The sequence below is a fragment of the Palaemon carinicauda genome, chromosome 11 (assembly GCF_036898095.1).
Source record: "Palaemon carinicauda isolate YSFRI2023 chromosome 11, ASM3689809v2, whole genome shotgun sequence".
Taxonomy (NCBI): Eukaryota; Metazoa; Arthropoda; class Malacostraca; order Decapoda; family Palaemonidae; genus Palaemon; species Palaemon carinicauda.
The window spans coordinates 18549766-18621854 of NC_090735.1; the positions used below are offsets into that span (position 1 = coordinate 18549766).

General features: G+C 38.2%; 1 protein-coding gene and 1 long non-coding RNA gene across 3 annotated transcripts in view; both read right to left on the reverse strand.

Moving 5' to 3' along the window:
- Positions 1–15746: 15746 nt before the first annotated feature.
- LOC137649984 (uncharacterized) lies at positions 15747–42795 on the reverse strand. Its single transcript, XR_011045888.1, has 9 exons — positions 42497–42795; positions 42037–42225; positions 32546–32657; positions 29841–31778; positions 28789–28897; positions 24527–26225; positions 23811–23892; positions 22025–22143; positions 15747–21170 (listed from the first exon to the last, which is right to left on the reverse strand). It is a non-coding gene; the product is annotated as an uncharacterized lncRNA (long non-coding RNA).
- A 21034-nt stretch (positions 42796–63829) lies between these two features.
- Positions 63830–72089, reverse strand: part of LOC137649640 (large ribosomal subunit protein mL37-like) — a 61145-nt gene continuing 52885 nt past the window's right edge. For both annotated transcript variants that reach the window (XM_068382617.1, XM_068382616.1), the window contains exon 8: positions 63830–64139. In XM_068382617.1, coding sequence (XP_068238718.1) covers positions 63897–64139 — 243 coding nt within the window. In that variant the 3' untranslated portion in view covers positions 63830–63896. The remainder of the gene's footprint in view (positions 64140–72089) is intronic.

Consider the following 72089-nt stretch of genomic DNA (forward strand, 5'->3'; position numbering starts at 1 on the left):
CTGGAAGGAAAATTTATATATATATATATATATATATATATATATATATATATATATATATATATATATATATATATATATATATATATATATATATATATATATATATATATATATATTATTTATTGCTAGAAACTTATTCTTTATTCTGTAAGAGATCCTAAATGTCAAGTTTCTCCAGGCATGAAACTCCGAAGTCATGAAGGTGGTATTAGAACCATTTTATTTCTGCTCTAATGTTGATATTTGTTTGCATTGGTAAGTTAGTTGAGATGTTGTTAGCTCCAGGGATTTTTAAATATTGTGCTTTCGAGTTCCTGTTTTTTTAAGTTATTTCTTTAGTTTTTCTGCTCAGAATTGTAACTACATGCACTCCTGTTTTCACTTGAGTTATTTGTTTATAGATTATTGCTGCTTTTGAGATGTATGCCACAGCAGATGAACAAGTCTGATATTTCTTTTTATTTTTCTTGGTTATTGATCTCAAATGTTTATGCCTCCTCTTGAGGTTGTTTTTCACTCTTGAGGATAGCATTGTGAAACCTGTCAGTTCTTTTGACAGTTGACTAATGGTCCCTTTTTGTGCAGCGAAGATGAACATTGAATTAAAAATGTCTCTGCCCCTCTTGCTATCTAGCCTCAAATCTTTAAAAGTTTCTCTACTGGGATTCTTTCATTCTTCTAGTGCTGTACTGCTGCTTGGCATTAGAACACATATCTCAAACTACTGTATAAATCAAGTTCTATCGGCTTGAAGCTTTGATTTTCTTGCTCTTAGAAACTACTACTATTCTTGTTAGTAATGCATTGTTGAGCATCGTCTTCCATTCCATTATTGTCCATGACCTTAACTGGACTTTCCTGAATTCCTTCCTTGAGTAATTTTACTAAATGTCGGCTGTGGTTCAGGTGCATCTATGCCATGTAAAGGCCTCATTTATGACTGTGTCCAGTCGCAGCAACTTTGCACCCATGCTATTACAGCTCTATTGGTATTGTCTGTTGTGCCTATAGCTGTGGTACCAGAACCTTACCTTCATATAATCTACTATTCCTGTGATTGGCGCTCTGATCACGGGCGAAACTGGCAATTGTTCTGAGATTCAGTGAGTTCTATTTGTGTTAGCTCTTGTTTCCTTGAGTTTCGTTTTTCTCATTTTTAGCCCTTAGTATGGCGTACCTCCGTTCATTCTTCCATTTTATTATCCTTTTTATATTTTACTTAAGTTCAACTGATAGCCCCCCCCCCCCCATTTTCATGAGTTAACAATCCCCATTGCTGCGTTTGCAGCCCTTTTCACAATTCCCATGGCTGGATGGCTCAGATCTCTTATTATAATAAGTTTCCTTCCATGATCCAGCCTACCTTTGAGCTACATGGCTCTCTTTCCTGTTAATTGCTAGTCCAGTTCCTTTCATGTATGCAACAGTTATCAATACTATGAACAAATGTGTTGATTCCAATTAAGATTCATGTGGCTTTAGTTGTGTATTCAATGATCACAAACTGTTTTTCTTATTTAGAATCGTTGGCGGCTGTTTTGTCTGTAGTAGTTATATATGGTAACGATTCTTGATCCTTTGACCATTCTTTTTCTATTGCATCTTCGTACTGTGTTTTTTTGGATCAACATAGAATTTCACACAAAGCAGGTAATACTTTCACATTTTATTCTTAACCACTTATCTTTTGACTCCTTTTAAGGGGGGAAATCTGCTCCAGTTTACTCCTTGCCAGATCTTGAATTGTTGGTGTCTTCTCCTGTAATATCAACACTGCCTTAGGTTGAGCAAGTTTCAGTCACAGTGAGAGAGCACTCATTTTTTACTCCAGTAGTCCTGGAGATGAGGTCAAGAATTTCCAGTACCTCCACTGGAAGGTATCGTCGCCAAAGAGAGCCTGCTTCATTCTAACTTGATCCTGATGGTGCACCTCACTTGCTGCACTCTAGTTATTACTCCCTTTTCAATTCTCTCTTTTTTTCCAACCTTGTAGCTTTTACTTTGTAATGCAACTGCAGGGCTTATCCCCATTTGCAACCTGTCATTGGATGGACTCCCATTCCTCAGCATCCGCCCAAATGATCCAAATTATAAAGCCAAATACTATCAAACTTTCCCTGTGATCCACTTGTTGAAATCCTCAAATGAAGACAAAGACTAGCCTGTTTCTTACATTAAAGGACATCTGTAACTTGTAAGTTATGAAGTGGGTTGGCAAGTTCTACATCCTTTGCTGCTCAGTTGTTTATACTTTTCTTGCAATGCAAATTCATTCTCATTAGATCAAAGGTGTACTAGTATGTACATTTAGTTGGTGAATATTTTACTTCAAATCTTAAAGATTTAGGACTTTGTTTCGTGAAATTACATACGAAGTTAATCCTTACTGAAAAATTCGTATTTGTTCTAAAGGAGAAATCTGCCTTTCCTGATCCACTGAAATTTGGCCCCAATGAAATTTGAATATCTCTGTTGCTGCTATCAGGACTGATCTAAAGATATGTTCAAAATGCGTTAACAGTAATTAATGCTGTGGATTATCTTCGGGTCTCCACTTCTGATACTAATGACTCTGGAAAGAGTCTTCTCTCTCTCTGTTTTATTCAAGTACTGTTTAGTTTCATGGGTCTCTGTTTCCTGCGGTATGTTATGCAGACAATATGCGTCTGCAATAGCTGTTAGGATCTAGAAAATCCTATCTTGATTGTATCGCCATTCATGTTCTTGTTCATTGATACGCACGATTTTTTTTATTTCAAGTTGTCTCATGAGCTTCCAGCTAGTATCAGTGAAGGCAATCTTTTTCTGGGTTGTGTATTGTCAAGTCATCTAGATTTTAAAGTAATCTAACCAGAAGATGAGGCTGGAGGATCATCATTTTTGTTTGTTGGATTTTTTTCTACATTCGAAAATAGGTCCACAATCTCCATTGCTGCTTTGTCATCGGACAAGTGGTGTGTAGCTGTCTTTATTCAGAACTTGGAATATTTTCATTGTGAGGTAATTTGGAAATCAGGATTTTATATTATTTGCTGCTATATAAAAATATGCTATTTGTAAGTTGAAGGTTGCTAAATAAAGTTTAGAAGTTATTTCATATTTTTTCTTGTAATTTTATTTTCTTTCCTATGGAGCAATTTCTTTCATTGAACCTAGCCTCATTTTCAGAATAATTCTCCCTTATTTTCTTTTGTCTAATCTACTTGGCACATTCTCTAAGCTCAACCCTTATAAAAATTGAGAGGTAAAATTAAAAATTTTTAATAATGAGGGATTCTGTAGGTAAAAGTTACCTATATAATTGTCAAAGGAATGCAGTGATTGCGATTTGCACAATGATATAGTTCAAGAAGAAAAAAAAAAAAGATGCAACCTAAAATATGGTTGGGCAGTATTTTTTTGGGAAAGGTGGAAGAGGTGCAGACAAAAGTAATATCTTTTGAGGAGGTGGGTTGGGATGAATGCGCACTTATTATTAGCTATAACCCTTATTGGGAAAGCAGGATGCGATGAGCCTAAGGGCTCTAAAGGGGAAAATGGCCTGGTGATGAAAGGAATGATTTTAAGGTAAGCCACAGTAAAAAAAAAAAAAAATAGCATAAACCACAGAAATGGAAAAACAAAAGTATTAAAAATAAAACTACGTATAAGTGTACAAGAGATTTAGTTATGGTTAATGTCACTAACTCAAATTGGTTATAAGTTTTGAACCGGTTAACTGTGACGTCTTACCTACGTCATCGGTGATGTGATAATTTTCTTTTGTATGGATGAATAAAAATAAAATTCCCTTGAAATGCACTTTCTTTTATTTAAACCCATAACAATTCTAATTTTTTTTTGGGGGGGGGGATTACTCAAACTTTTCATGGAAAACAAAAAATTATTTTTTTTTTAACCCCAACGGAGTCAGCATGCAGTGACCCGTGGAGGAGTGTTCTCAGTAGGGTGTGACCAGTCAGTAATCGGCTTCGAAATTGCTGCAAAGGTTTCAAAACTGCCAGCTGGTTGCTGAGATGGAAATAGAATGACCTCGCGTCCCTTGTACTCTTCCAGGTGCATATCCGTTTTCTATGCTGAAGAATGTCAGTACCTTCCATATGTAAAAGAAAACGGGTATGCACAGATGTCCGGGAGAAGGGGGGGGGGGTGTTACTACCGAGACATGGCTGAGCTAACGTTCCCTCTCATAGCTATGTTTTATTTTGGTACTTGAAACTCACGTTATAGTAAAGTCTTATGAAATGTGTCGTTAAACTCCGTAGAGTTTAACAGGTAGAATCTCCTATGATTTCAAAGTGTGATTACCCAAAAAAAAGTCCATTACCTCTATGGACAACCTTATAGAAACCCTACGGGGTGTAAACATACACCAACATATGCTTAACGTTTTCATTTGGTGTTTCTTACAGGAATTTCTGCCTTGATCTAGAAAATGGTCTTTTCCTTCAAGCTCATAGAATAACAGAAAACTTTACTTTACCGATATCTAAAATGAATACATTACCAAGTGGGAGATTAACTTACGTGATAGGGCGCATTATTGGTCAAAGCAGTAATTGATAATCTAATAGTAAATGATAAACGTTAAGGATATTTTCGCGGTTTTCAAAGCCATTTGCGATGTAAATTTACTTTAATTTCTAGACATGAACGATCGACTGAAATTAATTTGCAAGTTTAGGGTACTTTACAAAGGCAATTTTCTGGCATTTCCCAGCATTCTGGCATCATTTTTTTTTTATATCAAGTTGACAATAACGGTAAATAAATTTTACTCTGAGTATAGGAATTATAACCACAAAATACTTCTATTTTGTCACCAACAATGACTACTAGGTGTGAATTTATATATATATGAAGTATGTAAAACTTGAAAATCTTCGATTTTTTAAACCCGAAAATGCTAGCGTCTCAGTAATACGTAAATACTCTACACAAAGAACTTCAATATTTGATCACGCAAATACTCTAGAAAAGGAACAGATAATACAGTTACAATAATATAGAAACACTCTACACAAGGGAGTTAAAAATCTTTGAAATAGAAATGTTTAAACTGAAAATAATAGTTTTCAGTTTAATTTCTATTTCGAAGATTTTTAACTCCCTTCTGTAGGGTGTTTCTATATTATTGTAACTGTATTATCTGTTCCTTTTCTAGAGTATTTCAGATCTTAAAATGTTAAAATGAAATTGGCAATTTCTTACTTTACAATTTATGTCGTGGATTTCGTTCTTCCAAATAACTTATCCTGGCCTTTTCATGCAAATTCGATGCTTCATTTTTCTTTTCTTTTACTGTAGGCTTGAAATAATTCATATTCCTGGAGCTGGTTATATAAGACATATCTAGGAATAGACTTTGATTACCTTAAAAGCTGACTTTTTTTTATTTCTTTTTTACTGAAATTTACCTTCTAATTTTGACATTTAAATTTTACTGATAATGGACTTCATTATAATTTTTCGATTTTTTTTTCTGTTTTTTTTTTTTTTTGCAGATTAATTTTGAATGTCCTGATATTTCAATAATGCCGAGCTTGCACTTTAAAAGATATATGATTACTTTAGATTCTCGAATGCTGAATTCCTTTACCATTGAAGAAGTTTTATATTTCTAATAGCATTTTTTCCGAGCTTCAACATGTCATCTTCTAGTTTCATTTTTATTTTAGATTGTCGACTTATACTGGCATTTATTTTTGTTGCTTTTTTTTTTTTACTTAGAACTTTGCGATGTTAAATCTTAGCAAAGAAATGCTAATGCTTTTCAAACCAAAAGTACTTAAATGCTCATGTGAATCAGCCGCTCACATGCCAATTATTATGCTTGATACGTAGCACCTATTCAAAATTTCTTACACAAGCTTTGCATATTACTGAAAATTTAGTTGTTTTTATATTCACGCTAAAATTTTTATGTATATTTTGAGATTCAAATCTTATTGCTTACCAAATATTCTCACTACCATAATTGCCCCGATCTAAATTAATATTTTGAAACACTGAACAGCATCAACAAATACTAGTTACATTTAATTTCGCTTTCTCATCAAAAACCATTTTAATGGACTTGTCCTCGACATTAATTCTTACTTTGGACAAATTTCATTTAATTTGATGTTACCCTCGTTAACAATATTTTTTAAATTATTTCTACAGTCCCTTATCGGCATTTCTAGTAATTGAGCTTTGCAAATGACAAATTTTCTATTTTATTACCCAATAAAATTACTTTGTATACGAACTTAGAAGTGATCTTGGGAACAAATTACAAGTTACTCGAAGCAAATTCACGATTCAAATCATGTGGCCCTAACTGAATTTTTGGTGCTAAATTGCATCAACAAACTATTCGATGTAAGAAATGTTTCGTTATTTAATCAAATAGCATAATGAAGGCCTAGTCATTAAGATTAAGGCAAAACTGTAATCTATATTTTCAATTAGGTGCTACGTTTGCCAACAGCCATTTACATGATTTTTTGTCAACCTTTATTTCCTTTTCAGATGTCTTCCCTAATAGAATCAAGGCAATTAAAACAATTGTCACCATAATAATGGGAATTTCACAAGTAAACCAAACACTCAAACTTTTAGTTTTATTAAAAATGACAAGCCATCCTTTAATCTGCTACAACAATACAATTAGTTACACCAAGACACACACTTCCCCTCAAAAGTAGACAAGTGACCTAAATCCTTTATCGACTCAGGATCTGACATCATTCCATGTAAGTGATTGAATCGGATAAATATATGCGTAAAGCCAATATCTTTACGCATAAACTACAGTGCCACTTTAGTGTCTGAGATTGAACCTACAAATTTCAACCCATTGCCAATATACAGTAAATAAAACTGTCTAGTGGTTAAATCGAACATTTCTATTAATATTCCAAGAATTTCCAAACATTTCATCTTGCGAGTTTCACAAATTATGAAAATTGCCATCCAAAATTTCTTAGTAAAAATGGCTAACAGATAAATGTTAGTGCTCGTATTACTTAACAGAACAAGGCTTAAAAAAAAAAAAAAAAAAAAAAAAAAAAAAAAAAAAAAAAAAAAAAAAAAAAAAAAAAAAAAAAAAAAAAAAAACTCTTGTAGATCAATACACGAGGCCCAGAAAAGATATTCCATGTTTCATATTGCTGTCTATAATATGATTAAAAGACAATAAATGCAAGTTCTGTACTCAATACTAGAAAAGGAGTACATATTCATGAATGTTGTCAGTTTCATTTAGTTCATTAAGATCAATTATCGTTACCTTGTTCAAACTAATGAACTAACATTAGTATGGAAAAACCTTCCAGACATGTCTAGAGCTTTCAATTTAGACATGATATTCAACATTCACCTGGAATTCCAATATCAGTTGATAATTTTCAAGCTATAATATGCATCTTGTTTCAAGGAACATCTAAAGGCAATTTTACTCATTGTAACAAATTGCAAATAGTGTTACTATTATTATCATTACTAGCCAAGCTACAACCCTAGTTGGAAAAGCAAGATACTATAAGCCCAAGGGGTCCAATAGGGATAAAGAGCCCAGTGAGGAAAGGAAATAAGGAAATAGATAAATGATGAGAATAAATTAACAAAAAATCATTCTAAAAAAGGTGACGTCAAAACAGATATGTCCTACATAAACTATTAACATCAAAAACAGATATGTCATATATAAATTATAAAAAGACATGTCAGCCTGGTCAACATAAAAACATTTGAGCTTTTGAAGTTCTACTGATTCAACTACCCTATTAGGAAGATCATTCTACAACTTGGTAACAGCTAGAATAAAACTTCTAGAATACTGTGTAGTATTGAGCCTCGTGATGGAGAAGGTCTGGCTATTAAAATTAACTGCCTGCAAAGTATTATGAACAGGATAGAATTGTCCAGGGAGATCTGAATGTAAGGGATGGTCAGAGTTATGAAAAATCTTATGCAACATGCTGAATGAACTAATTGAACAACGGTGCCAAAGATTAACATCTAAATCAAGAATTAGAAATTTAATAGACCGTAAGTTTGTCCAACAAATTAAGATGAGAATCAGCAACTGAACATCACACAGGAGAACAATACTCAAAACAAGGTAGAATGAAAGAATTAAAACGCTTCTTCAGAATAGATTGATCAGCGAAAATCTTGTAAGACTTTATCAATAAGCCAATTTTTTGTGCAATTGAAGAAGACACAGAGCTAATATGTTTCTCAAAAGTAAATTTGCTATCAAGAATCACACCTAAAATTTTAAAAGTCATACAAATTTAAAGAAACATTATCAATACTGAGATCCGGATGTTGAGGAGCCACCGTCTTTTACCTACTAATGAAATCAAGGCATGATCAGATGTTCTGACTGGAGAACCAACCTTACTAGTTATAACACCAGGGGAATCAGTGTATACGAGGTCCAAGCAGTTTCTAGACCTGCAAGTAGCTTCATTTATGATATGCTCAGCTTGATTCAGAAGCGAAGTCTAAAGCTCTTAAGCCATGGCAATCGGTAAGAGATAGAACTTAACCACTCCCTATGGTGAGCATTAAAATCACCAACAAAGACAAAAGAAGCCTTTCTATCATAATCTTAGCCATAATGGTAAGAAGACAATCGAAGATAGAATCATCCATGTCTGAATTCCAGTAGATGGAACACAAATAAAAGTTGTTATGCCTGCCACAAACTCTTATTACCTGAATCTCATGACATCCACATTCATAGCAGGACTTATGAGAAGCAGGGTACTCGGTCCTAGTATACACCCCCATTCCCCTAGCCCTGGAGATGGCATCACGTTTCAACATTATTGGCTTCTTAAAACCAGTTATAAGAGGCTCAGATGAGTGCCTCATATTAGAAACCAAAGATTCAGAGCTCAAAAGAATATCAAGCAGTTTCTAGACCTGCAAGTAGCTTCATTTATGATATGCTAAGCTTGATTCAGAAGCGAAGTCTAAAGCTCTTAAGCCATGGCAATCGGTAAGAGAGATAGAACTTAACCACTCCCTATGGTGAGCATTAAAATCACCAACAAAGACAAAAGAAGCCTTTCTATCATAATCTTAGCCATAATGGTAAGAAGACAATCGAAGATAGAATCATCCATGTCTGAATTCCAGTAGATGGAACACAAATAAAAGTTGTTATGCCTGCCACAAACTCTTATTACCTGAATCTCATGACATCCACATTCATAGCAGGACTTATGAGAAGCAGGGTACTCGGTCCTAGTATACACCCCCATTCCCCTAGCCCTGGAGATGGCATCACGTTTCAACATTATTGGCTTCTTAAAACCAGTTATAAGAGGCTCAGATGAGTGCCTCATATTAGAAACCAAAGATTCAGAGCTCAAAAGAATATCATACTGTCTGGACGCAACTGTAAGGTCTTGGATATTTGCATGAAGACCACGAATATTGCAATACAGAAGACATTGACAAAATCTAGGACGTACTGGTCCCGGATTTCGCTCAATGTCTCCAGACAGCATAAGAATTAATAGAAATAAGGCTAAATACCCTCCAGGATAGCCACATCAACTGAAGGGAGGACAGTAAGGATGGTTTTGAGAAGAAAAAGAATCAGAAAAGGAAAAACCTATTGATAAACCACCAGGCATCCATGGCCCTTCTATTAAGACTGCCCAACACACCATTTCAAAAAAACAAGAGGAAAAAAAATAATTATAAGATAGAATAGTGTGCCCGAGTGTACCATCCAGCAAGAGAACTCTAACCCAAGACAGTAGTGCCATTCACAAGTAACTAATTTGCCAATATTTTTTCTGTTTCTCAACAGATAGATCCTGCTATCCATTCTACTTACTAACTGGGAATTCTTTTCACTGCAACATAGAACTAATTCTAGATAAAGTCACCTTTGCATTAAGAATATTTAGCAAATACTTAACTCCTACTAGAGCAAATACTGCCAGCACTCCTAAGCTGTGAAAACTTTTCAGGTTAATTAACTAACAGAAACATTCTTGAGAAAATGCATTTTCAAATAGACATACTTCTAGATTCAACGAAAAATTGTCAGACATACACTTCGTAGTTTCGAACTGACAGCATGTAGGCCAAAAATCTAACACATTTTGTTAATAAAACTGCCATAATATTAAGTTACTGAAGCAATGATACCGGCTACTGAGGTTTCTAGAGCTTTCAAATATTTGACTCAAAGATTGTATGACAATCCCCTACTTATCATTAGTATGACTAATGATAATTGTTTCAAGAAAATGTACACACTATTTTTCAAGTCATGGTAGCATGGATTTGACAATACTGACTATGCCTCGATTCTCTAATGGTTTTAAGAATGTACATGACAAGCAAATCAGTAGGCTACACTGAAGCCTTTCATGTGGAGAGAAAAAGAAATCAGTCTTTAGTCATTAATTATGCAACAAAAAATCATAAAAAATAACAAACTAGGTCTACCCTTGCTGAACAATATCCTCTCTACTTTCTTGCCAAAACCTAACTATGGCCTCTCTACGTACTATGCAGAATGTTGTGCAAAAAAACTAGTAAACTTAATTTCAACAGACTTTCATGTCAGTAAAACCTAGACTCCATCCATATAAAACTCAGGAGAAGGTAATGCATAGAAAAACCAACAATTTTGAAGCAAACAGAAACCATAAAATCCTTTAAGCAAAAGATTTTCGTGAATGGAATCATCTTTTGAGTGAAAACCACTCACAAAATACTTTCCAAATGTCAAGACAAACTCTTACAAACTCTTTTTGGAATAATAATCAAAGAGCATTTTGGGCAAATACCTTGCAATCAATGCCATTTTAAGTAAAACCTGATATTTCAGGCAAAAACACAGGAAACAAAAAAATCAAAAGAAAAGTTATTAAAAACTCACTGACAAACCTATCTACTTGCTCGGTAATAGTATCACAAACCAATAAACACGTGAATGAGCAAAATAAACTTTCTACTATCTATAATGCTTTAATAAAAAAGCTTTATAACAAACTTTCAAGACAATTTTAGCACAAACATTCTCACGTACTTACAAAAATACGTATATACATGATTACTATATACAGTACCGTAAAAGTACTCAAGAGACTTCCAATGCCAATAAATTATTAGCTAGCATACTTTTTATAAAAAAAAAATTTAAACTACTGTAATGCACAGATTTTACAATACACTTAAAACCAAGAAAAAAAATAAACTATGAACTCTTATAGCCAAACTTCATCTTTAATTTCAGGAGATGAAAGTATTTTACCTAAGACTTCCTATGGCCAGAATCTGTACGTGCCAAATACTTTCTCAAACAGACTAAAGACTGATTCTATTATAATTGACCTGCAGACTTGGTCAAAAACAAGGTTAATCAGAAATGTTTTTTGAACTCACAACTTCTTACAAAAACATGTACTACATCCTAAGCTGCAAACTTTATACCATGGCATTTATTTAAGGATTCAAATCTATCACAGGGAAACTATAAGCACCATAAAAAGACTAAGACTGAATACATTCCGAATCAAGACAAATACAGAATCAACAGTTTTTGAACAAAGACGATCAAAACCAAACATCTCGAACAAGATATGGTTTCTGAAATTTCCAACTTCTTACAAATATAAGTTAACATATGCAAAGATAGTTATGTGAAGTTGAATACAGTAACACCGAAAACCCTTTATAAACATAAAAGTACTACAATCAAACTAATTTCATAAGGCAAAGTATTAATTAATTATTACTGGCACAACCCTAATATTATCATCATTATTACTCGCCAAGCTTCAACTCAAGTTAAAAAGCAAGGTGCTCTAAGACCAAGGGCTCCAACAGGAAAAAATAGCCCAGTGAGGAAAGGAAACCAGGAAATAAACGATATAAGTAGTAATGAAAAATTAAAATAAAATATTTAAAAAAGCATTACAACAAATAATTCATATATAACTATAAAAAGACTCATGTCAGCCTGTTCAACATAACATTTGCTGCAACTTTGAACTTTTGAAGTTCTACTGATTCAACTACCCGATTAGGAAGATCATTCCACAACTTGGTCACAGTTTGAATACTTCTAGAATACTGTGTGGTATTGAGCCTCATGATGGAGAAGGCTTGACTATTAGAATTAACTGCATGCCTAGTAAAGTATTACAAACAGGATGGAACAGTCCAAAAAGATCAGAATGTAAAGGATGGTCAGAATTATGAAAAATCTTATGCAACATGCATAATGAACTAATTGAACGACAGTGCCAAAGATTAATATCTAGATCAGGAATAAGAAATTTAATAGACCGTAAGTTTTTGTCCAACAAATTAAGATGAGAATCAGCAGCTGAACACCAAACAGGAGAACAATACTCAAAACAAGGTAAAATAAAAGAATTAAAACACTTCTTCAGAATAGATTGATCACCGAAAATCTCAAGACTTTCTCAATAAGCCAATCTTTTGTGCAATTGAAGAAAACACAGATTTAATGCGTTTCTCAAAAGTAAATTTGCTGTCGAGAATCACATCTAAAATTTTAAATGTCTTACAAAGTAAAAGAAACTATCAATGCTGAGATCCGAATGTTGAAGAGCCACCCTAGCAGTACCAGCTGAACTCGGTTGAGTCCCTGATTAGGCTGAAGGAACATAAAGAGTAGAAGTCCCCTTTTTGTTTTGTTTCATTGTTGGTGTCAGCTACCCCACAAAATTGGGGGAAGTGCCTTGGTATATGGATGGATACTTTGAGTTTTGTTAGGATTCAACTTCATAGCCCATAATTTAAACCATGCACTGATTTTAGCTAGATCTCTATTAAGGGATTCACCAACCCCAGATCTACATTCAGGAGATGGAATTGATGCAGAGTAGCATCATCTACATATGCAACAAGCTTGTTTTCTAGACCAAACCACATGTCATGTGTATATAGGATGAAAAGAGTGGGCCAAGAACACTACCCTGTAGAACACAATATAACACATTCCTAGACTATGGTGACCATCAACAATTCTTTCATATCTATTATCTAATAATTCAATATGCTCAGAAACGACCCACTGACTCCCAACTGTTTGAGTTTGAAAACAAGGGCCTCACGATTAACACAGTCAAAGGCAGCACTAAAATCAAGGTCAGTCAGTCAGGGATTTCTGTACAGCATTGGAGACTGTAAGAAAGGCATCACAGGCTTCAAGGCCTTTACGAAAACCAAATTGCAAACTAGGGAACAGATAATTACCTCCAGCAAATCTATTAAGACGTTCAAACACTAGATAATATGGGAGCTGTGGAGTTTGGGCAGTAGTTCGTTAGACTCAAGCTACCACAAACACATTTACATAGTGGAGTAACATTACCAATTCTCCAAGTGCTAAAAGCTCCTCTTCTTGCTAACTTGCGCTAAGTAACAAATTTGGAGCCAAGAAATCTAACGTCTTTATAAAAAACCAAGGAAAAATACCATTTGGGTCAACACCTCCATAAGCATAAAGGTCCATCAACAGAGCTTTAATTTCATGAGATCAAAAAGCTAAACTAGTTAGTTTAGCCTCAGGAAAACAGGAATGAGGAAGTTTCTCATTACTCTGTTTACTGTTAAACACATCACCCAAAAGGGTTGCCTTTTCCTTTGGACAGTGAGTGAGACAGCCATCTGGTTTAAGTAAAGGAGTAACTATTGCATCTACACCAAAGAGTGCAGATTCAAGGGTAGTCCACCACTCATGTTTCTGGGTTGTACCAGAAATTGTTTCTTTTATGGTTAGATTGTATTCCTTTTCAGTTGAACCATAAACTCTCAGAGCAAAAGCTCTAAGCTGAGTATAGTTATTCGAGGTCAAACCTGATCTGTTACCCTTCCAAAAATGATAGGCCTCCTGCTTCTCCAAATAAGCATGTTGACTATCATCATTGAACCATAGTTTGTCCTTCACTTGGTACTTTAGCACAAGAGAAGGGATATGCCTATCAATTATGTTGACCAGATTCTCATTCAAAGGGACAACAGGATCAACAATACTACAAAACGTGACCAATTCAAGCACAAAAGATCATGCAAAATCCCATTCCAGTCTACTTGAGATGTCATATAAATCATACAAGCGTATGATACATCAGGGACAGTCTGCTCAGTCTTCACTACTAATGAAAACAAGGCATGATCAGGTGTCACGACTAGAAAACCAACAATTGTTATAATGCCAGGGGTGTCGGTGTATACGAGGTCCAAAGTTTCCAGACCTGTGAGTAGCTTCACTTATGATTTGCTCAGCCTGATTCAGAGGCAAAGTCTAAAGCTCTTAAGCCATGACGATCGGTAGGAGAAACCGAACTTAACCACTCCCAATGGTGAGCATTGAAATCACTAACAAAGACAAAAGAGGCCTTTAAATCTTCCTGTATCTCAGCGATAATGGTAAGACGACAATTGAAGATATAATCATCCACGTCTGGATTCCGGTAGACTGAACACAAATAGAAGTTATGCCTACCACAAACTTTTATTACCTGAATCTCATGACATCCACATTCATAGTCCTAATATACACCCCCATTCCCTTGGCCCAATGGATGGCATCACATTTCAACATTATTGGCTTCTTAAAACCAGTTATAAGGAGCTCAAATGAGTGCCTCATACTAGAAACCAAAGTTTCTGAGCACAAAAGATTATCATACTATGGACGCAACTGTAAGTTATTGAATATTTGCATGAAGATCACAAATATTGCAATACAGTAGACGACATTGACAAAATCTAGGACGTACTGGTCCTGGATTTCGATCAATGTCTCCAGAGAGTATAAGAATTGATGATAATTAAAAGATACATCATGCTTAACTAAATTAACAAGAATAACAAAAATAATCTTTCATAAAATGATTGATCAAACCCATAGACTATAGAAATAAAGTCAGAAAAACTGGTCAACAGGGAAGAGCCAATAGACCATGCATGGCTATAATACCATCCAGGATAGCCACTTCAACTGAAGGGAGGACAGTAAGGATGGTTTTAAGAAGAAATAGAACCGGATAAGGAAAAGACAACCACTTGATAAACCTCCAGGCATCCATGGGCCTTCTATTAAGCCTGCCCAACACACCATTTAAAAAAACGAGAGGAGGAAATAAGTTAGAATAGTGTGCTCAAGTGCACACTCAAGCAAGAGAACTCTACCCTAAGACAGTGGCAGACCATAGTAAAGAGGCTATGGCACTACCCAAGACACGAGAACAATGGATTGATTTTGGAGTGTCCATATCCTAGAAGAGCTGCTTAACCATAGCTAGAGTGTCTCTTCTATCATTACCAAAACGAAAGAAAATGAAAAGCAAACATTTTAACAGGAAATGCTTTCTGAACTTATTATGAATAGGATAACATCCTATGCTGCGATATTTTATGATATAAGATGAGAAATCCTGAATCATGAATAGGATAACATATCCTATGCTGCGATATTTTATATGATGTATGATGAGAAATCCTGAATCACAGTTTCTGAAGGAAGGTAAGACACTTCACATCTGTAAGTACCACAATCTAGTTCATGAAGCCAAAGAAAACCTGATAAGACTTTTCAAGACTCAAATCTGTTAGAACTAACATTTCCTGAAGCAGACTAAAAGACAGGCTCAATTGCTCGAGAACAAAAGCATGATGCAAAGCAAATTTTTCATCATAAAAATGTTTTTGAGTTAAGTTCTTATAATTTTATTTATTTATTTATTTTTTTTTTTTGAGCTTCCAACTTAAAAATTATTTTTGAGCTTCGAACTTAGGAAAAAATATCACTTGACATTGACCTGCAACTGATTTAGCAAGCAGTTGGATAATGAGAATGATACATCCTGAATCTATCTTCAATGCACAAATACGATAACTTAGAACAAAACACAAATTGAACCTTCAACCTGATATCAAATTGATACGCACTAAATGCCAATTTCTGCAGTTAAGAATTACCGGTATAATATCAAAACCAAACTCCACTGTCACATATTGATGGTTGAATATTATGTATTAATATTACCATCTAACATCTTGATAACAAATGGTATCGTACAATAACTGGAAGTAGACTATCATGAACAGACTCCAATCTCCACAATCTAGTTCTTTCAGAATTCTCCACACCTGTCATGACGTAAATGATATTTGTCCAAAACTAAACAACCAAGAACGACCACCTAGTCAAATACTTCCTAAACAAAGTAAAATCACGATTTACATTTTAATGTTGCAAGTTAGAGAATCAGGAGTTCCAGCACAAAAAAATTCACTATTATGAATTAAGAGCAGAATAATCCCAATAATGTACCGTATCTCCTTAACCATACTTAAAATGCCAAGCCATAACTATATCTACTGGCATGTATAACGAGACATTTTCAACGGACCAAGAATGAAGACATTGAGATGGGAAAAAATAATATCACATAAAAGATATGAATCATAAAATAGATATCATAAAAGGGCTCCTCAAATGCAATTACCACATATGTAAACTCAAGTCTAACTAAAACTGCAGAGGATCATAACGTTGAAAATCTCTCTACAGATTCATAGACACTGGAAGACGTGTATTGTTAGCAAAAGGAAAATTTTATGATGTAAAACCAATATAATTGTATCCTGGCCTTAAATCAAGTTATTAAAGATATATAACACTGGCCAGAAACATCGACCCCACATAAAAGTGGGAAAAGATGCAGACAAAGAAGAAGAAGAATTAATTAATTAATTCTAAGATTATGATGTCACAGACTGACCATCAAGACCTTAACTTTGCTGTAATGAAAATGCTATGAACTGAAATAAAACACTTTATCATACTTCCGGATACTAAATTCCACCAAATAGTACCGCCAATGCTTTACCTCATCACATTACGGACATATATAAAGTTCAGCTATAAATTGGCAAGACTGGTATTAAAGAAAGAAATGTAAAACTTGAAAAAAATAGCAAATAACTTCTCCATCGATTCCATTCCATTAAATTTCTTTGGATAATTCATGAAGATACCTCCAGGGCAATTAAGCCTTCAGTTGAATTTCTCTCGGCCATTTAAGGATAAGATATCTTTCGTTCTTAATCAGGTTTTGTTTTCAGTGAAGTCTAGACCTTTCTCAGAGCCATAATGTAGTTTGTACTTGTTTAGCCTAGACTGATAACTTTAATTAAATTCCACTAAACCATATTGTAAGGTTGCCCCACAGACTTCTAAAAGTGGCCACTGCAGTATTTTTCTCTATTTCAGGTACAGGATATGAATGTCAAGCCTAAGACAAAAAGCTATTTACGCTCCAACATGATAACACTTTTTGAAAGGACAGCGTGTGTCCTACATGTAATAAATGTATTGTCATATACTTAACCAAAGGAATAACTATTGATTTAATTGATCTGAAAATAGTTAGTCTTTTACCTTTAAAGACATCTGGCAGGATCTAAATTTGAAAAACAAAGTTTCATGTAAACAAGCATAAAAAATAGCATGTGATAATCAAATTCAAATAAAAAATGACAAGTTTAGCTCATTGTAAAGAATGCTCTACAAGTTCGATTTTTTTCCATAATGCATAAAAATTTACATAAAATTGGCCAGGAAAGTTCAAAATACGCCAATTAAAATGTAACAATCGTAAAAAATCTCGCTAAAAAATAAACTTTCATAAAATAAAATAAAAATCTAAATTTTCTATGAGCTTGAATAAAAAAAATGCACATTCTCTATACCAACACATCCAGTATGAAACCTCCACAAAAGCTGAAAGAAGTCAAAATATGTTTACACCCCTTAGGGTTTCTTTGCCATCCATAGCAAGAATCTTATGATTTTTTGGTAATTACATTTTGATATTATAAAGAAATTCTACAGCACATTTCATAAAACAATAACACATAACAGACATTGTTCAAGTACCAATACATAGCCATGAGTGAAAACATGAGCTCAACCATTTCTCAGGAGTAACCCTACCATCCCACTTGGACTTGTACACACAATAGTTTTCTTTTACATGTGAAAGGGACTAAACATTCTTAAACAGTGACAGAGGAAACAGATATGCACCTGGAAGAGTACAAGGGAAGCGAGGGGCTTCTCTTTCCATCTCAGCAACCAGCTGTCAGCTTAGAAACTTTTGAATCAATTCCGAAGCCGATGACTGACTGGCCACACCCAGCTGAGAACACAACCTCCATGGGCCACTGCAATGCTGACTCCCAGGAGTCCTTTATTTAGTTCTTTCCAATTTTCAATCTACAATCTTTCCAAGTTTTCTATCTACACAGTATGTGAGAGAACTTCTGTATTTCAACATAGTTTGAGAAATCGAAAGTAATAGGTCTTAGTTTTCTTTAAATCGTCAGGGTTATGAAGTACGTTTAAAGACTGCTCTAGTTCTCAACTTGTCCCTAATGCTTAAAAGCAAGAGATCTTCTCTCCCAAAACCTAGCACAAGATAACTTGAATTGTGCCACTAAACATTAAAACATCAAATTCTGAAGGCTTACGGCAAGAACTTAAAAAATTAAACACTAGTTGGCCACAAATATATTCACATCGAAAATATTGTCGAGGGATACCATACTTCAGTGAAGCTTGTAAAGGACTTATGAGAACGAAGAACTAATTTGGTTAAACAAAATATTGGAAAGCAAGTTAACTGTAAATTTAGAGATAATTTACGGACGATTTCCAATTACTATTTAGAACAATATCTCCTCGAATTTCTAGTGATAAAATCACCAAAGGAATATTGCAATTTACTTTAGAAAAATTGTCCCATGAGAAAAGTGAAAAAAATTCTTAGTACAATATCAAAATTAATTGTAGCCAAGTCTCTTATCCCCTTTCCATAGCTAATAACTGAAAATTATTATTGTCATACTGAACTACTGCAAACATAGGCCAATGTGAAAGACTTCTTTTAAGCTTTTAGTCCCGAAATACCATTGCTTCTAAAATCGCACTAAATTTAATTACAATTTTTTTTTAACTATTTGACCCCAATACAGTGAGACATAAGACCCGAGCAGAGCAAAGTTGAAATACAGAAGTCCTTGTACAATAAAATCAATTTACAATTTGGTATAACAAATTTTTCCCATTAAATCAAAATTACTGATTCAATTCTTAACATGAAAACTTTTTGAAATTTATAACAATGAAATTTAATGGGAATTATTGTGTGAAGCACATAGAGTATATATAACCTAAAAAAAACTGCCTATGTCAAGACACTGGGCTGTTTGGAGTTATTCAAGTTTTTAAAGACCTATCAACAATTTTGAGCGGTAATTTCTCTATCCACAACGATCATAAATGTTGTCTTTTCTGAAATCTATCAACCTTCATTGACTGAACAGACTATTCCTAAGAGTAGACTAAACTCTTCTAGCAACTACTTGATGTATCACTGATGTCTTGAAGTTGAATACTTCTAAACAATAGTTAAACATTAACTATCATGTCTGCTATGAAGATACAATACTGTATATGCATTTCCTATTTACAACAATATCTTGCAAAAAAAAAATTTAAAGCCATAAAGGATTTTCCAATCCTTCAAGTATGCATATTAATCAAGCAGAATAAACTATTCCACAATCTATTTCACTTGCTGCTTCCTTTACCAAATATATTCACACTTACTATCAAAAACTCCCATTAACTTGTACTTGAAAGTTGGCTTATTAATTTAAGTATTTAAATCAACATACTTTTTAATACCCATTAAAAAGCAATAATTGAAATTATCAACAATTCTAGACTTCCTTTAAACCCTAATATTTAACCTAAATTTGCTTAGAAATTCATACTAAAACCTATCACTACTAACAGTAACTAAAGCTTTAGATCAACACTTCCAATTTGAGTTTGGTTGTTAATTCACAATTTCTACATGACTCGGTAAACCAACCTTTTTATAAGCTGGTTCAAATTGAGTTTACTTATTGATTTGTGCCCTACTTGAAATACCAGTATAAATAATAGCACCCACTCCTTTAAGTAACAATTTCAATTGAGGACATCTAAATGCCAACAGTGTCTTGAAATATGCAGAGAAGCCCTGATAACAATGCTCTTAAGATACTTAGCAGTGTTTAAAGCATCTGTTTTAAGTAATCTTTTAAAAATTTATCAATATGCATTATTTTCATGGCTAACTCAATTAAAAAATGAGCCTATCATTTGCTAGAAAATTTTGTTAAAATCTCCATAACAATACTCTTTAATATTTCCTATCATAGAATGTAACTGTGTGGGTATTATAGTCTAATACATCACCTGCATTAGCGTAACATATTATAACCTAACTAAATATTGTTTATGTAACATTGCAGTGATCACAAATGCTACTAAGAAATTCGTTCTAGAATTATCATAATATAGTCACCGATATAAGTTCTTTAACTGGTGTATATCCTAACCCTAACCAAGAAGAAGCTCATTCAGCCATAATCTATAAGACAGTATAACACAAGTAGTTATCATCTGTAATTTTGTCCAAAACAAAAATACCTGACCAACAGAGTTAACGCCTATGTTCTACATATCTATCTATCTTTAAGTATATAAAAAATAGTTTGGTAAATCATCAACAAATAATATTCATTGTTAACCACAAGTTACCTACAGCTGCAAAAAACATCAATTACACCTAATTATTCTGGCATGTACTCTAGGTTGAACAATCACACGGAAGTGATGAATTGTACGTGTAAAAATGGTATAGAAAGTACCATATAATCAAGATTGAGAATTCGAGGTGGATATCCTAAATTGATAAATATGTCTAATATCTGACCCACTAAATCTGGATAAATGTAACTTTGCACCTTACTGAACTAGCTCTTACTGTATATATGAATCAAATAATTTTCACTAGAACAAGCAATTCTCAAATCCCACTAATGTATCTTACGCTCCATACTATAATCCGTATTCTATTCAAATCTTAAGGATTTATCATCATTTCTTCAAGTAGCTTACAGTAAGAGAGACATTGCTCTACAAAGCAAACTTTTTCTTGAGCACAATTACTTTTCTCTAGAGATCTACATTGTCACAAATGATGCTCAAAATATTTTCTTCTTATGCAGCAGATTTTTCTTCTTTGCATATACTTCTTGATTTCACAGATCTGTAGGATGGAAAAACAACTGAAAAATAATGTCTTACAAGGTACAAGGAAAAAATCATTAGTTACAACAATGCCCCAAGCATCCTATATCTAAGTTCTTTATACTTGAAGGAAACAGGTTTTCAAGTTAAATCAAAATTTTGAATCCAATTTAACTGCAAATTAAGTTACGTTATATGTTTATATAATCAAAATCAAATGTGTTTAGTCATAAAGGATCGAAAAAATGGTGAATGTTTTTATAGCGTATTTCTATATGCCAAAATAGATGCTATTGTTGCAATTATTTTTTCATTATCATCATTTGGGCATGCTCATAACTGTACTTTAAGACCATTTAAAAAGATTGACACAGAACAGATAAATATCACAAGTACAGAAAACATTCTGTGCTTTATGTTAATTTCTCAAATTACTCCCAAATACTGTATAATTGCTAATTTACAGAAATAATCTACTTGTTGCACTTACCAACCTTGTTTCTCATCATACATATCAAATACCTACTAATATTTTATGATGTGTTAGATCTGACCCACAACTATAGATGAAGTGACCAGTAAATAGAACACAAAAGTCTTACAGATGACAAAAATTTCACTTCCAAATCTCCTCTCAAAAAAACTTTAAAAAATTTATTCTTGTAACTACTATTTGATTTATTTAAAAAAAAAAAAAAAATAAGAATATCCAAAGAACTAGAGGTAGGGATATACGATACAGTAAACTTCAATTTCAATTAACTAAAATATTGTTGTTTATACAAAATCCACTCAAGTTTCTATTTAAACTTGGATTATTATTCAAACCGAGTTAAAAAAGAGGGGCCCCTTTTTTGTTCCTTAAACACCTACCTCATTTTCTTCCAAATTCTAAGATCCTCTCCACGACCTTTCAATCTGAATTCAATTATCAGGGCTGCTTTCAGAGTTTGCGAGCTCCAAAAGTTCACTTGAGGACGGTAGCAAGTTTTCTGAAATCATTAGAAATTAGTCAATCTCCTCATACTGTGAATGTTAAAAATATATGGCATTTCTAAACCAGAGCAATGAAGTACAACCAGGACTCATTCATCCTATATCTATGTGCTTAAAAGTGATCACAAAAATGCCATTGTTATCAATAGTGTTTATTTGAAGGCAATACAATTAATTTCCATTTAGTCTCTGTTCCAGTATCTCTTCATGCAATAAAAGAAAACTGAGAATGCATTATACTTAAATAAAATTGTAAACAGGCAGTTGTTTCAAGTTTCAATTATCAATAAATTTCTGTACTAGGATTATCATCTTTATTATTATTTAGGTTATATTTTTGCCCGTTTGTCGGTCTGTGAACAGCTTCCTAGCCACAATTTTACTATAAATAATGAAACTTACAGGGATTAACCATTATGTTGAGATGTGGAAGTGATTCAATTTTGAAAATCTATGTCAAAGGTTTAGGTCAAGGTCGAGCAAAAGGTCGACTGAATTAACCCTAACTTTAACTCTAAGTTCACACATGGTTGTCACAGACTTCAAATATGCCTACAGTCTATATTGATTCTGGGAGAGGCAAGCTGGTTCCAAGAAATAAGCTGCCGTGGCTGAGGTCTGCACTCTAGTGATTTTCTAATTATTGGGATTATCATCATTTTATAAACCACAGACATAACATTCTAAAGGCTTTGTAATGGATCATAATTTAACGTAAGGCTGAGCTTCCACGATAAAAGTTTTAGAGATGGAGAAATTTACCCTTGCTAACATTATCCTCCTTACAATTCTGCACTGAAATTTTTAGCTTGCTCAAGTTCACTTAGAATTTTCTGTTCTTAACATTTGCACAATTCTGAACAAATGTTCTTCAAGTAAGCTTTTAATTCTGAAAACGAGGTCTAGCATAACCAGATTTGATCATTCGAGATATGTCAAGTTATAAAGTGGCACAGTGAATATTCCTGCATACCTTTTTACCACATGTAAATTAAATTGGAATCAAAATCTCAAGATAAGTAAATAAATATACTGTTCCTTTATGACATACCACATAACCTTATTTACTTACGGATATCATAAACTGAAAAAATACTTCTTGTACGTTATTTTGCTTCAAGTTCATAACAAAATGGAAATTATAAAGGCTATATTAGTACTAAGTTGGGATCCCTTCTCTACATTCAGATTTTCACTTCAATTTCAATAATACACCATAAAACAGAGATTCTCTTGAACTAGATCAAGAATTAGTCATATTTAGAAAAATGCCATCCTCTGTTATATCTCATCTCAGCACAAATTACCACCTTTGAAAATTGCAGTACAATTATCCACAATATTTTTCAAATGCTCCTAAAGAAGCATGACCAAAAGTTTGTGGATTTTTCAGTTACAAAACTCCCGTGCAAAATTTATTTCTTTTACGTTTTTCCATTAAGTTGAATGTAAACCAGTAGCTTAATTTTAGATGTATTTCATCTTGATATATCACAGGCTAACATCTCATAATGCACAATATCAGGTCCCAAATATTGTACATCTAAAGCCTCAATACTGCTCTGCTGTGCAAGTCATTCTAAAGTTCCAAATACTCTCTGGACTAAAAAAGGTTGTGCATTTGTTCCTAATCACAGATAAATTTGTTTGATCAATGCCTTACCTTAACATTATCAGAGTCCAGATGATCAGATGTGCTTTGTGATGGTCTGCATTTCTTAGATCCAGTTTTTTACTTGATCAGCCTGAAAGGAAAAGAAAAATATTAGCATAAGGATATTTAATTATCTTGCTCACTATGGTATGGAACCCTCTTATTTTATAATAAACATCTAAAACTTTTGAAGCAAGTTCTACTTTTTATGCTTTTCAAAAACACACACCTACATGACACTTAAGCCCCTATTACACTTATCCGGTTTCCTACGGCGCCATCAGTGGCGATGCTTGCATATTGTCAAACCGGAGCGTGTGATTGCAAATCGGGTGTATGAAAGCTCACCCATGTCGGTCATGGGTGAGCTTTCATACAACCAATTTGCAGTCACACGCTCCGGTTTGACCATATACAAGCATTGCGACCGATTTGCAATCACACGCTCCGGTTTAACAATATGCAAGCATCGCGACTGATGGCGCCGTAGGAAACCGGATAAGTGTAATAGGGGCTTTAGATTAATAGGGCTTGACTTATGAAATTCATTATAGACCTACAGTAGACTTGCATTGCATACTGAATATGGATTGTAATTTCTCACTCTCTTAGTTCTAACACTCAGGATTTGCATATTTAAATACACACTTTAAAAGCCCTGTCTTAGAACAATCTCTCAAGTAGCAGCAATTGGATTCAAAATTTGTTAATTCATAGACACTCACCATTTATAAGCTTTGATGCCATCAGCATTGATCTTTGGACATCCTGTTCCCATACTCCCAGCAGGTAGGCCCTTTGTCAAGCTCTCCATTTGTAAAATCCTTTCAATCTCGGATTCCACATCTTTTCATTATTGTATCAACTATTTGAAGTTAGGTGATTTTTGTTCACAAATCCTTCAACCAGAAGGATGTTTCCAAAACTTTTAAAGTTTTTTTTTTTTTTCTTCTTTACTCTAGTACAGGTTAAAAGTCACAGTTAATTTTCTATTAACTCGATGCTTTCATGCCATGTCTAGAAGTTATTTATGTCAAGAGGCAGATTGCAAAGTTCTTCAAGCCAAAATGATTTACTCCACCCACTAGTTTATAAGAGTTATGACAGTGGTTTTAGCTTTATGAAACTTCCTCTACCATTCTTTGGTTCTCCTTATCTTGAGATGTGTCAACCTTCCAAATAGAACATAGTCTATCCAAAACATGTTGTAAAAAGGATATCTAATTTTTTCTTCATTACACCCGAATCAATCAAACTGCTTTTTCAGTGGACATTCCTTTCCTACTAAGTTTTCTATAATCTAGTATCTCCTTGACCTGCTTTCCAACAACAGTTATCCACATTTTCCTTAACCTACTATCCTTATCTTTACAGGTTATCGTATCTTTCCTTTATTTTTTTTATAAGACTGCAAAATTCTTCGTTCCTAAGTTATCTATTTTCTGCAAGTTAGCAAGAAGAGGTGCTTTCAGCAGTTGTTGGAGAGTTAGTTATGTTACTCCATTATGTAAATGAGTTTGTGGTAGTGTTCGGAAGTTTTTTAAATCTTTCATTCTACCTTATTTCAAGTATTGTTTTCCAGTCTGGTCTTCAGCTACTGATTCTCATCTTCATTAGTTGGACAGGAAATTACGGTCTATCAAATTTCAATTCTTGATCTAGATATTAATCCCGGTAGCCATTAAATTAGTTCGTTATGCATGTTGAATAAGATTTTCCATAACTCTACCATCTTTTACATTTAGATCTTCCCGGACAGTACCATCCTGTCCGTCGTAATAATAAGTATGCAGTTAATTCTAATATGACCTAATCATGCCTTCTCCATCATGAGGCTGAATACTACATTGCATTCTAGAAGTTTTATTCCAGCTGTGACTAAGTTGTGGAATATTCCTAATCAGGTAGTTGAATATGTATAACTTCAAAAGTTCAAACTTGCAGCAAATGTTATGCTGAACAGGCTGACATGTCATTTTATGGTTCCTTCCTGCAAGGGATTATTTTTCACTGTTGGAGCCCTTGGGCTTATAGCATCCTGCTTTTCCGACTAGAATTGTAGCTTGGCTAGTAATAATAATCAAAATGGCCCTAAAATGTTTCTCATTTTTCTTTTCTAATTTTCATTCAATAATTTCTTGCGCAATTGGCACAGAACATCAGTTTTGAGCTTATTCGTTCTCAAGACGTCCTTACATCTGACACCAGGAGCAGGTCAGCTTATGACACCAGTCACATATGACACGTATCCCGAAATGGAATTTTCTCTCTTTCATCATCAATATCCTTCTGAATTTCAGATTCATGTTTTGGAATGACATGGTTAGTCACACCTGGTAAAGGTTTTGTTAAAGCAGACTTTTTGTATGTTTGGGAATTATTCTTCTTTTATGAACTTTTGAAGTTTTTTCTGTAGTACCGAACCTGTAAATAAAGAAACAAGATATATAGAAAGCGTAACTCAAATAAAGAATGATCAAACCAAAACTTTTCAGTGTAAAATCGATATCAACAATAATAATAATAAGAAAAAAAAAAAAAAAAAAGGCTAAAATGTTACGAGTAACATCCATCTAGTATAAATAATGTAAATATGCCAGATAATTAATAAGTTATTGATAAAATACTAGCAAAGCAGAGCATGAAAAGTTATTTGTTAGGGCTTGGTTCACAATTGCAAAATCTGCGAACACTTAAGCTGACTTGCAATACTGCAATCTATGCAAAAGGTTTCTTAATTATAGGGCTAAACTTATATCAATCAAAGTTTTGATCTATTAGTATTGATGTAATTGTTATACTATATTGCATCATAGATGACCTTAATGTAATTGTTATACTATATTGCATCATAGATGAGCTTATCATGAATTATTTTTGGCATTAGAAGATACAATAATTTTACTCAAAAATACTGATTATTGCATTAAATGTCTAATAACGTTGCAATGAGAATGACATACCAAGGGAAAAATGCCACATTGGATTGTTTTATCTTTGCTAAATGTTATTTGATTCCATACTTTTAATTGAGGAATCTTGAAAGAAAACTAACTACTGTATAAGCTATCCTAGTTCTGTTCTAGATTTGTAAAATTTAAAGTGAACTTCAGTCTGCATTTGGTGAAAGATCCATGTTCCTTCTGGAAGTGCAGAAGATGGGAAGAGAAACTTTTAAAAATGGGGAGAGAAACTCTTGAATTATAGGAACAGAAGCTGGTGAAGAATGAGAAAATAAGCTCATGAAGAATAGGAAGAGATACATACATACATATACCAAGGGACTTACCACAAATTTGGGGGGTAGCCAACATCAAACAAATGAAACAAAAAAGGGGACCTCTCCTCTCTACGTTCCTCCCAGCCTGACAAGGGACTCGACCGAGTTCGGCTGGTACTGCTAGGGTGCCACAACACACCCTACCCCATTATCCACCACAGATGAAACTTCATAACGCTGAATCCCCTACTGCTGCTACCTCTGCGATCATCCAAGACAACAGAGGAAGCAGCAGGGCCTACCGGAACTGCATTACAATCGCTTGCCATTCATTCCTATTTCTAGCATGCTCTCTTGCCTCTCACATCTGCTCTCCTATCACCCAGAGCTTCCTTCACTCCATCCATTCACCCAAACCTTGGCCTTCCTCTTGTACTTCTCCCATCAACTCTTGCATTCCTCACCTTTAACATACAGCCATATTCCATTCTCTCAACATGGCCAAACCACCTCAACACATTCATATCCACTTTAGCTTTTAACTCATTTCTTACACCTATTCTCACCCTCACTACTTCGTTCCTAACCCTATCTACTCGTGATACACCAGCCATACTCATGAAAAATAGGAAGAGATACTCATGAATAATGGAAAGAGAAACTCATGAATAATGGGGTGAGAAACTCATGAAGAATGGGAAGATAAGCTTCTGAGAAAAGGGAAGAGAAACTTGTGATAAACTATCAAAACCATTAACTGAACACAGCTCCAATATCGAATGTGAGAAGTGCAATGGGCTATTAGATTTATCTTATTAGCATGGTGCTGGGGCTTGTGAGGCCCTTCAGCTTCCAAATGCAACTGGAGGGGGGGACCCAGCAGTTATACTATAAAGTAAAGGTTAATTGGCGGTACAGCAAAATAGAAGAAAAGTGGGAAAGGAAGCAAAATAGAAAGGTATAAACCCAAAGCAGCTAGGGACAGAAGAAACATTGCAAAGACCCGGAAATAATGCAGATCCTCCACAGTTGAATAATTCAAACTTGAAATATTATTCATTTGAAAATCTCAAAAGTGGTTTTTCCAATATAGTTTAGTTTACCAACCTCAATATAGTCCACTCTATAATTCCATCTGAAATTCACTTTGAGCGTCTTAATCACATGGTTTTCTCAATTCAGAGAGTGAAACTTGAAAGTTCCAAATTATCCCTTCCCCACATAAATAAGGGATTTTGACGAAGGAAAAATCTATTTCTGGACTCGACCCGTGTTGCCCAGTGAAATACTCCTATAGCACCATTTCTAAGGCATAGTTATTGCTGAATATACCAGAGAAAAAGAGATGGAATGCCAGGAATAAACCTAGCTCGCTCACTCTTGGGAGTGTCGGCATAGAAAATTGGGGCGTGATTGAACCACGACCATAGATCCCTCACCAATTAGACCTCTCCTTTAACAACATACCCCCCTCTCTACCCCTACATCTCCCCACCCTCCATCCTCATTCCTCTTCAGCACTTGCGTTGGTCAGACGTGTTTTGTTTTGCTCATGTGCATTGTGTTTTTTGGAAAATGTCCCAATAAAGGCTAATAAAAAAAAAATAGTTGGAAAAGATAACGCTTATAACGTAAACGGATAAATGTTCCAAATTCATTATTGTGACAAATTTGCTTAATGATAAGATCATTTCTAAGATAAGCTGTCTTAAGTTCTTGCATTCAGACACAATCAGTAAAACAATTCTATCAAGTTCAACGTCTTACCTTTACAAGCTCCGAGTCCAGGTGACAAACTGGCTTAGACTCACAACGATGTATGACATGAATGTCTACTAATTCTTCCTTTCAAATTTTGTTTTCAAAGTTGATCAACCTGAAGGAAAAAGATATATCAGAATAAGGATATTGCAATCTCTTGCCCTCCTAATTTTCAATGAACTTCTAATGATCTTAAGCAAAATTGTCTTAGTGCATTAAATAGAAAAATGTCCCTTTGAAGCTCCACTTTCATATATCAACTGAAATTATCTATACTGGAAGGGTACATTGTTTAACTGAACTTGCTTCTCAATCATACAGAACAGCTGGAAGGGCATTCTAGCAATGACTTACGTACCACATACTTAAAGCCTTCCTTTTTTAAGAGGACATTCAACTTTTTCATAAAAATTTGCTATTTATAAAAATGCTAACTAAATCTACTTGCAAAGGCTATGTATATATATTAAAATATACACACTTCTGGTGTATTTTTACATCTGGGTTTCCTTAGGTCGAAAGTCATTACAATTGCCCGCAACTTAAAAGTTAACTACTGTATCTTCAAATAAAATATCAATCTTTTTAATACCGTAAGAGGGACAAAATGTCAACTTTTCAGTGATCTCCTTACAACCAAATGCATTTTAGAAGGTAAGTTCCTTACCTAAAATATTTTTAGTTCTACAAATTTTTATGTTCAAAAACTCCTAAGTCCCTTACAAATGAAAACTTTTCACAAACTAACAATCTAGTTATAATTAGGAATATTAACAAATATCCATACAGTAAAGATTACGCTTGTTCATTCACTGGCAACAAAAACTCAGAAATACAATAAAAAGCTACATTTCTTCAGTACAAAAAAAATTGCCTTGCAATCCCTCTCTTTCAATGATATATTCAAATTTTTCCATTAAAATCTTCCATGTATTTTTTCATGCATACCGGTATAATATGAATAAAACAATTCAAATAGGTAACCCTTATCTAAATACAGTCTCCTGAATAGCTATAAGAAGATTTAACATTTCTTGATACAGTACTTCGATACACACCTTTGATAGCCGATTTCGATGGCACCAGCGTTGATTTTTTGGAGATGCTTTTTTTTTTTTTCAAACCATCAAGCTAGACACTGGAGTATTATTTGTTGCTGCCTTTTCCACACACTTCATTCGTTAGGTTAACTTTTTGTATGGTCTATTGCTGCACTGTGCTGTAAAATCCCTTTTCTTAATCTGGAAGTATTTTCATATTTCATATTCATCACTACACAGTATCAAACCACTTATTTATAATTGCGGTAGCGTTCTCAACCTTGACTATTTTCTTTGATACATGGTCCTTGGTAAAAATAGTCACCATCTTCCTCAAACTTTAACCATGAAAGTCTATCTTTACTCTTTAACAGGCCTCAATCTGCGGCCGTAGTAACAAACTGCAGTTGGTAGATACACCAGGTTTTGTCTTTACATTACTGTTCAAATTGCTATCAATGACAGGCCTGATCAATAGTATTCCTATCACCATGCTTTCCAATAAATAACTAAATGTTATGAACTTTCATGATTAGGAGATGATGCACTTCTCCACACTAACATTAGTTACAATATTATTCATATCTTTCTTAAATGAAATAGAACATACCAAGATTAAGTTGTTGCACAATCGATATTTTTGTCCAGCTGATGCAATTCTAACAGACCGCCAAAGTCAACTGCATCATCATCTGAATCAGTTCCCTCCGATTACCATCATACCTTATCATACCAGCATTGTATCCACTGAACAATGGCCTGATTGTATTTGTAGACGTCCAAATCTGTACAGATTGGCCCCTATTCACACGCAGGAAGTATGTGGTCTATTGTCTGGATGGGATGTCCACATGGGCACTCACCAGAGGGGCAAGAAGTATGTGGTTCATTGTCTGGATGAGATGCCCACATGGCACTCAGCAGATAGGACGAGACCCCACTTATGAAGGTTGTCTCCAGTCCTTCCAACTCTAGCTCGATTAAGAGTAACCCAATCCTTTCTATGGAGGTTTGGTCTATGGGGAAGAGAATCACATGAGCTCTGGATGTCCTCACCAAGTGGGCAATGGTCTGTTTTCTTCAGCATTCAAGGCAGTAAGTTGCTGACTCTATGGGGTCGAGGCTAGTGGTAGTTAGAAGCTTTTGCGGGATTTTGTTTTTTAACCCCCCAGTGATCATAGAGCAGGTGCCTTTCATCATTCTTTTAATATAACCTTTTTATCGTTACCCTCAACATCAAATGAACCTCTCTCACTGTATTTCTGTAACTTGATACTTTCTATTGATAACTCAATATCAATAAGGCAGTAATCCTAGATAACATTTATATTCAGGACCTGTGATTGAAATCACATCTCTATATCTATGGCCAAATCTTTGACAGTTCTTCACTCAACTATGTTCAGTATCGTAACTTTCTAACCAATAAAAAATAACATTCTTTAGCTTTATGATTGCCTCAACAGTTACCTAAATCTTGTTCTTTACTTTAAATCATATTTATTCTTAAGAAACCCATGCCTCTTACATAAGAAGCAAGTCGGTATATGGTTTCTTAGGTAACTAATAATGGTATGTCCTCGGTAACTAATAGTAAAATAACTATATCACCATTATCATGAATAGTCTTTTGAATACCAGAGGCAAATTTTAGAATATGGGCAGTCCCACTAGCAGTCAGTTTTGTGACTAATCTCAATTTTTTTTCTTTTTCCATCAGGAGTAGATTGTTCTTCTGTCATTTTATGCTTCATAATCTAAAGCATCTCTTCAGCCTTTTATTTTTATAAAAGGGTACTGTATAAGATTTTTGAAGGCATAATTCTGGTACTTGACTATCATAATGGCTCCATTCTAATTTCTGGTTAGGAAAATTCTTCGTGTCAGTCTATTGCCTGCTTCATTAGGCAATCCGGAATTTTCAAAATTTAGAACCGTATTCCTTTGGTAATGAACCTGCAAAGAAAATTACTTTATATAGAAACAAAAAGTTATTTAAACATGTAATGACAAAACCTAGAACTTTCCTGATTGAAACCAACTTCGTTTATTGTGCTGATAATGTTAGTTCAACAACAGATCTCTTGACAATGCAGTATTACTGTAGTTAAAAAAAAAAAAAATAGGAAAACCAATACAAAATGGTATTTAGAAATGAGAAAATCAACATATTTCAAGATAGCAATAAATGTTACCTCAATTTGCAACATGGTATGCTATACCAAATACTTCAGGAATCTTTGCTATAAATTTCTTTTTCACTTCAAGGGTTTAATCATTTTTTGTTGATAAATTTTTTTCACTTTGAATAGCATTATCATATACCTTAATTCTTATCAAATAACTAGGCAATTTTACTCTTGATTGTTCTTTCATAAAGTACAATTCAACTTCACACTTCTAATTGAGGAAAACAAGACCTTTTCAGAGAAACCCTAAGTTTGGTCTAAAACACTGGAAAGTAAAATGGCAAGTTATAAAAACTTCCTCTAAAAGTTTGGAAGGTTCTTTCAACAAAGCTATTTCGTATGATCTTGTGCAATAATTAACATTCATGACTGGTAATGTCTTTGAAAATATAGATAGTTTTGAATTTCAAAAATAAGACCAGTAGAAGAAAAACTATATTTGTAACAGCCATATTCCAGATATGCTGTATTTTAATTCACAAACATCTTTATCTTTGATAATCCTAAAAGAATGAATGAAAGACATCTCCTTACCATTCCTTCAGTAGAACAGATTCTATTACGGAAGAATCAAGTACTATCAGGCTACAGTAATGTGTAGTGGATAAAGTGTATTTGAGTCATCTACTGTATATCAGCCAGAGACCTGCAGAAGAACAAGGTTATTAGTAATGGGATAGTTAAACCTAATCTCTCCATAAGAATAATTGAATCTCAAAATAGTATTTGGAGGTAAATAATCATAAATAGTATTCACAAATAGTTATGGTGTGAATGGATAGACGAAGTGCCAACATTTTCACGAACAGAAGGAAGAAGGAAGACCAGTATGCTTAAATATGACAAATTCGGAGATAATTTGTATTTATCCTAACCATACAAACCTTAGTTATTTACATTGGGTTTACTTTCAGCGTAGCTGAATTTGACGAGCCAATAGAATTTTAACGAGGGTTAACTACCCCCGCACTAGTTAGCAAGGGGGTGGGGGTAGGGGAAGGGGTAGCTTGCTACCCCTCCCCCCCCTCACACCGGTGAGTTGTCTCACTTCACTTAGAGGTAGGACCTGTCTTGGGAGACAGGGCTGGCGGGCAAATATGTGTAAATAGCTAAGGTTTGTATAGTTAGGAAAAATACAAATTATCTCCGAATTTGTCATTTGTTCCGTAACCGAAATACAAACCACGCTATTTACATTGGGTGACTTACCCCTTATGAAGGGTGGAAAGTCCCCAGCCTTACTGGCTTTGGCTTTACCCGGGGACTCAGAATCCGAGTGTGTAGCACTCGAGAAAAGGAGCCCCTGCACCTCACAAGTTCCTTGCTCCGCAAGGGACGTGTGGCCTACATAGGTTGTGTGTGGAGGAATAGTGTGACTCGTCCTAGGAAGTTGACCTGGAGTCCTTTTGATGGAAATCTAGGCTAGGACATTCCCAATACCATCTCGTCAGGGTATGGGGGACGCGACAGTATTTAGTTAATACTAGAAACACAAGGGAGCATGGTTTACCTGCAGAGGTTGAGGTCAGCTATGCGGAGACCAGGATGCAGCTTTCCCCAAGAGAGGGGAGGATGAAGAAAGTAGTAAGGGCCAGACATACTCTTTCATTCACACAGACTAAAACCAGGTAACAACCCCCTCGACCTTCTGCTACTTGTCCATTAAGGAGCCTGAGGTTAGACCAGCTGTTGTGCAGCCACCACAGGGCCGATAGAGAACGTATCGAGGCTCCTGTGGGTCACGTCCTGTAGGTAGTGGGCTGTGAAAGTTGTTTGACGCTTCCAGACCCCAGCTTGTAGCACCTGCGTCACAGAGAAGTTTCTCTTGAATGCCAGGGACGTTGCGATGCCTCTGACATCGTGTGCTCTAGGGCGACGTGACGGAGGAGGGTCTGGATTCAGGGAATGATGGATGACCCTTCAAATCCTAGCTGAAATGGTATTCTTGGTGACCCTCCTCTTCGTCCTTCTCGTGCTCACAAACAGGGATTGCACGCGAGGACGGACTGCAGCTGTTCTTTTAAGATAACGCCTCAGACTCCTTACTAGGCATAGTAAGAGATGGTCTGGGTCATCTGTTACAGAACAAAGACTCGAAACCCTGAAGGAGTCGAACCATGGGTCCGAAACCCCAGGATTTTGAATGGGCGACGTCATACGAGAGACCACGAAGTTCACTGACACGCTTGGCAGAAGCTAGAGCAAGCAGGAACACCGTCTTCCAAGTCAGGTGACGATCAGAAGCCTGGCCTAATGGTTCGAACAGAGGTCTCTTAAGAGCCCTGAGAACCCGAACCACGTTCCATGGAGGAGGTCTCACTTCCGACTGAGGGCAGTTAAGTTCGTAGCTTCGTATGAGCAGGGAAAGTTCCAGCGAAGAAGAAATGTCCAATCCTTTCAGCCTGAAGGCTAGGCTTAAGGCTGAGCGATAGCCTTTCACCGTCGAGACCGAAAGGCGCATTTCCTCCCGCAGATATACAAGAAACTCCACTATTGCTGGAATAGTGGTATCGAGGGGAGAGATACCCCTCCCACGACACCAACCACAGAAGACTCTCCACTTCGCTTGGTAGACCCTGCAGATGACTTTCGCGCGTGTTGAGACATCCTCTCCGAAACTTGTTGCAAAAAGCCGCTCTCTGTGAGAAGATGCTGGATAGTCTCCAGGCGTGAAGTCGAAGCGAAGCTATGGCTTTGTGGAAGATGTTGCAGTGTGGTTGCTCGAGTAGCTCGTGTCGTGGGGGGAGTTCTCTAGGGAGTTCCGTCAGGAGCTGCAGAAGGTCCGGGAACCACTCTGCATGATGCCATAGCGGAGCTATCAAGGTCATCGACAGGTTGACCGATAGTCTAGTCTTGAGCACCCTTCTCATCAGACAGAACGGTGGGAAGGCGTAGACGTCGATGTTGTCCCACCATTGTTGGAAGGCATCTTGCCAGAGTATCTTGGGGTCCGGGACTGGGGAGCAGTACAGCGGCAGTTTGAAGTTCAAGGCTGTCGCGAACAAATCCACTCGCGGGATACCCCACAAAGTCAGGACTTTGTTGGCTACTAGAGGATCCAAAGACCACTCAGTACTCACTATCTGCGAGGCTCTGCTCAGACTGTCGGCGAGCACATTCCTTTTGCCAGGAATGAAGCGAGCTGATAGTGGTATCGAGCGGACTTCGGCCCATCTCAGAATCTCTACTGCAAGATGGGATAGCTGTTGTGAAAAGGTACCTCCCTGCTTGTTGATATAAGCCACTACTGTGGTGTTGTCGCTCATCACCACCACAGAGTGACCCGCCAGGGTCTGTTGGAACTGATGAAGGGCCAGATATACGGCCTTCATCTCTAGCAGATTGATGTGGAGGTACTTTTCTGATTCTGACCACCGGCCTGAGATCGTATGGTTCAGAACGTGGTCCCCCCACCCTTCTTTTGACGAGTCCGAGAACAGCATCAAATCCGGGGGGAGGACGAGAAGATCCACTCCCTTTCAAAGGTTTCCTTTCGAAGGTTTCCGTCGGTCAACCACCACTGCAGGTCCGTCCGTTCCGCAGGCCCTATGGGGACCAGAAAGTCCGGGGAATCGTGGCCTTGACTCCACCGGGACTTGAGCCGCCATTGTAGGGATCTCATCCTGAAGCGGCCGTTTGGAACTAGACGGGTCAGGGAGGACAGGTGAAGACGTAACCAAGATTGGGCTGGAAGCTCTTCCTGCCTGAGGAATGGTTCTGCCACCTTCCTCAGCCTTGCTATCCTGTCATCTGATGGAAAGGCTTTGTGGAGATTGGTGTCCAATATCATGCCTAGATATACCAGTCGTTGAGATGGAAGCAGAGAAGACTTCGAGATTTACCATGATCCCTAGATCTTGGCAAAGTCCCAGAAGCTTATCTCGGTGTCGAAGAAGGGTAGACTCCGAGTCTGCCAGGATCAGCCAGTCGTCGAGATAGCGAAGGAGACGGATGCCAATCCTGTGTGCCCACGAAGATATCAAGGTGAACACACTGGTGAACACCTGAGGTGCTGTGAAGAGACCGAAACACAGCACCTTGAACTGGTAGATCTTGTTGTCTAGGCTGAATCTCAAGCACTTCCTGGAAGACGGATGGATTGGGATCTGGAAGTACGCGTTCTTTAGATCCAGTGTGCACATGAAGTCTTGCGGTCTCACTGCAAGTCTGACTGTCTCTGCTGTCTCCATGCTGAACGGAGTTTGTTTGACAAACTTGTTCAGAGCTGAGAGGTCGATGACGGGTCTCCAGCCTCCAGACGCCTTCTTTACAAGAAAGAGTCGACTGAAGAAGCCTGGGGAGCCGTCGACGACCTCTTGGAGAACATCCTTCTTGAGCATGGTCTCGACTTCAGCCCGAAGGGCTGGCCCCTTTGCCGATCCCATGGCATAGGAGCTCAACGACACTGGATTCGCTGTCATGGGAGGAAGACATGTCGTGAACGGGACGCGATATCCTTGGCTGATCACAGAGATCGTCCAGGAATCGGCCCAGAGTTGCTGCCACCTGAACGCGCAACTCTGCAGGCATCCCCCCACTGGTGGACATGCAGGGGGATTGCCAATCCTAGCGTTTGCAGCCTCGGCCGCTCCCTCTAGGATTCTTGCCTCCACTGGAGGACTTCCCACCCTTCCTGTCCTTGATGGGAAAGGGCTGCTGTTTGGACACCTTTGCCTTTGCTGCCGGAGCTGGTTTCGATGTCCTAGACTGATGAGGCTGTTGTTGTTGAGGAGCTGGAGGCTTGTGGGGTCTGGATTTAAGAGCCCTTTGCAGGAGAGAATCGTGATTCGACTTCCTCCACCTCTCAGCTGTCCATTCCATATCCTTGGGCTCAAACAGGCTCTTTCCAAAGATGGAAGTGTGTCTGAGCCTGCAGACATCCACGGCTGGGACCTTCGCATGGAATCTCTCGGCCACCGCATCACGACGCTTCAAGATCGAGTTTGCCCACAAGTTCGAAACTTGGTGAGCCAGAAACTCGATGGTGCGCGTGCCCGAGAGGAGAAAAGTCTCCATGGCCTTCCTGGTGCTTTCCTTGGACAAGTCCTCGGATCGCAAAAGGATGCCCAGACCCCAGTCAGACATCCAGCCACGAAGTGGCCTGCATGGCACACTTTGCAACCTTCTCCTGGCTCAAGATCTCTGTAGCCGAGAATGTCACCTGCCGGGCGGAGAGTTACTCGAGAGAAATTCCCCTGGAGAGCTCTTCCACAGAATGGTGGAGAGGAAGAGCTAAACAAGACTCCCCCATGATCTCGAAGTACAGTACCTCCCTTGCTGCACGCGAGGAGGTGGGAGGAGTTTGTTGCTGGCAGGGGAACGACTGGAGGAGGCAAGTTCGGAGAGCTGGCTCTCAACCTTGTCTCTGGCGCTCTTAACCCCCTGGGACCAGGCCAGAGCCGCACTGGCCTCCGGAGGTTTTTGAGTGCCGTAGACTTAGTCCAGAACCGTAACCTTGCCTTCGCGAGGGGCAGGAGGACCTGCCAGAAGGCCTGCTCCGACTCGTGCAGCTCTCCTCCTTGTGGACTGGCAGCAAAGTCTCCTGTCCCCAGCTGCTCTACTTGGGGGGACACGCAGACGTTCTCCTAGGGTCTTGCTGACTCTGGTCAAATCCAAGATGAACACTTAGGGACAGTCTTCGAGTCCTTGGGCTCCCTCCTAGGAGAAATACAGGACTCCAGTAAAGAAGTCTGAGGGCTCCTTGCTGCTCCCACACGAGACGATTCTCCTACTCGAGGTGGGGTTCCTCCCATTGGTGCCGTGGGAGAATGTCCCTCGTCGCTGGACTCTCCTGAAGATGGAAAGGCTTCGTCCACAGGGGAAGGAGGAACCGTCTGAGGGGGGGAAGGGGCCTTCCTGACGGACTTCCTGGGAGCCAGTTTGACCCTAGGCAAAGTTACCACGAAGTCCACTCCTCTCCTTCTCTTCAGCGGGGATGAGGCTGCCGTTGGTTTGAGGCCTAGATCAGCGAAGGCCGGCTTAACAGCCTGGACATCCACTTTGATCAGAGACCCGAACCAAGGCTGACGGCTGACAGACTCGGTGTCAGTGGCTCCCGCTGGAGGGAAGGGGATCGGGCGATCCTTAGGAGTGGATACCACAGGGCCTGCCTGAAAAAAAGAAGGGGGTTGCCTAGACCTCACTAAAGAATTTTCCTCCTCCTGCAAGAGCGCTGCTCTGCGCTTACGCGGTGGAGATCGCGACGACGATGATCTGGAAGTACGCGCCGCTCCCGAGGACTCGCAAGGTAGCCCGTGCTGCGAAACCCGGCGGAAATCGCGGTAGGGGTCGCGCTACGCTCGGGCGAAGGTAAAATTGCGGGTTCGCGCGCGGAGATGAAAGCGCGCGGGCGAGTGAGCGCGTGGGCACGCAGGTGAAGGTGCGCGTGGTTGTAGGGGAGAGCGCTGGCAGCCGGGAGACGACGGCGTGCAGGGGAGCGATGGCGCATTGGTGAGCGATGGCACGTAGGCCGAGACGGCGAACGGCTGCGCGCAGGCGACTTAGCGCGTGGGCGCGAAGGAGACCTTCGGCGATCCGATGTGAGGGCGCACGGACGTGGGATCGCGCGGGTGCGCGGGAGATCGCTGGCACGTTGGAGATCGCTGATGCATAGTGGCATGGTCGGGAGCTATCAGTTGGGCTACAGGACCAGAAGGTGAAGTGGCCCGTAGGGGCGAACGCACGCGGGCTTGCACCGGAGACTTCTCGTGGGCTCGTGGTCGCGCAGGTGCACACAGGCTCGACCAGGTCTAGAAGAGCGCACAAGAGAGTGCGCGTACAGGCAAAGGCTGGCGCGTGGGCGGGGTTTGCGGGCGCGTATGACATCGACAGCGAGGGGGCAAAGGAACAGCCTCCTTGTCTGCACCCAGATCCGGAGATCGTGGGCGCGCGGGCGAACGTTGGCGCGCATCAGGACCAGGGCACGCAGATGTGTGCTGGCGAACAGGTGATCGTGGGCGCTCAGGAGTACGTGGGCGCGCAGATGTGCGCTGGTGCACAGGAGATACCTGACGAGCAGGGGAGCGCTGACGCGTAGGAGAGCGCTGGCGCGCAGGCGAGCGGTGGCAGGCCGGAGATCTATGGCGAGAAGAGTCTGAAGGGTGCACAGCAGAAGAGCGGTTTCGCGCGAGCTCGCAGGAGAACGTGGCCGCGCAGGTAACACCTGGCGCTTAAGGGACTTAATCTCAGTGGGAGACAAGCCCTTATGCCCCGAAGGGACCAGTGCCCGTTGGAAAACGGGGTGCGTAGGCGCCCACAGCACATCTGCACTCACAAACGGAGAAGGAAGGCTAGCAGGTCTGGCAGGCGTCGGTGATCGCAAACGATCAACTGAGAGGTCTAGCGATGAGGCTTTAACAGTCTGCTCACGTCGAGGAGGCTCCTCTGCGGGGGTCGTCGAAGGCGAAGAACCAAAGAGGCGCCTCCTAAGCCCCTTGTAAGGGGAAGGAAGGCCTCGACGGCGAAGAGGAGGGCGAGCCTTATGGCAAAGACGACCTCAAGGAGCAGCTACAACATCGTCGGTAATCCGAAGAGGAGTCTCCGTCAGCGAACTCCCCCGGGGGGGAGAATCACCCGCAGGAGAGACCGTTGGACCCAGCTCCTCCCTCGAAGGATGTTCGGAAGGGGGAACTGAGCCTTCAGCAACATCTGCACCCACAGCAGGGGTTTGGCCCGACCCGTCAGAAGCCTCTGCCACAACAACGTCGACAATAGACAGAGGGTCTACCTCTGCTATTACCGGCGACTGTTTGACAGCTACAGCCAACTGGATCAGGTCAAACAGGGCTTCCTTGGAGGGCGAGCCCTTAAGCCCCAAGGAAGCCCAAAGCTGCAAAAGATCATTGTTAGACACAGAATCATCAACATCAAAATCCTCCCCCAGAGGTGGAGGAGGAGGAGCTGCCTCGCTATGGGAGGCAACTCCCTCTCCTGAACCCTGAGGTTGGTCAACAACAGAAAGGCCTACGCTACCACTCGACGGCCCCTCGCGAGAGACCAACCAAGTGGTAGCTTCGGAGGAGGTTCGCGCAACGGAAGAAGTGTCTTTGGAACCTTCCTTCTTCAAGGTAGCCCTTGAAGGATAAAGGTCACGCTTAGACTTCTTACGTCGACGGAAAAACCTCTCCCACTGGGAGGTAGACCACTTCCTGCACTCACTACAAGTTTTATTCCTTTCACAACGTTGACCTCGGCAGTATAGACATAAGGAGTGAGGGTCGGTCTCGACCGCCGACATGAACGCTCCACAAGGGCGGTCGGGAAGTCCAGGGCACTTCCGCATGATGGATGGAGGCCAACTTCCAAGCGCACAAGTGTAAGAAAAAGCAAACAAATTAAGGCTGTCAAAAATGCGAGGGTGAGACAGACAGGTCTGATCATCACCCGAGCCAAAAGTGAAGTGAATCAGTTCACCGGTGTGTGAGGGGGGAGGGGTAGCTCGTCATTTCAGCTACGCTGTAAGTAATACCCCATGTAAATAGCGTGGTTTGTATTTCGGTTACGGAACAAACACTATTCAGTAGTATAAACATACATTCAAATTCTTCCACAGCAATTAAGAACAGACCCTACTAAATTGTCTAATCTTAACAAACAGTTTCATGTGTAACTTAGAAGCCTGAAACCTAAACATGCTTAACACATATAGCCAATAAAACTTTCCTAGAGACTTTTCAAATGAATAATATTAAAAAAAAAAAATACTTCACAGATTTTACAACAGGCAGTATATATATTTGCTTTCACACTCAAATTTGCTAACAAACTACAGCACCGTAAGGTTTAGGCCTGAATGCTTCCCTCCAAGCGAGGGATGTGACACTCAAAACACCTAAGCTTATCTTCCTAATGACAAAGGTATTCTGCTTTAAAAAAAAAATTAATAGTGAAAGGTATCCAACAGTTAACAGCCATTATACGCTTTGACTGACGATTAATTTTGAATGTTCTGGCATCCTGACAGTGAAGGTCATTGAGCTGGTATCGTTTGTACAAAAAAAAAAAGAAAAAAAAGAAAAAAAAAAGAATAGGAAATTCAATTTAAAACTATAAATGCAAAGATGTCCCTATAAAAGTTAAATAGCTTTCAAAGCCCTGCTTCTGAAATATATTTGAAAATATATCCTAATCTAGATTATTATTCAAAAAGCAAATTTTAATAGAATGTTAATAGTTTAAAAACCCAGACAAGAAGTCACCTACAGAAAAGAAACTCTTTACACTTAGAAATTATGTGCCTTTCTTGATCTTTCATGACCTTATTGGGCAAAATAAATGGGAGGTTTCTTTTAACATTGATTACATAAAGTCTTCTGTAGACAAACTGCCAAAGTCACTAAGTGTTGAGGTATTGTCAATGTCCCTTGCCTCTGCTATTTTTCAGGCAACCTTAAAAACCTTTTAAAGACCTTGCCATCAAATACCTGTCTGTGCAAGGTCACCCATTTAAAATATCTAACACCACATTGCAATTAACAAAATAAAATATAAGTGGCAATTGTTTAATTTGCAAATATATTTCTTATATAACCAATTTTGCACATTATACGAGCAATGAATCTTCTAAATGTCTGAAGATAATTCAATAAACAGGAGTTTAAATACAACTTATTTTAGTTCCTTCATAAAAGAGTACAACACACTAATTCAGATTTCTCATTGCATCCCTAGAGTGCTTCAAAGATAATTCAATAAACAGGAGTTTAACTAGAACTTATTTTAATTCCTTTATAAAAAGGTACAACACACAAATTCAGATCTCTCATTGCATTCCTAGACATTCTTCAATGTGATAACGACAAATTTTGAATGAAAACCCATTAAATGATTTAGAAAATGACCCACTCATTCAACGAAATTATTTATAATTAAATATTCTCTGTCTATGAAGCACAGATTATTATATATACTGCATCAGAAAAGTCCCTATATGATAAATAAATCGATATTTACTATATATAAACTTTGGGTATTGACAAATTTAGCAACTACTGCACAATGACGCACTTCCTTCATGTCTGACTTACCATATTGCTTGTGAAGGTGTCCTGTTATGGATGGTTCCAGTTGTGGGTGGTTCCAGTTGTGGGTGGTTCCAGTCGTGGGTGGTTCCAGTTTTGAGTGATTCCAGATGGGTATGGTTCCATTTGGGAATGGTTCCAGTTGTGAGAATCCAACATCAACTACAGGATTTGCCGAGGGTATCAGCCAAATACCTGCAAAAATTCAATAATCATTATTACAATGAACTGTATAACTTTGTGCACTAATTACGTATATACAGTACCTTATAGATTTTCTCAAAAGCTTTTGACAAATCAGACTCGGAACAAACATTTAAGAACAAATTATTCATCTGAACCGTTATCTAATACAGTACCAATAATCTCAAGACTGCTTAGTAATTGAAATAATGTAATATTGGAAATTAGTAAGACGTTTCCTTTAGATTGGAAATAAGTCTTAGAGTTCAATATTCATACTTACCTCAACATTTTTTATCCAAAATTTGATGTTGAATTGTGATTAAAGTCATTTCCATACATCTAAATCTTATGTAAAGTCGATTCGATACAACCCAGGTTTAATATTACTATTATTATTATCATTATTACAAGCCTAACTGCAATTCTAATTTGAAAACCAAAATGATACATGTAATTAAAAACAACTTCTAATTTTGTCCAAAATCTACAACCTTAGCAAAAAATCGTAAATGTGTTAATTTACAGAAATTTGTCGCCATTGTTTTCTTGAAAAACTAATACGAAAAATACATAAGTCAATTATCTGCTTTACAAACTGCAAAAATTATTTTAAATATAATTCTAATTTAATTACCTTTATTAATTTCCAGATTCAAACTATTACCATTACAGTATTATTAAAGTCAATTATATCTAAATTATATTCTCTGATGCTAATAAAGAAAAAAAAAAAAGTACTGTACTGTACACAAGCAGATTTTATATTGAAATGAAAAAAAAAAATGTTTGGAAAAAAAGTTAAGGTTACTTTAAATCTTAAAATCTATCAAAATTACAAAATATACAGTAATGTAATAAGAAAAAAGAGAAAATGGACTGTCACAGGTAGTGAGTTTAAAAGTCTAAACCAAGTTTAATCTTGACACGTTCTTTGAGTTAACTTGAGTTGCATTGAACCGACTGAATGTACAGAAATGACTTCGACATTGCCTGAGGTTTTGTGACGGTACTTTGCCTGAAAAGAAAATAATCCAACATTTATTATTTTTTGATAAAGGTTTTTGCTCAAGTACCAGATAAACTCGGGTTGCCGTAATGAAAATTCAGTTTCGAAATCTAAAAATCATGTCAATTTAACATACTACCAACACAAAAATTTACCTATCACCTTAGTATAGGTAGGCTATACATTAATCCATATAAATACCACATTAGCATAAACAATTCTATAAAAAGTCAAGGCTATTTCATAACGAATTCTATTTGAAATCATGTAATAAGTTTCCTTTATTGTCAAAAATAAGTCGAACGGTCAAAATCCATCAACTTACCTCGCTTTTTTTTTTTTTTTTTTTTCCAAATTTGTAACGAGGGCGGATAGGGATGTCGTTGATATTAAAGTCCTTTCCATACATCTATACAAAGTTGATTCGATACAACCCAAGTTGTTTATCATTATTATTACTATTATTATTATTATTATCATTAATATTATTTCAAGCCGAGCTGCAACTTTAGTTTCAAAACCAAAATGACGCAAGCCATATTTTAAAATTGAACTTTAACTCATCCAAAATCTACAACCTTCTCGACAATCACAGAGGAGTTAATTTATGGCCGTTTGTGATCGTTGTTTTCAAACTACTACCATATCTTATAAAAGAATTGTTTGTTTTGGGATTTAAATCAATTTTATCTAAATTATATTCGCTCTGATACTAATCTACAAAAAACAAAGTACTGCACACAAACGGATTTTATAATTAAATAGAAACACAAATGAACGTTTGGCAAAAGAAATTGTTACTTTACATTTTAAAATCTATTGAGATTACATCACTCAAGAAATAAGAAATGAACGCACTTTGTTAAACGCAGTGGCGTTAATATTAGAACTAAAATTAATCCAAGTTATTGAACACTTGACTCATTCCGAGTTATTTTGAGTTGTATTGAACCGACTCATGTATAGAAATGACTTCAATCAACATGACCCGAGGTTTTGGGACGGTGCTTTGTCTGAAAAGAAAATAATACTATGTTAATTATTTTTCTGGATACAGGTGTTTGTTTGGGTATTAGATATAAAATATAAGACAAACTTTTGTAAATTGCCTGACTTGCGCCAATAATTCTTAAAATAACCCTTATTGGTTCTACATTTATTATTCACAAATCTCAATTTGTGGGAATTGCATCTATAAGTTGTAATCAACCTACAAAATTTAACCCACATGTCCAAATCAGATTCAAACTATACTAATTACTACATAGAAGTTGCAGTTCCATCGTTAAAAAATAAAGTTAGCAAATTTACTACCTACAGCTATGTGAGTAATTGCAGGGCATTTGACCATGATAGTATCTTCAGCAATGAGCTACTAGACATACCGCATTTAACGTACAGACTGTATAACCATCATAAAGTACTTAAAATTATACTGTAATGATGTTCCTTTGCCTCCTCTCACCATTGAAAATTCGATTTGTACTCTTTGACATTCACTGGCTGGCCCCTCTTACACATTTAATAAATTATAAGAATAATAAATTTACAGTTCATTTTTCAATAATTGAGTTTTTCGTGTTATTATGTACAGTACATGAAAACTATATACACATACAAATAAATAAATAATTATACGTACTGTATATATATATATATATATATATATATATATATATATATATATATATATATATATATATATATATATATAAACAATACATATAAATATATATATATATATATATATATATATATATATATATATATATATATATATATATATATATAAATATATATATATATATATATATATATATATATATATATATATATATATATATATATATAAATATATATATAAATATATATATATATATATATATATATATATATATATATATATATATATATTCTGTATATACACACTGTATATATTTCAAGATCGTGGGTTTGTATGTATAATACCAATGACCTAAAATATTCATTTACTGAAAGTACCACCAACACAAACAGTCTTTAGAAAACGATCATCACCCATTATTACAATATATGACCAGCCAGCCACAGACCCTCCAATAAAATTTAAGGCTAAATGTACTACATCAAAAATATTAAAGATTCATCCTTGTGTCATACACAACATGACTACCAAGTCTGGTCAGAATCAGCACACCAGTTTGAGTGTAAAGTTCTTCACAAAGAAACAAGCGACAGCCAGGGTGAATATGTACCCTTGGCAAAAACATAAGATTTTGTAGGAGGCAACAAGTGTTGCGTCATTATGATGTCACACTGGTGGCATTAGCTGACAGGATGACTAGAAAATACGACGTAAATGTCCTATAAATAATCGTATCATTGATGGCATTTTTCTAGAAACTTTAACAAACAAGATACTTTACTGGCTGCTTTATTGGTACTATACTACAAGGGAATCCTACTCTCTACAGGACCTTTCATCATTTTATCGTATACATGCCAAGGCTTTCGGCATTTCACAACGACATATTGATCGTGTGTCAAATCCATATAAACGAAGCATTATGAAAACAATAAAGTCAAAATGGTATTTTCATTATAAAATAAATTTTTGAACATACTTACCCGGTAGTTATATATATAGCTTACGTCCCTGACGTCACGGCAAAAAATTCGAATCTCGCGCCAATCGCCAATTGGATAGCCAGGTGTACCACCCCTGCGCCCTAGCGAGGTACCTAGGAACCATTCCAGGATCCCTCATATAGTCCATGCCTCTAGTCACTTAAGGGGAGGAGGGTGGGACTTTAATTATATATTACTACCGGGTAAGTATGTTCAAAAATTTATTTTATAATGAAAATACCATTTTTAAACATAAGACTTATCCAGTAGTTATATATATAGCTGATTAACACCTTTCGTGGAGGGTTAGAGACAGCTAGTATATTTGGAATTTTTCTCAAGAGTTAATTAAAACAAACTTAAGGGTTCGTACCTGATAAGGAAGCTGACTTCAATGATTCTCTGACTCATTATGTCTGCTAGCCTTATGAGATCCAGCGATCCTCCCAGGGGCTGAAGATCTCGTAGGGGACTGTCAAACCGGTGTATATACCTCATTATGACAGAACCTCCTCCAATAACCAGTTCCAGGCGCTCTTCAAGGAACAAAATTGACCACCTGACTAAAATCAATGATTTTGGAAGACTTGTGTCAGTCTCCACAAACAACCATAAAAACAAATAAAAGTTCCAAGAGAAGAAAAGGTTATTGGGATCATGGGAACTTACTGGTGGATCCTTCACCCACTACTGCGCTCGCTATCACGAATGGTCCGAGAGTGTAGCAGTCCTCATAAAGAGTCTGGACAAGATTAAAATAATGTGGAGTGAACACAGATTTACTCCCCCAAAAGGTTGTGTCCATAATACTCCACCACAATCTATTCTGCTTGAAGGTCATTCAAGTTGTTATAGTACTAACCTCATGCGTCTTGACCTTAAAAACTTGAGGCCGGTCTTACTGTAATGTATATGAGCCTCTCTTATAAGAGTCTGATGAAGAATGAAAGGACATTCTTGACATCTGATAACGAGGGCTTCTTAATCGAGCACCAAAGAGCTTTCGACTTGCCTCGCAACTCTTTCATACTGCCTGGGTAGAACTTCAGGGTTCTTACTGGACACAGAACTCTCTCCAACTCCTCGCCAACCATATCCGAAAAATTCGGAAACTCAAAGGCCTTAGGTCAAGGTTGAGAAAGGCAGTCATTCCTGGCGAGAATGCCTAACTGCAATGAGCAGATAGCTTCATTATCTCGAAAGCCAACGTTTTGCTAAACGTATGAATTAACCGATTCTTTTAGATGTCACCATACTAACAAAAAAAAATAAGTTTTCATTGAGAGGTCCTTAAAATGAAGATGAAAGCAAGTGCTCAAGCTTGTCACTCATAAGGAACTTCAGGATTGAATTCAGGATCCAAGCTGGTGAATCCTGGTTATTTGATGTTTCAAACAAGTTGAGAAGTTCCTGTAGGACTTTATCAACCGAAAGGTCCAAGATACTGTCTGACAACAGTCGCTAACACACACCTGTATCCCTTGATGGAAGAGGAGTAACAAATGAGCTTCCTTCGAAGGTAAAACAGGAAGTCAACAATCTGAGTTGTAGAGATACTGGAAGAGAAAAACAGAGTTGACTCTACACCATTCTCTAGAGCTTCCCACTTGGATTGATAAATCCTGATGGTAGAAGTTCTTATTGCACTTGTAAAAGACTTAGCTGCTTCTTTCGAAAATGTCTAGATCCTGTGAGGTTTCAAAAGGCTGAAGGTAGCCAGAAGAAAAGCTTGGAGACTAGAAGGGTAACTTTCCAAGAGAGGTTGTTTGAGTAAAACTACTCTTAATGGAAGACTTCTAGGAATGTCCACCATCCATTCCAGTATCTTTGTGAACCATCCTCTTGAGGGCCAAAAGAAGGCCACTAAAGTCACCTGGTCCTTTCCCGTGACACACACTTTTGAGTCACCTTGTAAGGAAATAGAACGAGGAAAACATACATATCCAGATTGTACCAGACTAATAGGAAAGCGTCTATGTGGACTGCTTCGAGATCTAGCACTGAAGAGCAGCAAGATTTTAGTCTCTTTGTCTGTTAAGTCACAAATAGGACTATACAAGAATGACACCAAAGTCGCCATAGATTCTTGCAGATTTCTCGATGGAGTGTCCATTCCCCAGCTGAGACTGTTCTTCCAGAAGTTCTCTTTTTTAAAGAACCTTGTTAGAAGGAATACACTCTTCTCCTTAGCCCAGATGAGAAGACTCCTCTCAGTCCCGAAAAGGAACCTCGAGTGGGTTCCGTCTTGCTTGGCGATGAAAGCCAATTCTGTGGTGTGATCAGCATAGACCTGCACCACTTTTTTCCAAACTGACCCTTCAAAGCTTTTTGAGAGCCAACTGGACTGTCAAGTTCCTTTGGGTGATGAGGAAGCTTTTCTGATCCTCTGTCCAAAGTCCCGAAGTTTCCAACTGTCTAGTGTTGCTCCCACCCCGAAACCGAGGTGAGGAGACACAACACAAGGTCTAAGATCCTCTGTTCAAAAGGGGTGACCTTCCGGAAGTTTGACTGGATCGAACCACCACTGAAGGCAACATCTTATAGCATCCTAGAAGAGAAGCATATTAACTCAAGACCTTATCCTTGTCCCAAAATGATTGAGGTTGAAATGGAGAGAATAAAGATAACTCACATAAGGATCATCATAGCTTCTAGCTTCTGACTGGCCAGGAATCAAACCCTGGTCCAGGAAAACTAGGATGAACAGTGACATAACAATGGTCACAAAGAAAGAATCAGTCTTCCCAGGGAAAAAACCCCCTCCCCAAGAGGAGAGGTTTCCCAACACACTCATCCACTTCCTGGCAGAACACTTCTGTATCTTAGAAAGATTGCAGTTTCAAGAAGCCTTGCTCCGTTCTAAGAGCCCGAAAAAACTTGACTCTGAATCACCATCCATAAATAAAGTATTTTTTGTGAAGGTATCAGAAGATCTAACGGAAGTAGTGACGTTGTGTTTATCAGGATACATGTATTTCAGGTCCTGACTCCTGGCGTCAAGGAAACCCAGATCACCGCATATGTCGCCGCATTGTACTAAGGCTAGATGCTCGATAAAAAACTTTCGTGATCAAAGAGATCAGAACTAAGGCGTCCTTGATCTCGACATTCGATTCGACTAGTGTCACCACGAAGTCCGAGGTTCTCATGTTCAATGTCATGCCTCCTTCAGGATCTCCGACGTCGAGCATCCTGAAAGACGGGGCGCCGAGCATCCTGAAAGACGGGGCGCCGAGCATCCTGAAAGACGGGGCGCCGAGCGTCCTGAAAGACGGGGCGCCGAGCGTCCTGAAAGACGAGGCGCCGAGCGTCCTGAAAGACGAGGCGCCGAGCGTCCTGAAAGACGAGGCGCCGAGCGTCCTGAAAGACGAGGCGCCGAGCGTCCTGAAAGACGAGGCGCCGAGCGTCCTGAAAGACGAGGCGCCGAGCGTCCTGAAAGACGAGGCGCCGAGCGTCCTGAAAGACGAGGCGCCGAGCGTCCTGTAAGACGTGGTGCCAAGCTTCCTGTAAGACATGGAGCTGAACGTCCTGGAAGGAGTGGCGCCGAGCGTCCGGTAAGACGTGGTGCTAAGCGTCCTGGTGTCAGAAGAGACTCGTCTAGTTGACAGGAGTATTCAATTCTTCTGAAAGGTTCAAGGTTATCTGAAAATCCTTCAAGAAGACCGTAAGAAAGAACTTTTATAAATCAATCGTCCAGATACAGGGAGGCTCTGATGTCTCTTGAGTGCAGTATTCTGCTACATTTAGCAAAAGTTTAAATGCAAAGGCTGCCTCTTAAACTCCTCTCTAGAACTGTGAGAGAGATCTATTGGAGCTAAAACTAAAGGTTTTCCTATGAAAGAAAATTGTAATCCTCCTCCAGAAGATGTACTGACCAAAGGTCTGCTCCCCTCTTCTCCCAAGATTGCCAGAAGTTATGTAGTCTGGCTCTACTGCCTGAAGGCAAAAACAGTCAGACTCTGCTTCTCCTTGTGACCAGGCTGACATGAGACTTTTAATAGTTCATGATTTCAATGTCTCCATGGAGAACTTTGACTTCTGAACGAAGGCATTGAGAGCAGTTACATCCAGGACCGGATAAAAGCCTCCCTCTCCCAAAAGAGACACATTTGATGTTGCAAAGTCTGTTTTGCAGAGAGGTCTTATCAGAGTAACTAACAAAGGTGGTTTCACTAGGAAAAAGATTTCGTATCCATCCTAAAGGAATGGCACGGACCTCAAAGTTATCCTGCCCCATTGTCTGGATCCCTCAAGAGATTCAGCGATCCACCCAGGGGGCTGTAAAAATCTCTGTGGGGCTGCCACAAGGTCCTCGACCTTAACGTGGTTAGACCTGCACCCTTGCTATCCTGGAATACCTGATAAGGAAGCTGGCTTCATAGGTTTATATGCCTCATTTACCTGAATTCCTTGAGAGACTCAGCAATCCACCCAGGGGGCTGTAACAGTCTCTGTGGGGCTGCCACAAGGTCCTCGACCATAATGTGGCTAGACCTCCACCCTATATGACATATCTGTTTTAGACGTTATGACATCGTTACTGTTTTAAGAATGATTTATTGTTAAATTATTCTCATCATTTATTAATCTCCTTATTTCCTTTCCTCACTGGGCTATTTTTTCCTATTGGAGCCCTTGGGCTTAAAGCATCCTACTTTTCCAACAATGGTTGTAGCTTGGCTAGAGAAAATAATAAAAATAATCTTGTACCTCAGACACAAGATCTAGAGGCCAGGTTATTCAGAGGAAAAAAGAAAGCTGTCTTTCCTTGGTGCTTCTGAGACTCTAAACAGTCTCCCACTATCCTTAAAGCTTCACTGATGACCACGTGTAAATTCAGAGGGTGGCAATCGTGGAGCAACTGGCATAAAATAATTTGGAAACTAATAAAAACTTTCATAAGTTTCTAAATCAACTGAATGACGAAAGGAATAAGGATCTTCTCCTTCTGAGAATCTCAAATTCAACAGGAGAAAAGTGATCACCAATGTCTTCTACTGACAAAGATCTTGTAAGACGTGGCGCCGAGCGTCCCGATAGACGAGGCGCCGAGCGTCCCGAAAGACGAGCGTCCCGAAAGACGTGGCCCCGAGCGTCCCGAAAGACGTGGCCCCGAGCGTCCCGAAAGACGTGGCCCCGAGCGTCCCGAAAGACGTGGCCCCGAGCGTCCCGAAAGACGTGGCGCCGAGCGTCCCGAAAGACGTGGCCCCGAGCGTCCCGAAAGACGTGGCCCCGAGCGTCCCGAAAGACGTGGCCCCGAGCGTCCCGAAAGACGTGGCCCCGAGCGTCCCGAAAGACGTGGCCCCGAGCGTCCCGAAAGACGTGGCCCCGAGCGTCCCGAAAGACGTGGCCCCGAGCGTCCCGAAAGACGTGGCCCCGAGCGTCCCGAAAGACGTGGCCCCGAGCGTCCCGAAAGACGTGGCCCCGAGCGTCCCGAAAGACGTGGCCCCGAGCGTCCCGAAAGACGTGGCCCCGAGCGTCCCGAAAGACGTGGCGCCGAGCGTCCCGAAAGACGTGGCGCCGAGCGTCCCGAAAGACGTGGCACCGAGCGTCCTGAAAGACTTACCGCCGAGCGTAAAATGATCTTCATTACGAAGCAGTGTACGAATCTTAACGTTCAACGCTCTTTGCTTTACCATGGCAAGGGCGAGCATTCTGGGAACGTTAACAAGAACGCTCGCGAGGGCGTTTGCTCGTGAGCTCACGCCTCTCGTTTCCTTTCGCCGATCGACGTTCCTTCTCCCATGGGCCGGGGAGCTTGGAAGAGGTCTAAGGCTAGGAAAACAACGTCCCTGTGCTGAAAGAATCCAATGCCTAATTTAGCACTGAAAACTTGCACTATTAAACTCTTACACAAAACGCCATAATTAGTCCTGCCCGTTGTGAGAGAACTTATTTTTCTGCCACGGGCTTGAATGAGAAAGCAAAATCGTCTCTAGTACTTGCTATATAAGCTGTAACAAAATATTTTTTATAGAATATAAAACTGACATTTCCATAATAAAATACACTTTCAAATATACTTACCCGGCGGTCACAAAAAGAAAAACCCACAGGGCAAGAGTTGGGAATAAAAATGGATGTTGAAGACACTCACCCGGTAATTACATATAAACACCGGTAAAATTAAATGTCATAAATACCTACAGGGCAGTTACATACAAACGCCGGGAAAGTTATACGTTAAAGATTAAAATGAACAGAAAAAAAGGGAAAACAAATGTAATCCACAATTAATTCAAAGGGAATTCAAAAACAAGCGAGTTGTAATGATAAAAAGAACAGATATAGCAATAACGTATCTATACATATAAATGTAAACAATAGGAACATATAAATGAAAAAGCTACTAAAACTAGAATTTCCATATAAATTAGTTGTTGTTGGAGAATAATAGCCAACTCTTAAATTCCCATATCAAAAAGAACGCTACCAAGGCATGTTGGGACCGCACCGATAGTAACGAGTAACAGCGCAAATTAACCATACGCTAGTTCTATTTAATTTATGAAATTAGATCGATGATTTAAAGAACGAACACCAAATGGACAAACATTTCTTTAAAATTTTACATTAAAAGTTAAAAAACTTGTAAAAGTGGAATTCCTCCCATTCTTTGCATAAAACAAATAAAGAGAATTGCAAGACATACATGAAGATTACATCACACGACTGTGACGTCATAGAGTTGCCTGAACGTATTTCCGTCATCAGGATTAAAAACTACGCAACTAAAATAGTGCACAAACAAAACCTCTGCATACAAACTGTGAGGATCAACCGACACTTTCGGTAACCTCATGTTGCATACATCACTCGCACAAACACGAAAATTAAGTTATCACTCATGATAAAGTAAATAATAATAAAACACGATTGCCAAAACACTAAATCAGTGTACTTCACCAAACGAAGTCCAAAAAAGCGAAGAAGGGAAAATGATTCGAAAAACTCTCAATGGTGGACCGACGATGTTTTCGATCCAGCCGGCAGAGATGAACTGAAGTCTTAGACATGGTAATGATTCCTTGGACCACCCTGTGACGGGTGTTACCACAGCACCTACCTCCCACAAGGCGGTTGCCTCGTTTTGAAAAATTCTGCCGATTTAGATATATCAGCTATATATATATATAACTGCCAGGTAAGTACTATTCATAAAAAACGTGTATATATATATATATATATATATATATATATATATATATATATATATATATATATATATATATATATATATATATATATAACTGCCAGGTAAGTACTATTCATAAAAAACGTGTATATATATATATATATATATATATATATATATATATATATATATATATATATATATATGTAAACAACCCTTAAATCTTAAGGGTTTCCAAAAATAGTGGATTGCTACACTTTACAATCGGAACACATGTGAATATACGAATAATACTGGAATCCCAACATCGAAAGAAAATAAACGATATCAAGAATTGTTGGGACTGCATGAGAACTACGCAGCGAAAATTAACAATACGCTAGTTCTATTTAATCTTTGAAAATAGTATCGATGATTTAAAGAACGAATACTAAAAACACAAAAATCTCTTAAAAGTTAATATAATCTTTTTATATTAAAAGTTAAATACTTATTCTAAGTTAGATTTCCTTTTCATTCTTTACAAGAAAAAGCAAAGAAAAGAATTATGCAACATCATACGTAGTACTATGTTGCTTACATCACACGATTGTGATGTCATAGAGATGTTGGAACGATCTCCACCATCATGTTAAAGCGTAGGTTCGTAAGTTTTACAATAAGGGGAAAAAAACTCCCATTCCTACCGCTGTTAAGATACAAACGTAGTTAAAGCAGTAACACTCAGTAAAAATAAAATCCAACCAGCGAAGGCTAAAAATAAATTGTACATCACCAAGATAACTGTAATATACAGGTTATAGCGAGTGAAAAATCCAACATCTTGCCGCTAGCGCAGCAGGGAATATATGAGGGTTCCTGGAATGGTTCCTAGGTACCTCGCTAGGGCGCAGGGGTGATACATCTGGCTATCCAATCGGTGATTGGCGCGAGATTCGAATTTTCTGCTGTTATGTCAGGGACGTAAGCTATATATATAACTACCGGGTAAGTCATATGTTTAAAAAGTTTCCTCTTGAAAACCTAAATATCTTCAGTCTTTGGGGTCAAGCGGGGGCCGAATACTTGAAAGCTCAAGAACCAACAGTAAACATAAATCTTGGTTCCATTAATTTAAAGCCTTCAGTAAATATTTTCGTGTCAACATATGTTGTCAGCACAATAGTAGAAATCCTCAAATATTTTGGATGTCCGGTTCTGATAGCCCAATGATGGTTATTATCCAGAATTAATGGAGGAAAATATACCTTTGAATAAAAGTTTAAATTATAGTTTCAAGTTCAACCAAAATCTGATATACGATATGAAAAAACATACTTTCTAGCTTAGTGTGTTTTCAACGAATTTGACCTTTATTTCCACTGAAACTAAGCTTTTCTACCGTTATGGTGGCCCCATTCCCGACGGTACAGGAAGGAACCTGGGTGAGACTTTAGGCGTACGAACCGGACAAAACGTGATTAACACTTAATATTTGTAAAACGTCACAAAAACTAACAAACCAACCTAACCTACTATTTACCAGGTCACATAGCTAGACGGGGCTAACCTAGCCGGGGGGGAAACATGATTGTTTGACAAACCGACCTAACCTACTATTTACCAGGTCACATAACTAGACGGGGCTAACCTAGCCGGGGGGAAACATGATTGTTTGACAAACCGACCTAACCTACTATTTACCAGGTCACATAACTAGACGGGGCTAACCTAGCCGGGGGGGAAACATGATTGTTTGACACATATTTGTAAAATGTCACAAAAACTAACAAACCAACCTAACCTATTATTTACCAGGTCACATAGCTAGACGGGGCTAACCTAGCCGGGGGGGAAACATGATTGTTTGACACATATTTGTAAAATGTCACAAAAACTAACAAACCAACCTAACCTATTATTTACCAGGTCACATAGCTAGACGGGGCTAACCTAGCCGGGGGGAAACATGATTGTTTGACATAATATTTGTAAAAAGTCACATAAACTAACAAACCAACCTAACCTACTATTTACCAGGTCACATAGCTAGACGGGGCTAACCTAGCCGGGGGGAAACATGATTGTTTGACATAATATTTGTAAAAAGTCACATAAACTAACAAACCAACCTAACCTAATGTTTACCAGGTCACATACCTAGACAGGGCTAACCTAGCCAGGCGGAAACATGATTGACACATAAAATTTGTAAAACGTCACAAAAGCTAACAAACCAAACTAACCTACTATTTACCAGGTCACATACCTAGATGGGGCAAACCTAGCCGGGGGAAAAACCTAGGAATTCCCTTCCCAAATCATAAACCTTACCTGGCCAAGGATCTAGTTGGGGGACAAGCCGTCAGGCCCATGACCCCGTTCTCAGTTCACAAACTATAAGTAAATCACAAATTCTTACCAGAATCGCACTTGGGATACTAAACAACTATGAGGTAGTACTGAATGTTTACATAATAACCTATTTACCACTTCAGGAGTTCCATGGAAATACCAAAATATGAAGTGGAACAACCACTGCACGATGAAGAAATGACAGTCAACTGAACTGACAAGCACTGACACCATCTTGGGTGCACGGACATTATGAATTCCAATACCGTAGTTAATTGGATAATCTCGAAACAAAACCATCAATCAGGTTTCATTATTTTTACTGTACCCTTTGCATCACCAAAATCCAAAGGACGGTCATTGATTCTATCCAAAATACATAAAAGAAAACATCGTTGGGATAACTTATGAACAATATTCGACAAATATTTCCGTAACCTTATCTTGTGGAAGGTTCGAATAACTTTTTTTTTCGTATGAATCATCCTAAAAATATATATTTAATAATAGATATATGAATTTGGTTGAAACTTTAATAATACCTAAAAGAATACCCTCAACAGAAGACATGTGATTTTCTTAAACGTCTAACGCGAAAGGTTTGGTTTGCTAATTCATAAAATATATAAAAAGTTTTTTTTCATAAACCTTTAATTGATAAAACATAGCATCCCCCCCCCCAAAAAAAAGCTATTAATTATAAAAAATTATTTAAGGCGTCACACCTCGAGGATAATAAAACAACTGAATGGGCAGTGGGCGTGGCTTACGACTTAACAACTTGGTTGGCGCAGAGGTTAAATGGTTGAAGTGTTAAGCAGAGGATGAGAGACTAATTTGGAGACCTTTGAAATTAAATTTCTATCAAAAGATAGAAGTTCTTTGAATAAAAAGGCGTGTGGATATTGTGTACCAATGTATGCAATGCATATATGAATACTTGCATCGCACCAAATAGTTTACATGAAAGCTGTTGACTATATTAAAACGGCAAATATCTTGGCGTTATCTTAATTACCCATTCTGGTACATCACTTTCTATTCTAAAACCTTAAAGGAATCCATCTAATTTTGTTCCCTACCTAGATCTTTCTTTCATCTGAACTTTCAACCCTTTGTCAGCGGCACTAAAATCGCATTGGAATTTCACTTTTAGAGTTTATACCTTAATTAGCTATCATTAAATACAATTCACTTCCACGGACTGATAATATTGATACCCAGTCAACTCGAAATCAATTTAGGAATCTTCCAAAGACGGTAACAGGTCTGACCAACCCTTTTCTAAGTCATTTTGGTATTTTTGTAGTGAATTACAGGGCAATGTAACCTAGGAAAAAAAAAACTACTGTTTCTTATAGAAAAAAATACGCTCTCTTCAAAAATTAAATTCTTATTCCACTTCCTACCGCTTACAAGATTAATATCAGCCGGGTTTAAAATAAGCCTTGATAATTAATGTTTTTTCCGACTACCATCTTACCTCGTGTCTTTTCTTCACTCCTCGTAAACACCTGTTTTTCACACGCCCACGCGCCCTCTCTCACACAGGTGCAGAAAGAAAGTGAGTCTTTTAAAGGCTTCATTGGTGCTATGGCCAATCAGAAGCCTCCACTTTGCGCTACTTCTTATTACCTTCTTTTATTGGCTAAAATATTCGTAATTTGGCAAGAGGTTCTGAGAGAGCTCGTCCTATTGGATAATGGGACTTCATGCCAATTTTCAGAAATTTACGTTTTTTTATGGTTATATGTACTAACTTTAGTGTTTGATATGAATAAAAAAAATGATCAATATACACTTATCTAAATAAATTAAGAAAAAAATTATAACTTTTAAATTAAAAAAAAAAGTAGAATAAGATAAAGGAAGACTGTGATTTGAAACTTGAAGAATCGCATCCAACTGCTTCCAAAAGAAACTTACACCTGTACAAATATTTGCATATACACAATAAGTTATTATGAATATACACTTAGGTCTGATTAAGCTGTATATAGCCCATTACATTTATATCTTAACTTATAACCCAAAAAGTAAAAAAAAAAAAAATTCTGGTAGATATCTTTGGGTTATGTCAAAATCTCGGATAATGAATTAATAGCTCTGTCGGGTAATGTATTCAAACGTTCTCCAGTATTTGCTTATTAGTTTACTAATAAAATTGAGTTCTAAATCTAATTATGTAGCTAATGGTATGGTTTCCCTGCGTTAAGGCTTTTTCATATCCATTTACATGGCATTCAACTACGTAAGTAGTTAAACTTTTAATTAATCGAACTGCGATAGACAGGTTTGCAGGGGTCTTCTGCTGCAGAAATTCGGCTTAGTTTTGCTGTTTCCTGGTCCTATCACACAGGGAAACCCTATGCCGTACACGACTTGCAAGATATGTTTGTCGTACACATTCTTAGGTATTTGCAGCATCAAATGTTTAAAGGCCACTCATGAATGACAGAGACAAGGGGCACTGACACTTCCCTTTCAAGCAAGACGAGGACCTTGAGATTGACCATATTTCATATGACCACTGGCCAAGCCCCTCTCCACCCAAGCTAGGAGCAGGGAGGGCTAGGCAATGACTGCAGACGACTCTCCCAACCTTACCTCCAAGGATGGTAAGGTTGCAGGCACTAATTGAACTAATGAGACTGAGCGGGACTAACCCACGACTGGCAAATGCCAGGCAGAGTATTCCGCGTTTACTGCCAATCCACATTACTGTGTCCATGAATTCATTCCAGAATAAAACATCATACCAGACTTTTATCATCACTACAGAACTGTAATCTTCTTTTTTCTTTTTTGTCTTATAATTTCATAATTAGTGTCTTTGATGCATCCTCATCTTCACTTCAATTTAGTCTACCATAAAGGGTTTTCTCATATCGTTTATTAATTTCCGTATTTCCTTTCCTCACTGGGCTATTTCTCCCCGTTGGGGCGCTTGGGTTTATAGCATCTTGCTTTTCCAACTTGGGTGGTAGCTTAGCAAGTAACAATAATAATAATTATACTAATAATAATAGGATTGTAGCTTGGCTAATAATAATAATAATAATAATAATAATAATAATAATAATGATAATATGATTGTAGCTTAACTAATAATAATAATAATAATAATAATAATAATAATAATAATAATAATAATAATAATAATAATAATAATAATCCTCATCATACTTCAGTTTCATGTTTGACCCATCGTCATAACTCTGACCTTTCCATTTATGTAAGTGAAAAAGCAAGTATACTTTCAATAAATTCCTTTCTAATTTAGGACTGAAATATTTAATATTTTTAGCATAGCTGGATATATTTTCCAGAGGAACATTTCCCTGCAAATTATCTCATTCTGCATAGTTTTCCCTCAACAAGACCTAACCTACTTTATTTTTCTTCTATTTAATTTCATTTAACATTTTCACGCTTTCCTCTTTGTTCAAAAGAGCACAAGGTCATGAGGTTAAACATATAGTGAACTACAAATATGTGAACACGATCGAGCGCCCACAGGGAGACACATCAGACACTTGATTTTGAATGGGCATGTTTCTAATAATTTACAAGTCCCAGCGATTGAACTGACAAGAAGCGGTAGAGGATATTAACAGAAGTGGAGGATGGTTCTCTCTCTCTCTCTCTCTCTCTCTCTCTCTCTCTCTCTCTCTCTCTCTCTCTCTCTCTCTCTCTCTCTCGTTCTTATAACAAACCAAAAGGTTAACACTTGCATGAACTTCCCATAGAAAAAACATTATAGACATATATATATATATATATATATATATATATATATATATATATATATATATATATATATATATATTCAAATAAGCCATATATATTTTTGATACATCAATGTCTGGATTCTCTTAACGACCTCGGGATCAGAGCCCCAGGCGAAATCACACAAAGACAAGAGCTTGGCTCCGGCCGGGAATCGAACCCTGGTCGGCAAGCTTGTACAGACAGTGACTAACCCACTTGGCTTATTTGAATATGAAAAACACGTAAAAATGTGCAAAATTTATCATATATATATATATATATATATATATATATATATATATATATATATATATATATATATATGTGTGTGTGTGTGTGTGTGATTTTGTATAAAATGTTTTCCCTAAGAGGAAGTTCATCTTTATACAGCTATTTCTAGTCCACTGTAGGACAAAGGCCTCAAACATATCTGGAGTTTGGTCACTTCTCATCACTACGCTGGCCACAGCAGATTGGTGATGGTGGGAGATTTTAGTCTAATCGCTCACAGCAAACCAACTTAGAATGAGTGGCAGTGCCTGGTACAGCTTTGATGATCATGGCGATAAACAAACCCTTTCACCACGGTAAAGTATCCACACTCACAGAGAGAGAGAGAGAGAGAGAGAGAGAGAGAGAGAGAGAGAGAGAGAGAGAGAGAGAGAGAGAGAGAGAGAGAGAGACTAATAAAATAGATACAGTCTTGGTGGTCTGTCTAACACCATATATGTAGATCTTTTCTATCCTCAAAAGTATTAAAGAGTATATAGACCTTGTCTAACTCCTAAGACTTAAGAGTAGGTCTATGCAGATCTTGTCTAGCCCCTAAGTCTAGAGAAAATGTTAATTTTGTATAACCAAAAAGTCTAAAGAGTACTTAGATCTGGTCTAACCTCAAAGTCAAAAGAATATGTAGATCTTGTCTACTCCCAAAATCCAGAGCAAGTAGCTCTCGTCTAACCTCAAAGTCTAAAGAGTACGTACATCTCGTCTATCTTTAAAGTCTAAAGAGTATGTAGATTTTGTCTATGCACTGCATTTGAAAAGTATATAGATCTGGTCGAAAATTCAAGTCTAAAAAAATATTTCGATTTTCTCGACAACAAAGTCTAGGGAGTATGTAGATATTGTCTAACCCTAAAGTCTAAGTAGTATGTAGCTCTGGTCTAACCTCAATGTCTAAAGATCATGTAGATCTCGTCTAACCCCAGTCTAAACAATATGTAGAACATGTCTAACCCCAAAAGTCTAAGGTGTATACTTCAAAGTCTACAGTAAAGAGTATGTAGACCTCGTCAAACCTCGAAGTCTAAACGGTATGTAGGTCTTGTCTGACCCCAAAGTCTAAGGATTATACTTCAAAGTCTACAGTACGCACATGTAGATCTCGTCTAACCTTAAAGTCTAAAAATTAAGTAGATATTGTCTAACTCCAAATTATAAAGATTTTGTACATCCTTTCTGACACCTAAGTCTAAAGAGCATATAGGTCTTGACAACACCCATGACTAAAGAGAATGAAGATCTTGTCTTATCCAAACAGTGTAATTGAAATGATGTCAAAAGCTCTCCATCCCCTTTGACATGATTTTCTGGAATCTTCTAGAACCTTCCATTAATTTCAACTTAATCAAACTGTCAGGAGAAATTTATTACACACACACACACACACACATATATATATATATATATATATATATATATATATATATATATATATATATATATATATATATATATATATATATAATTATACATACATATATATATATATACATATATATATATATATATATATATATATATATATATATATATATATATATATATATATATATATATATATATATATATATATAATCAAAACAAATGAAACAAAAAAGGGGACCTCTCCTCTATACGTTCCTCCCAGCCTGACAAGGGACTCAACAGAGTTCGGCTGGTACTGCTAGGGTGCCACAGCCCACCCTCCCACATTATCCACCACAGATGAAGCTTCATAACTCTGAATCCCCTACTGCTGCTACCTCCGCGATCATCCAAGGCATCGGAGGAAGCACCATGGCCTACTGGAACTGCGTCACAATCGCACGCCATTCATTCTTATTTCTAGCACGCTCTCTTGCCTCTCTCACATCTATCCTCCTATCACCCAGAGCTTCCTTCACTCCATCCATCCACACAAACCTTGGCCTTCCTCTTGTACTTCTCCCATCAACTCTTGCATTCATCACGTTCTTTAGCAGACAGCCATTTTCAATTCTCTTAACATGGCCAAACCATCTCAACACATTCATACCCACTCTAGCTGCTAACTCATTTCTTAAACCCATTCTCACCATCACTACTTCATTCCTAACCCTATCTACTCGAGATACACTAGCCATACTCCTTAGACACTTCAATTTCTGTTTCTCCGTCACTTTCATTCCCCACAACTCCGATCCATACATCACAGTTGGTACAATCACTTTCTCATACAGAACTCTTTACATTCATGCCCAACCCTCGATTTTTTACTACTCCCTTAACTGCCCCCAACACTTTGCATCCTTCATTCACTCTCTGACGTACATCTGCTTCCACTCCACCATTTGCTGCAACAACAGACCCAAGTGCTTAAATTGATCCACCTCCTCAAGTAACTCTCCATTTAACAAGACTTTCAAGCTCTCACCACCTTCCCTTCTCGTACTTTACTCTTACCCACATTAACTCTCAACTTCCTTCTCTCACACACCCTTCCAAATTCTGTCACTAATCGGCCAAGCTTCTCTTCCTCGTCTGCAACCAGTACAGTATCATTCGCAGACAACTGATTTACCTCCCATTCATGGTCATTCTCGTCTACCAGTTTTAATCCTCGTCCAAGCACTCGAGCATTCACCTCTCTCACCACTCCATCAACATACAAGTTAAACAACCACGGCATCACACATCCCTGTCTCAACCCCACTCTCACCGGAAACCAATCGCTCACTTCAATACCTATCCTAACACATGCTTTACTACCTTTGTAGAAACTTTTCACTGCTTGCAACAACCTTCCACCAACTCCATATAACCTCATCACATTCCACATTGCTTCCCTATCAACTCTTATCATAAGCTTTCTCTAGATCCATAAACGCAACATACACCTCCTTACCTTTTGCTAAATATTTCTCGCATATCTGCCTAACTGCAAAAATCTGATTCATACAACCCCTACCTCTTCTAAAACCACCCTGTACTTCTAAGATTGCATTCTCTGTGTAAATAGTTTGATATCAATGATACCAGAGATTGATATCCAGATCACTAATAAGAAATTTAATAGACCTCAAGTTTTGTTAAAAAAACTAAGATGAGTCGGCAGCTGAAGTCCAAATACAAAAATACTAAAAACAAGGTAGAATGAAAGAATTAAAATACTTATTCAGAATAGATTGATCATAAGAAATCTTAAAAGACTTTCTCACTAAAACAATTCTTGGTGAAATTTATGAAGAAACAGATTGAATGTGTTTTCTAAAAGTAAATTTACAACCAAGAATCGTACCTAAAATCTCAAAAGAGTTATATATAGTTAAAGAAACATTATCAATGTAAATATCTGAAAATTGTTGAGCAACTGTTTCACTAAGTTTGAATGAAGAGGAAATGAACATTGTCATGCAAAAATTCAACAGCCAAAGTTCAAATATATAGAACACTACTAAATACCCAATTCTATATCAGAATAGTCATTAGTATACCAATATGAAAAGACACTGACCCATCATTACAAATACCTGCCGTAAGATAATTTATCTAGATGATAACATCAGTGATCCTACCCCTCACATCTAAAAAGCTCTCATTAGAAGAATATTTTTCATGGTTTTACATAAATCTTTGTAGGTTTCCTTCCCTAACCAAGGAACTCTTTCAAAATCGGCCATTCTTCGATTTAAACAATAAATCTGCTATTAGCAATAACACAAGCAATCAACAAGTAAGGTTTCCTTAAATATAAATATCTACCTTTGTATAGTAATAGTCAGATTTCTCTCTCCAAGGTTTCATGTCAAACTTTATGCTGACTTGGCCTTTTAAATACTTAATACAATAAATATTAAATTTCTAGGATTATTTGATCTATTTATATAAAATACATGTAAGAATCATGAGTAGTTTCTAGCTTACTTTTTATTTTTAGCACTGACTAGTGGTATAGTAAATTGAGTAGTGGAAGGCCAAGAAATGCCTTAGGGAATCTTATAAGATCAACAACCAGTGATAAGCAGTTTTAATTAAGAGTACAAATACTACTTCAACACATTTCAAAATGTTGATACGTACATTTCATATAATTTTTCTTATTTGTCTTTTTCTAATTCTGTCCTTTCCTAACAATTTCTATTAATCCCTCCTTTGTAGAAGCACCTTGAGAACATAGGACTGTAACAAGGTGTAACAAGGTGATCTTATGATGTTAATTAATGATAGATTTTTTAATCATAATGTGTGCAGTTAAAACACAATAATAATAAACATCCAAAGTAAGTTACTTACTCCTATAAAAAATATAAATTTCATTCCAGCTACTTTGGCACATTATGATTGTCTCTGAGCATATGTAGCCAATGATTTTTTGCACAGTCCTACTAACCTTTTTCATCACAATTTATTTGTCATGGTGTATCCTGAAGATCAAATTCAATACTCAAAATGTATCTAAAGTGTGTTTCCTTGACAAAACACAAATAAGTTCAATGAGGTCTGTAATTAAAGAAAAATCTTTCAACACATTTAATTACTATATACACATTAAAAACAATGATTATTTGCTGTAAAATTTATGCTCTACTGCAAATGGAGTGCCCTCAATAAGCTGAAAATTCTGGGATTGTAACCCTCTATGTTTGCTTCTGCCCCCTTAAATTTACACGCATCAAACAAGGCTTCTCTTGGAAAGTGCCAGAAGAAGTTCTTTCTTGGGCCACTGAGATCCAAGGTATTTAGCTGAAACACTCCTATGTGGAACTTCTTTCCTGTAGTGTGAACCACTTGTAAGGTAAGTGGAGTCTCTAAATTGCCCTTTTCAATCTGAAAAAAACGTAAAATATTTCATTTAATTCCCTGCTTCTGTACCCTTTACTTGCTTTATACTGTACATGATACAGATTTTCAACCTTAAAAATGCAGTACAACAAACACGACAAAAGAAAAAATTGAAATACGGAAACTTTATACTAGGAATTATGCTCTTAATACACAGACCTTTTTTTCAATTCTTTACAAAAGAGAAGCTTTTTTATGTACTGTATCTACATAAAACATTACTGTATGAAGAAATATGTTATTTTCCTTAGTAAAATAAATTTTTGAATATACTTACCCGATGATCATATAGCTGTCAGCTCTGCTGCCCGACAGAAAAAACCTACGGGCGGAATACGCCAGCGATCGCTATACAGGTGGGGGTGTACATCAACAGCGCCATCTGTCAAGTAGGTACTCAAGTACTCGATGTCAACATAGAACCAATTTTCTCCTCTGTCCACTGGGTCTCTATTGGGGAGGAAGGGTGGGTCCTTTAATTTATGATCATCGGGTAAGTATATTCAAAAATTTATTTTACTAAGGAAAATAACATTTTTCAATATTAAACTTACCCGATGATCATATAGCTGATTCACACCCAGGGGGGTGGGTAGAGACCAGCATTACATGTTGACATTATTATGAGCTAAGTATTCCGTATTTCATTTTAGCAGTTATTCAAAATAACAAGCATAAAATAAATAAGTACCTGGTAAGGAAGACGACTTGAACAATTACTCTGCCTTTTTAAGTACGTCTTCCTTACTGAGCCTCGCGATCCTCACAGGATGCTGAGCGACTCCTAGGAGCTGAAGTATGAAGGGTTGCAACCCATACTAAAGGTCCTCATCAAAACCTCTAATCTAGGCGCTTCTCAAGAAATGATTTTGACCACCCGCCAAATCAAGTAGGATGCGAAAGGCTTCTTAGCCTTCCGGACAACCCAAAAATATTTCAAGAGAAAGATTAAAAAGGTTCTGGAATTAGGGAATTGTAGTGGTGGAGCCCCCACCACTACTGCACTCGTTGCTACGAATGGTCCCAGCGTGTAGCAGTTCTCGTAAAGAGACTGGACATTCTTAAGATAAAAGACGCGAACACTGATTTGCTTTTCCAATAGGTTGCGTCGAATATACTTTGCAGAGATCTATTTTGTTTAAAGGCCACGGAAGTTGCGACAGCTCTAACTTCGTGTGTCCTTACCTTCAGCCAAGCTTGGTCTTCCTCATTCAGAAGGGAATGAGCTTCTCGTATTAACAGTCTGATAAAATAGGATAAAGAATTCTCTGACATAGGCAAAGATGGATTCTTAACTGAACACCATAAAGCTTCAGACGGGCCTCGTAAAGGTTTTTAAAATAGAACTTAAGAGCTCTTACAGGACATAATACTCTTTCTAGTTCATTTCCAACCATACGATAAGTTTGGAATATCGAACGATATTGGTCAAGGCCGAGAGGGCAGCTCGTGTTTGGCTAGAAAACCAAGTTGTAGAACATGTAGCCGTTTCGGATGAGAATCCGATGTTCTTGCTGAAGGCATGAATCTCACTGACTCTTTTAGCTGTGGTTAAGCATATCAGGAAAAGAGTCTTAAAGGTGAGATCTTTCAGGGAGGCTGATTGAAGCGGTTCGAACCTGTCTGACATAAGGAATCTTAGAACCACGTCTAAATTCCAACCAGGTGTAACCAAACGATGCTCCTTCGTGGTCTCAAAAGACTTAAGGAGGTCCCGTAGATCTTTATTGTTGGAAAGATCTAAGCCTCTGTGACGGAAGACTGATGCCAACATGCTTCTGTAACCCTTGATAGTGGGAGCTGAAAGAGATCGTTCTTTCCTCAGATATAAGAGGAAGTCAGCTATTTGAGTTACAGAGGTACTGGTCGAGGATACGAATACTGACTTGCACCAGTTTCGGAAGATTTCCCACTTCGATTGGTAGACTCTAAGGGTGGATGTTCTCCTTGCTCTAGCAATCGCTCTGGTTGCCTCCTTCGAAAAACCTCTAGTTCTCGAGTCTTTCGATAGTCTGAAGGCAGTCAGACGAAGAGCGTGGAGGCCTTGGAGTACCTTCTTTACGCGTGGCAGACGTAGCAGGTCCACCCTTAGGGGAAGTGTTCTGGGAACGTCTACTAGCCATCGAAGTACCTCGGTAAGTTATTCTCTCGCGGGCCAGAGGGAAGCAACTAGCGTCAACTTTGTCCCTTCGTGAGAGGCGAACTTCTGCAGTACCTTGTTGACAATCTAGAACGGAGGGAATGCATATAGATCTAGATGTGACCAATCTAGTAGAAAGGCATCTATATGAACTACTGCTGGGTCCGGGATAGGTGAGCAAAGTATTGGGAGCCTCTTGGTCATCGAGGTTGCGAAGAGATCTATGGTTGGCTGGCCCCAGGTGGCCCAAAGTCTCTTGCATACATCCTTGTGGAGGGTCCAATATGTTGGAATTATTTGTCCCTTCCTACTGAGACAATCTGCTATGACATTCAAGTTGCCTTGGATGAACCTCGTTACTAGTGAAAAGACTAGACCTGTTGAACAGGAGAGGAGGTCTCTTGCGAACTCGTACCATGTCAGAGAGTAGGTCCCTCCTTGCTTGGAGATGTACTTCAAAGCAGGGTGTTGTCCGTGTTCACCTCCACCACTTTGCCTTGAATGAGAGACCTGAAGCTTTTCCAGGTCAGACGTACTGCCAGAAGCTTCTTGCAGTTGAAATGCATTGTCCTTTGACTCGAGTTCCATAATCCCGAGCATTCCCTACCGCCTAATGTCGCACCCCAGCCTACGTCCGATGCGTCCGAGCAGAGAACGTGGTTGGGAGTCTGAACAGTCAGGGGAAGACCCTTTCAAAGGTTGATAAAGTCCTTTCACCAAGTCAGACCAGACTTTATCTTTCCGGAAACCGGGATCGAGACCGCTTCTAGCGTCTTGTCCTTTTCCAGTGAAAAGCTAGATGATACAGAAGAGGACGGAGGTGTAGTCTTCCAAGTGACACAAATTGAACCACGGATGACAGTGTCCTAACCAGACTCATCCACAGCCTGACAGGGCAGTGTTCCTTCTTCAGCATCTTCTGGATGGATAGCAGGGCTGGGGGTTGATCGTCTTGTTCAGCAATGTCCTCATCAGAGGGTTCCTCATCCGAAACTGATGAGGAAACAGCAACGGAGTGGGCAAACTCTGACTCGCTGAATCCGGTCGCACTGGTGGATGCGTGACGGAGCCGGACACAAGATCATGGTACTGCTGCACAGTCTGTGAACTGTCAACCATGGGGACGCGAGGAAGTACAGCGTCAACCCGAAACTGTCTAGACTGTCTGGGTTGTGCAGTCAACCCCCTACCGGGTTGCTGAGGTTGCCGCACTGCGTCACAACAAGTCACCTCTGCTGGTTGTTGAACGTCTTCCTAGTGACACACTGAACGTCCACAACCACCTCCGAGAGTCGCTTAACTTCAACGTGCGACTGGCAACCCACACTGGGTCGCACAGGTGGAGGAACCACCTCAACTGGCGGACGTGAGTAGGATACCTCAGCGTCAACAGGACGTACAACCAACCGGTAGGAAGGTTGTTGGCTAGAAAGTTCTTCTCCGTAAAAAAATCCTCTATCAAGGACACAAGCTTGGACTGCATGTCTTGCAACAAAGCCCATTAGGGTCTATGGAAGCAGGTGTGGCAACTGACGGGGTTAGCGAATGAAGCGGAACCATTTACCATCCCTGGAAGCCTTGTTATGCTTTAATTAAAGTCCATAGGAGGCTAAGCAGCTTAAGGCTCCTCTCCAAATAACAGAGTCCTCAAAGGAATATCAGAAGGAGGGAGAACAGCACTTTCTCATCTACAGGAACCATGTCCGAGAAAAGCTAGGTTATCTCAGTGAGGGTCTCACTGGTGCATAAGCAGCAGACCAGAAGGCAACGTTATGTAACTGCTTGACAGTCTGTGAACTGTCAAAAACTGAACTGTCAACCACAACAGGTGCGTGAGGACATACAGCACTGGTGCATTAGTAGCAGACCAGAAGGCAACGTCATGTAACTGCTTGACAGTCTGTGAGCTGGCAACAACCAAAGCTGTGTGGGGAAGCCTCAACTCCTGACTGACTAGTCTGCTGCGGGCGAGTGGCGGTAACCACAGTGGGTTGCGGAGGCTGACACACCGTGTCAAAACACGGCAGCTTGTGGTAGCTCACGCACGGCAACGGAGTGCTCCGTGTGTCTGTGGGAGTCAGCATGCGTCTGGCAGGGTCGACTGCGCATGGGTGGAGGAGCTCTCACAACAAGAGTGTGGGAGCAGGCAGCCATGCTGGGCGCACAACCGTGGCAGGTTGTAGGCAAACGGGTGCATCGTCAACCTTCTCCGCAGTCGGAGTGTGGGAGCAGGCAACAACCAAAGCGGAGTGGTGGTGCGTGGTGGGGACTGCCGTGGGTTGCGGAAACTAACGCATCGCGTCAAAACACGGCAGCTTGACTCCACCTTCCCACTGCTGATGCGGTAGCTCACGCATGTTAACGGAGGGTGCCGCACGTCGGCTAACGTTAACATGCGTCTGGCAGGGTCGATTGCGCATCGGAGGTGGTGCTCTCCGCAGCCGGAGTGTGGGAGCAGGCAGCCTCAGCGTGAGCTGGGCGCACAACCGTGGCAGGTTGTAGGCTAACGAGAGCAGTGTCAACCTTCTCCGCACGAAACTCTTGCATAACCGCAGCTAACTGAGTCTGCATAGACTGCAGTAAAGACCACTTAGGGTCTACAAAAAACGGCAACAGACGGAGCTACTGTCCGTTGTGACTGAGGGTCTAAAACAACTGGTGCGGCAACAGACGGAGTTACTGCCTGTTGCGGTACCACCTTGCCTCTCTTGGGAGGTGTGCAGTCGTCGGATGACTGCAGCGAGTCCGAACTGACCCAGTGGCTACACCTAGGCCGTTGGACTTGCGCGGAAGGGACCGACTTGCACTTAAAAGCTGCAAGATGTGGTCCATGGTTTCTTACGAGAAACCTCTTCCGCAGACGAGGAATAAATGGGCTCTCTCGTCTTTGTGTGGGTGGGGCGATCTCACGTCGGCTAACGTGTGTAGATACGCCCGAAACCACGGAGGGAAAAACGTCTGTTCGTTGATCAAGGCCTGTGGAACCCATAAGTCCTTCGACATTACTTCTCCCCTGGGCTTGGGAGCTTGTAAGAGGTCCCGGACTAGGTGAACGACTGGCACGAACAGACGAACCCTCGGACGCAACACTGTAACACTTTGCGCATATCACTTTATCACTTTTGATTTTCTGTTTGCACTTATTTCACTGAAATCGAAACTTTAACTGATTTCTACCTGAAAACACGCAATCCTATCCTTCATTAAAAGGTAGTAATTGCGAAAACAGTTTTACAATGCAACAGAAAAACATAAATAAAGATAAAGAATTCAGTGGCTGGAAAAGAGACTAAACACTAGATCAAATAAACTACGTTTACAATCTCTCACCGCACAAAGCCTGGGAACAAGAATAAAACCCTAGAAACGTTTTACCTTCTTCCCCTACAGCGACTAGGGAGAAGAGTAAAAAACGAGAACAACGTTACCCGCTTGAACGAAACGTTTATTCTCCTCTCTCTCCCTCCGTCTCTATCTCTCTCTCTCTTCTCTCTTGATTTAGCACCTGAGAGAAGAGCCCAATTATATATCGTTAAAACATGTTATTTGCTAAAGGAAAAACTGAAAGGTTTTCCAAATAAAAAGTACCTTTAATTTAGAATTTAAACCATTTAAGCTAAGAAAGAATGAACGAAACGCTAGAATCGGTTTACTCTTACTGCAAAGTGAAACCGTGATACACTCTCTCTCTATCGTAACGATAGAGCGCATGTTGAACGTTCTGAACGTCAACAACTGCGTAGACTAAAAAACTAAACGTTAGTTCATCTTTGAAAACAGTACGAGACTATCAAAGAAATTCTTTCATAAAACATTAAAATTAAAAAAGTATTAAATTCTTAAAAGGTTAAATACGATATAACGGGCTCAATGTTAATTAACTTTGGTTCCAAGTTAGGACCGCCTACTATTAGGAAAGGTCGCATATAAACAAACATAAATTTTTTTTTTTTTTTTTTTTATAAGTTTATAATAAATGGAAAGTTAATCGAAGAGGCCTATAAAGGCGGAGAGATATAAAATAAGTAGATCTATAACGTGTTAAGCAAAATTACCAAAAACCTAAACACACTTCCGTCTAAGGGAAGGGTCGGCCATTTAAAAGTGAAAGAGAGTCCATACTCTCTTCGTCACCATAATTAAATCTATCCAAAACGAGTTTTGAAATGAAGAAAAAACCCCTGCATAGCGAAAGCTCAAAACTGGAATAGTGTACTTCACCAAATCGTTGTGAACAAATCCAGTTAGGGACGGCGTATTTAGTAGGTCTTGCCATTGGCACGACAGAGAGAAAATTGGTTCTATGTTGACATCGAGTACTTGAGTACCTACTTGACAGATGGCGCTGTTGATGTACACCCCCACCTGTATAGCGATCGCTGGCGTATTCCGCCCGTAGGTTTTTTCTGTCGTGCAGCAGAGCTGACAGCTATATGATCATCGGGTAAGTTTAATATTGAAAAATAAAGCTTGTAATTTCTTTCTGCGTTTTTTTAAAAATAAATCTGTATGAAAAATAAAAATGCCTTAAAAATTTTATGATTACTCATACTGAAAAGGCAGAGGTTTTAAAGTAATTTAACATAAACTAAATTACATGAAATTAACTGTGCCGGGACCTTTAAATACAGACAATGACATAAACTTATAATCACTGAAATACACAAACAAAAACCAAACTAAGGAGAAAGGATGATACATATTTTTTTACACATTCCATACCTAAATATTTTTTAGATGGAATTCCTTTGAGAAAAAGTCCCTCTTAGTAAGCTAACCTCCAAAACCAACTTACCTTCCAACCTTGAAAGGACACCTATGTCTGCTGCTTCTCTCTTTCTTTGGGAAGAATAAGACAGTATCCACGACACCTTTGTCATTAAGCATTTGCTATATTATTAACTTATGACTAGCACATCATATTTTTACAAAAAATAGTTCTAAATAGGTTCTGGAAGAAATAGCAAAGTTCTGGAGATCATTATACCCGATCTGATTTTGAAGATTTACATAGCCATACTAGACTGAGTGAACTGAATGGAAGGTTTGGATTTTGATCCTGGGTGGATGGATACATCAAGATCAACCTCTGGTGCTAAACCCATCCTTTGAAAGATACCAGAATCAGAGTCTTAGGCAGGGTGAGGATTCAGTCTAGGTGCTGGGTCTGCTGTTAGTCTGGGTGTATTAGGCTCCTGCTTTCTACAGGGCTTTCAGTAATATGAATGTTTTAAAAACCAGTGAAATAGGCTTCAGCACCTTACCTCCAATCTTGGATTAAAAGTATTTCAAAGTATTGTACTATCAAAATTTTTGCTTCACTGCCCTATCATTTCAAGCACCCTACAACGTTAGTTAAACTGTTCATTCATTGATACGTCTGAACATGTATGAATAAAAAACAACATCGCAGATCAGCAACATCCCTTCCTTAACTCTTCTCTACATCTTTGTCCTATGTACCAAAAAATGGCCTCACTAAGATATCTCTTTCGACTAGATATTATTTTGGCTACTAAAGGATGGAATTCTAAAGTGGGACATTAATGTCATAAAACAGAATCAAGTCATCCAGAAGTTGTTAAGCTCTAAAGAGCTAATATGAAAATTTTGATTATTACATAATATAAAACCAGCCAAAGGGAGGATGGACAGCTAAACAGAACAGTATATCCAAACAATATTGACAGAAAAGAGAGAAATGCAAACTTTTTAAGGAAAGAGAAAGAGAAAGAAGAGATTAGAGAATTTGCAAGGCAGGGGTCAGTGATCGAATTACATGCATTATTAAATTC